We start from the raw sequence: 72,089 nt of genomic DNA, 5'->3' as shown, positions 1-72,089 counted from the left end.
GAAGAAAAAGGACGATAGTATGTGCATGTCCATAGACTGTCATGGTCTAAACATGGTTACTATTAAGAATAAGTATATGTTGATATGGGTGGATGAGCTATTTGATAAACTCACCCCCCATGCTTGTATTTTAACGACGTAGATTTGCGGTTAGGGTATCATCAAGTATTCATTAGGCTTGCTGATATACCTAAAAATGCTTTTCAAAGAAGGTTTACACTCTACGAGTTTTTGGTTATGCCCTTCGGGTTAACCAATGTGCCGGCTACTTTCATGACGCTTATGGATAGTGCCTTGAAACCATACCTGGGCAAAATTGTCATCGTTTTTCTCAATGAAATTCTGGTCTACATTGTCTCTTAGTAAGAGCACTTACGGCATTTGAAGCAAGTGTTTGCTTTACTACGGCAAAACAAGTTATATGCAAAATAATCCAAGTGTGACTTTTTGAAAGATGAGCTTCACTATTTGGGGCATGTACTTTTTGTTGGTGGCTTTCATATGGATAAATCCAAAGTGGATGCCATTTGTAAACAGCCTTCTCCCAAAAATCTAAGAGAGATTCATATTTTCTTGGGATTTGTAGGTTTTTATCAACGGTTAGTTAAAAACTACGCTCGAATTGTTGTTCCTATGACAAAACAACTAAAAGCCAAGGGAAAAACCTTTTAGTGGGAAGAAGCTTAACAACAAAGTTTCGATGCACTCAAGGTCGCTCTAGCTACTGCACCCATTCTAGCTATTGTGGACCCAATGAAACCTTTTATGCTCAAAACTGATGCTAGTAATTGTGTTATTGGAGCAGTCCTTCTACAAGAGGGAAGGCCAATTGCATTTGAAAGCAAGAAACCTAATTATGCACATCAAAATTATTCTGCTTATGAAAGAGAAATCTATGCAATAGTGTCTACTTTGAGAATGTGCGGTGACATTATTTGTATGGATAAAATGGTTTACACAACAAACCAATTAGAAGGGTCAAAAGGCCAAGTGGATTGAGATTCTTCGAGAGTACGATGCCAAACTCCGGTATTTTAAGGGACAATACAATGTGGTAGCAAATTCTTTTAGTCATATGCTCGAGATCAACTCTCCTCTTCACAGAACTTTGAAGTGAGTTTTTGGAATCTCTAAAGGGTAAATGTGAGCATGATTATGCATATTCCAAGGTATGGAGCCATATTGGATCCTTCTCACCCCAATGTTGGCAGTGTGTTCGTTTCTTCCATACCCAGTTCTCCCCTTTCGAGTGATGAACTGCAAAGATGGAATAATTTTTTCATAGATGATGGGTATTTGCTCCACAAGGGGAGAGTGTGTACCGACATACAGAGACATTCAGTGCCAAATTCTTTATGAATGTCATGATAGTCCTAGTGCAGGGCACCCATATATAAAGAAAACTTATACACTTGTACTTTATTGGCCAGGTTTACATGGGTATGTTCAAAATTGTGTCTTGCGTTGCCAAAAATGTCAAGTTAATAAAGCAAAGCACCTGAAGGCATGAGGTCTCTTCAATCTTTTGGAGATTCCCAATGGTAAATGGGAGAGTATCTCTATGGACTTTATTGTGGTTTTACGAATCACTATACGAGGTCACGACTTGGTATCGGTGGTGATTGATCGGTTGACTAAAGTTTGTAAATTTATTCCAACCAAGTCCATGATTAAGACTCCAACGTTAGCATAATTATTTTTTGACAATCTATATAGGTTATACAATTTACCCAACAATATTGTGAGTGATTGTGATCCCATGTTTAACAATCATATCTTGGAGGGTTGTGTTTAAACAATTGGGAACACAATCAACCTCAATACTGCAGATCATCCAGAGATGGATATCTAGACTAAACGTGTTAATCGTGCTAGAGGATATGCTAAGAGCATATGGTAGTAAAAAGTAACCTGATTAGAAAGTTTATCTCCACATTTTAGAGTTTTCTTACAATTGGATTAGCCCTTTCATGCGTATGTATGGTTTTCAACCTAGGTCACCAATTACGGTGGGGTGGGCAACTAAAAAACTTTGGACTTTCTCTAAGATCATATGGATATGTTGAAACTTGCTCGCCAAAATGTTCAACAAGCATAGGATAAAAACGTTGGTAAGTAACCTTCATGGAAGGAGAAGAGGTGTTTTTACATGTGCCAATACATTCAAAAAGTCTAAAAATTGGGCCAACACCTAAATTATCTCCTAGACATTGTGGGCATTTTAAGATACTCAAGCGAGTTGGACATATGGCTTACAAATTTTGTTTACCTGCACACTTTTGTACTCATCCGATTTTCATGTAAGTCCTTTACATAAACACTTGCATAGGGACAATAATGTCATTAACCAACATATTTTGGTTGATTTCATTGAACCTCCAACCCAGTCGCATGAACCTGATCGCATTTTAAACTATCATGATTAGGTACTTGTCATCGTGTGCAAAGCCTTGCTCGAATCAAGAAGATGGTTTCTTCAAGATTCCATGGTATAACTCTCCTTCTCAAACCCTAAACACCCCAACGGGGAGAAAGGAATTGCAAGGAAAGAGGATGAAGATGGAAAGAAGTATTTTTTAAGCAAGAGAATAGATTCTTATGGGGCAAAATGGCGCCCCGAGTTCACCCCTAGTTCACCCACCTCATGGGGTGTGGGTCAAACCCAAGGCCTCTTGGTTGCCACATGGATGTCCCACCATGATGCTAGCGCGTGTCGGTACCCATTTTGGCATGTCACATGATCACATCCTAGTTACCCACCCCTAGTTCACCCTTAGTTCACCCTTAGTTCCCCCTTAGTTCACCCCCAGTTCACCCACCCTAGTTCATCCTAATTCACCCCTAGTTCACTGCATGATCTGATGGCTGAGATTACAGTCGCCCCATAATCCCCCCCTTCCCAAATTGGACTCTAGATCTCCTCTGACCCATATGGCCATGCCATATATCGACAAGGGTGAACTAGGGGCGAAATTGGGGGCAAAAATGGCACCCCAACACTACAAGAGGTTGTGTGCTCTTGTGACGTTGTTAGCGATGGAAATACACTGGGTTTTTATAACCCCCGGCGTCGCTAATAGCGTCGCCACGAGAGCGTCGCTATATGCGACGCTATAGGCGTCGCTATATAGAGACGGTCATAGCGACGTTTACACAGAAGTCTATAGCGACGCTCCAGAGCCATAAATAACGACGGTTATAGCGATGCCCGAGAGAATTTTTTTTTGGTGACAGGGCATTGAATGCCCTGCCACCCATCAACCATATTGTACTTGATTCACTTTTTAAAAAAAGTGCAAGGGTAGATAATAGACCCAAAATAGTCACCCACAAGACGCATTGTTTGCAAAATTGACAAGCGTAAAATTGACAATTGTACACATCATAGGCAAAATGAATTGATTGGCAAATGTAATAATGACAATTGTACAACATCATAGGCATAAAGAATTGATTGGCAAAATGAACTGCGGTGACAAATGTAATAATATACATGGTTCAAAAAGACGTATAAAATCCGTCTCATGATACATAAGCTATGAGAAACCCTAAACTAATGCTATCTAGCTACGGCTAAACTGACGTCGTCTAGTCAGACGTCTCATCGCGTCCAAGCGGCGTATCTGTCGGATTCTGCAAAAAAAGACAATAAGACAGCTTTCAGTAAGTATAAACATATAACGACATTTATAAAACAATACAAAAAATAGAAAAGAGTAAACCCTAATACTAACCATGCCGCCGCCAGAACTGAGAATGTCCATTAGGGCGTTTAAGCCCTTCCTGCCTGCGTACTCGCGCTCGTACGGTGTGGGATCACGTCCTGTCATCGACCACTATCAAAACATACAAAGATTTCGTTATGTTAGAATTAAAAAACTCATAAACCCTAAACTATCGAACATAAAGAGCAATGCGAAAACACTTACAAAGTCGGCCTTAAATGATGCCCATCCACCGCTCCCCAAGTGGTGCGAGCTCCCTGCCTCTACTCGCGCTCTGGCTGCATCCTTTTGTTGCTTCCACTTGTCGGGATTCTCGCGCGCTTCTTTCTTCGCATTCTTCCAATCTTCTTTGGCCAGCCAATCTGGCATGTTCCACCCATGCTTGATTGCTTTTTGCACTTCGGAACGCTTGTGTTTGCAGTATTCGCGCATTCGAATCTTCATCAGGTCTTCATTGAAGCGCTGATCCCGTGTTGGAACGGGAAACTCATCATGAAGTATGCTGATGACTCTGGCTTTTAAATCACTTGGTACTTCACTCCATTTGTTTAGTATGTAGTGTCTAAACAGCTGAGAGCAAAGACCACGCATGCGCGAGATCACCTTCTTGCCGTCATCATCCATGATGATGCCGCCGCTGAAGTCGACGAAGTAAGGCAAGCCCTCTGGCCGGTGACGCGTGAACCTGGGTGTCCCGACAGGGGTCTCTAGCGGCGTGTCGATGGGGGTACGGACGTCAGGTGTCTCCACCGGCGTATGGGCCCCGAAGCGAGGAGTGTCGAGTGGGGTGGCTCCTGCCGGAGTAGGTAGAGGTGTGTAGCTACTAGGAATAGTCAGCCGCGCAAAACCTGGCGTAGATGGAGATGCTGTGGCTGGTGTGGGGGCGGGCAAAGAAGGGGAGGGTAAAGAGCCTCGTCGAACACGAGGCGGTGTGGAGGCATCGGCGGCGGAATCCCCACAACAACCGCCACCGCCACCACTAGAGCGCCGGTGTCTAGACGAGTGTAAAGATTGTCTCGTCGACACCGAAGCTTCGGAGCGCGCCGAATGCTCCGAAAGAGAGGGAGATGGGATGGAGTAGGAACGCGCGATGATGCGCCAGAGCGATGACGCTCCACGTACCACGGTCTCTGCCGCGGTGACAAAGAAGAAAGAAACTCCTCATCATCCATACCTGCATTAAACACACGAATATTTAAACTTAATATTGAATGAATAGAGTAGACAATGATGCAAAGACCATTAAATACAATGACGTAATGACGCATATAAATACAATGACGCAATGAATTGAGTGATAGAAGAGGCAAGTCGAAAACTCAGAATTTTCAATCAAAATATATGAGCGCGAGTAGAAAAGAGCATTATACACCATGGAAGGTACTTAGAGAGCCAGAGCTTTTACAACACGGAGCAAAATTGTTCAAATACAATATTTGTGGCTTTAAGAGATCTCTCTCTCATCCTCGCATAACTCAGCATAACTTCCTATATCTATATAGAGCTCTCCGTTTAAACACATATCCTCTGTTTCATTTTGTAGCTCCTCTGCATGCACCCCATATAGAGTAGTAGCATCTTGATGCTCGTCTGGCACCACCGCAGCGGCTTCTGATTGAGCATCTTCTCTGATCTCCTCCATTGATGCCGTTGTGATTGGCACATGGTAGCCTTCATACGTCCTTGCACTACGAGGGGCTACCTCTATGACATACCACCAGTTTGATGTAGACTTTGTAGGATGAAATATTACCTGCCAGAGCCACATAACTTACATGAGAGCTTTCAAGCACATAACTTGTAAAAGGGGGATGTTAACTATTTACATACTTACTTGTTCACAATGCTCGGGTAGTACGAAAGTGTCTCTTAGGTCAGTCCATTTCTTAGTAGAATCCACCTCAAGAAAACCAGACTCTCCTCTACGCACAGTAGCGTTGCGACCCTCCATGATTATCTTGAACCATTGCACCTCGAACAAGTCGACAAAAAATCCTCTGTAATCGATCCTCAAAATCTCTTGTAGCGTGCCGAAGTAAGTGAGTTCCGCCACCACAGGACCTGCATCAGAGGAACGTCGTCGACTAAACTGTTCAAATTTTGCCATGATTCCACAATCTTGAGTAAAACGCTTTTTGTCGATCCGTTCCACCCTAAAATGTCGACCTTTACACCATGCTGCTGTGTATGACTTATACTACAACGAACAAAGATTATGAGTGGCCGTTCAAACGTTTAGAAATAAAGTCACTAGCTAGTCGTACATTACAAACTTACCTTGGTCGCGCAACCCCGAGAGTACTCCCACTCTTCCTCAGTCACTTCGTCACTGCATTGTTGTGCGCTTTTCAATTGGTTGTGCAACCATCTTAAGCTCATGAATGTTGGTAGGCTCTCCAGACCCGTCGGATAGTGCATCGGTGGTCGTCTTCCCCGTCTCCACTCGATTTGTGCCCTTTGTCGCTCTTGCTTTGCATCCTCATATTGTGAAATCCACTTTTGCATCACTGGATTGTGAAGCATGCAAAATCGGTTGATTTTAGCCTCTAGATCTTCCGTCATCTTCTTCTCAACACCGAGATTGCACATGACAATCCCAGATATGCGCTCATCATCTATGGTTCGCCATAGCGTGTCCCGGGCTTTATCAAATCCGTCTAGCCACTCTCCAATGTACACTAGGGACTCCACTCTCCACTCTTCTGCCATGCTACCCTTCGGACGTGCCTTTTGACGCACATATCCCTTAAGCGTTTTCATGAAACGTTCTAAGAAGAACATCCATCTGGAATGAACTGTGCCAGCTATTTCCACCTCATCAACTATGTGAACAAGAAGATGCACCTGAATGGTTAGCATGGTAGTAGGAAAATGTTTCTCAAACATGCACACAAGCTCCGCAGCATTTAGTTTGGCGAATGGTATGGAGTCTACGTTGATCTCCTTTTGTGAGATCCATTGCACCAGCTTTGCAAGTTTGTAGATTGTGTTACGGATGTCGAGAGACAAACATCCTTCAATGGCAACCGGTAAAATAAACTGTAAAGTATGTGCAGCAATGATATTAAAGTCCACATTTTATGCAATGATATTAAAGTCCACTATGAACGTACCTGACACATTTTATGCCAATCGTGTGACTTCAAACCGGTAAGCTTTCCTTCTTTAGTAAAACACGTTCGGAGCGAGTGCATTACGCCAGTGGGGGTCCGCAAAGATCGAATGGTCTCTTTTACTTTGCGTTCTTGGGCTCATGTGAAAATCCATGGTGCTTTAGGGAGTTTTATCGATCCATCAGACGTTGTTTGCGGCCAATATTGCTCCATACGATCCACATTTCTAAGGTCAACTCTGGCTCCCAAAGTATCTTTCTTGCCGGTCAGATGGTCCCATAGTAGATTACCCACATTCTTGAATATGTGCATTGGATCGAGCAAGTGATTGATCATGAGTCGGGGCCAGTATGGTAACTCGTACCATAGAGATAGTCTCTTCATCCCTGGAGGCAATCCGTCATCGCACATCTCCTTCTGCTCTAACCATGCTTGTGCAGACATCCTTGGTGGCTCTCTTCCCAAAAAGCCGTCGCGTAACACATGATTCTCTGGAAGATACGCTTGATGACCTTCGTAGATTTGCTTCTTCAGTGAGGGCGCCCTACGTGCATTCAGTCTAGGTCCACATGTGACACATGCTCTGTATCCGCTTGTTTGAAGCCCTGCATGTATACACATGATAATAGATCAACTATGGGAAAAAACAAGATTTACAGTGTCTGAGTGAGGAGTGTCAATAGATCACCTGAGCATTCTGTTAGCCCGGGATAGTCATGCATGGTCCACATTAGAATGCCTCTGATCAAAGCATTCCGTCGTCCTGTGTGTTAGCTCATATCCACCACCTCTATGCCAATCCACAATTGTTGTAGCTCTTCCAATAGTGGACGAAGATACACATCCATATTCTCCACTTTATATTGCTCTGGCACAATCAAGCTTAGCCATAGGTGCCCCTTCTTCGTAGTCAACCACGGGGGAATGTTGTAGTTGACGATGACAACGGGCCATACACTGTAAGATGTTGATCTTTGACCAAATGGATTTACGCCATCCATAGCCAGGCCTAAGCGCAAATTTCGAGCTTCTCTGGCAAAATCCGACTATGTTCCATCTATATGTTTCCAGGCTGCGCAATCTGCAGGAATTCGTAGCACACCATCCGAAGATTTATTCTCCTCATGCCATGATGCTAGGGCGGCCATGGACTTACATTCGAAGAAATGCTTGATGCGAGGAAGTAGAGGAAAATGTCGCAAAACCTTTTGTGGAATTTTTGTCCCGTGGAGATCTACTCGATATCTTTCGGAATCACATTTCGGACACTTCTCCATGTCTATGTACTCTCCTCTAAAAAGAATGCAGTCATTAGGACAAGCGTGGATAGAATTGTAATCCATCCCCAAGTTTTGCAAAATCTTTCTTGCTTCATCTCGGGAATCTGGCATCACATTGTCAGCTGGTAGTATGTGCTCTTTAAGCAATCTACACAACATAAAAATACGATACAGTCGTGTAAAAATCTATCAGATCATTATACATTTAGAGTTTTATTAAAGTAAACTAATTGTAATAGATCACCTGAAAAGAGTTGTGACGCTAGTGTCACTCCATCCAAACTTTGCCTGCATGTTGAGAAGAACCAGGAGTGCTTTCAATCTAGACATACTTGCTCCATTATACAATGGCGTATCGGCTTCACTTTTCATATCATCATAGATAAGCCTTTCTGAATCCATGATCGTCTCGATCATTTCATCAATCTCGGGCTCAAACATTGCCTCGTTGGGAATGTGCTCTGCATGATCATCCCCCGAGCTGTCAGAGGCTACATCTTGTGGCCTCACATATGCTGCTTGACCAAAGCGCCTACGAACACGTCTATTGGGTTGCAAGATTGCTGCTTGTTGGCCAGCATCAGAGTCCGACGAGTTATAATTGGCAACAACTCGATCTATAATAGATGGATCGAACTCGCCAAATTCGCGAACGTGCTGCAAAGAAATACGTCTTGTCCGTCGCACAGCATGCTTGCATTGATTACAAGGACATAAGACCCTCGTTGAGAGATAGGTGTTTCGGTTGGACGGTCCCACATCCTCGTCACTACTCATAATGAGGATAAAAATCTTATAACCTGGACAACAAATTTAATATTCTATTGGCATTCTTCGTCTTATCTCTCTCTCTCTCTCTCTCTCTCTCTCTCTCTCTCTCTCTCTCTCTCTCTCTCTCTCATTCTCTAGTCATGTCCAATCCCCGCACACCTCGGTCTAGAGGTGCACGGAGATCAGAACCACCGGGTTATAATCTCGTCTTTATTGGTCAATACCTATATTTGTGGGTACAAGAAATCTACAGACCCACGTCTACATGATACTGCATGTAGTGGACAAAACCCCTTTGCCTCTTCTCTAGCTGTAGCACTTCATAGCATCTTAACATCTTTTCACAGTAGATCTTTTCACTGTTCGTCTAACTCTAAACCCTAAACCGTAAGTAATTCTTGCGTGGACTCGATCTAACGTAAATAAGCGTAAATCTAAATAAACGTAAATCTAACTAAAAATAAACCTAAATCTAATTTAACGTAAGTCTACATCTAACCTAATCTTTAACGTCTTTTGGGATAGTTTCCTACGACGTTAAAACTCTCTTCTTCTTGTGTGTGTGTGTGTGTGTGTGTGTGTGTGTGTATGTGTGTGTGTGTGGGTAAACCTAAATAAACCTAAGTCTAATCTAATATAACATAAATCTAAATCTAACGTAAATTATGTTATATTAAAAACAAAGAAGTAAACTAACAGGGATTATAAGAACCTTAAAACTGATTTAACACATAATTTTTCACATAACTCGGCAAGAGTTAGCATTCTCATCACTAAAGATGTGAGAGTTAACTTCCGGCGGTGACGCTGCCTCATCTCCATCCACATCTGACGACAGCAATTGGCCCTTTGGACCGTTCTTGCTCTTGTTACTAACTTTGAAGTTGCTGTTGAATGACTAGAGGTTGTCTAGATGGTCATTGTCGGGGATGTAGTGACTCTTGCCGCCCTGAAGATCCACCTTCTTCCCTATCTTCTGAAGACATTTCACCAGTACTTTTGGATCGACGGAGCCCACCATGAGTGAAGGCAGCAATACCCTATATTCCATTGAGGGCTTTCTTCACCCACTTCATGCAGACATCGTAGTCTATGGAGACCTAAATCTAATCTAATATAACGTAAATCTAAATCTCGCGTAAATAAACGTAAATCTAACTAAAAATAAACCTAAATCTAATTTAATTTAACTTAAATAAACCTAAATCTAATTTAACGTAAGTCTATATCTAACCTAATCTTTAACGTCTTTTAGGATACTACGATGTTATAACTCTCTTCTTCTTGTGTGTGTGCGCATGTGTGGATGTGTGTGCCAATAAAAAGAGATAAATGGTATAACCTTTCTATCACCCATGCCAAGTATGATAGATTGGTTATGCCATTTCCCTCTTGAATAATAGGTCTTGAGTTCAACTCCTCGTCGGCTAGATCTTTAGGTCTTTTAATTTTAATTAGTTTCCTACGACGTTAAATTAGTTTCTCTCTCTTTCTCTCTCAATGTGTGTGCGTTTTTTTGTTTATGCATGTTTTCTCTCTCTTTTCCTCTCTCAATGTGTGCGTTTTGTGTTTATGCATGTTCTCTCTCTCTTTTCCTCTCTCAATGTGTGCGTTTTTTGTTTATGCATGCTTTCTCTCTCTTTTCCTCTCTCAATGTGTGTGTGCATTCTTTGTTTATGTATGTGTGTGTGCGTTTTTGTTTATGTTTGTACTCTCTCTCTCTCTCTCTCTCTCTCTCTCTCTCTCTCTCTCTCTCTCTCACTCAAAAACACTATGTGTGTGTGTGTGTGTGTGTGTGTGTGTGTGTGTGTGTGTGAGAGAGAGAGAGAGGGAGAGAGAAAGAGAGGAAGGGAACATGAGAGTGAGGAGAGGGAAGGAGCATACCTGGCTCTCCTTCCTCTCCTCGTGTGTGTGTGTGTGTGTGTGTGTGTGTGTGTGTGTGTGTGTGTGTGTGGAGAAGAAAGAGAGAGAGAGAGAGAGCGTTACCTGCTCCTTGCTTGAGGGCGCCGAAAAACTCAGATCTGAGATCTGAGTTTTTGGGCGCTCTCTGTTATTTTTTTTAGCCCAGTCGGCGTCGCTATGAGCGTCGCAAATTTACTTGTAAATTTGCGACGCTCATAGCGACGCCGGGAATTTTTTTTTTTTGAGCGTCGCTGTGTGAGCGTCGCTAATATGAATAGCCTCTTGTAGTGCAAGTTCACCCGCCTCACAGGTCGTGGGTTGAACCCAAGGCCTCTGGGTTGCCACACGGATGTCCTACTATCACGCTAGCGCATGTCATTGCCCATGTTGGAATGGCACATGAACACACCCTAGTTTACCCGCCCCTAGTTCACCCTTACTTCACCCCCGGTTCACCCACCCCTAGTTCACCCAAGTTCACTGCATGATCTGACGGCTAAGATTAAAGCCACCTCGCTCCCCCCCCCCCCCCCCCCCCCCAAATTTGGGCCCTAGATCCCCTCTGAACCATATGGTCATGCCATATAGTCATGACAGGGGCTACAGCCTACCTGCTGCTAATTTAGGACATGATAAATTAGGATAAACTATGGAAAAAATAAAACTCACTCTTTGGGCTTTAAAAATTTTACCTCTTGTGCAAAACCTTAGCACAATGCTTTGGAGGTGCTGCGAAGTTGCTCCCAAAACCTACTAAATTTAGACTTGCTAAATTTAGAAATTTTGTGGCAAGTTGGAATTTCACCCTAAGGCTTCCCAAACGTCATACTTGGAGTTTCAAGAGTTATTCTAAAAAATTGAGCTTAGCACAATCACTTTCTATCTTTAGACTCCTATAATTGCTCTCGATCGTCTCCTTTGTTGTGTACCTTTAATCAAGGCTACCCGGGACACAATTATCCTGCTTTGACCTGTACCTATAACTGAGATAATTAGTTAGTAATTAACCTTGCTCTTTTATGGACTTTCCCCTTTTGGTCCCAAGCCTTGATCCGGTGGTCCATTGGCACTTAATCAATTTCATTTGTTCTCTTTTTATTTTCTTTGTACTTAAGTGGCCAATTTAAGTTGGAAAATACTTTTAGAAGGTTAAAAATTAATATTCATGACATTACCTCTCCCTTGAAATCATGTTGTCCTTGAGTGTGGGGTGAGGAAAATAAAGTCATAGTTAGTCATGTTGCTTTGGGTAGAGGATCCCTTTTTACACTCGGTGCTTGGAAAGCTTAGCTATCGCAAGCATGTATTTACTTAGCCCTCATCATCTTTCATAGTAGATTGGCAAGGTATACTAGATGCTTGAGAGACTAAGTTGGTGCAAGCGTGACTTATGGTATGCATATACTTAAAACTTATGAACATTTAAAAGAAATCTTAGTCAAAACAAGACAAAATTCTTTATAAAGTATATTTTTTTCATACCAGATTCTTACCTTTGACAGGAGTCATTGTAAGTATTTACAAGGTTTACATTATCCTTTATTTGGATGTCTTGCATCCACCTTCCATCTTCAAAAGGATAATGTTTAAATTTGACAAGATATCGTCGAATAGTCTTACCACTTCTTAAAACCTTGTCTTTGTGTCATGAGATGCTCTCTGGTTGCAAGATCTCTTCTTGACCCTCACTTCAAACTCAGGTGGTTCTTCAATTACTGGTTTTGTGGATGGTGCGCCCTTATAAGGTTTCAAGAGGCTCACATGAAAAGCATTATAAATGAGCTAGGTACTTGGTAACCTCGACTTATAAGTTGTTTTATTGAGAGGCTTAAGAATTTGAAATGGGTCATAATATCTTTTTGCTAAGCATAATATTTTTGGTGACCCTTTGGGTGTCCTTGTGTTCCCTTGCCTGTAGTATGAGGCATACTTTTGGAAACTTGAGCAATACCCAATCATTTTCTTTGAAGGTCAAGGCTCATTTATGCTTATTAACAATAGCCTTTTGCTTCTATTGCGCGATGGATATAGATTCTTCAATCTTTTGAAAAGATTGTTTAAGATCTCATCAACGACAAATATGTTCCCAAGTGTCTTGACTATGACTATCAATGGGAGCTTGGGTCTTCCTTCAATTACCTCAAAGGGTGCCTTTCTTGTAGAAGTATGGGCAACGTTATTGTACGCATACTCTACTAAGGGTAAATACTTTTCCCATTGATCTCTTTGATATACTTCCATAACATAGGATTTAAGTAGATCAATGATAGTTGAATTTGCTATCTCACATTGGCCATCCGTTTGTGGATGATAGGCTGGGGAGAAATTCAACTTAGTACCCAAATTCTCAAAGAGACCCTTTCAAAAATTATTGGTTATTCTTGGATCTCTATCGGATACTATAGATGTTGGTAAGCCATGGTACTTAAAGACATGTGAGATAAAGAGGTTTTCCATATGGTGTGCTTTAATAGTCTTTTTGACCGGTATAAAATGCGCTTGCTTACTAAACCAATCTACTATTTTCCATATTCCCGTGTTCCTATGTATAGACTTGGGTAATCCAAAGATGAAATCCATGGATATACTTTCCCATGGAGAATCAGGTATAGGCAGTGGGGCTGAAGCAAGCTAGGCTACTTCCCTCTGTCATACTTTGTCCTTTGACATACAATGCATTTGGCAACATAGTCCGATATGTCTGCCTTCAATGTTGGCCAATAAAAAGTACATCTATACTCCCTTGAGATTAATTTGAATCCCTCTATGTCCCGCATAAGGTGGAACATGAGATTCTTACATAACCTTTTCACAAGATTATGTGTACTGCATAGCCTATTGCCATAGAGAAGATAACCATCTTGGACATTGTATGTTTCCTCTTTCTTCCCTAGTGCAATAGCTAACATTACATCTTTGAAGTCTAGAACTTTAGCATACTCATCAATCATAGAGGACAGATCATTGTGAGTAGTTATTGGTACAACATTTACCCTTGGACTTCATGAAAGTGCATGAGCCACTTGGTTGTGCTTACCCGCTATGTGAGCAATATGTAAATTAAACTGTGAGAGAGTCTTTGCCCGCCTCATTTTCTTATCACTTAATTTAGTTTGCATATGAAGCATCTATAGTATGCACGCATCCCTATAAAGCTTCTTAATTTATGTAGATTGGTTAGTATAGGCCATTCTTTTATTACCTCCAACTTTGCAAGGTCCCTTCAGATCCCTGCTTGAGAGATAATATGACCTAAATATTGAATCTCTTTTAAGAAAAACTCGTTTTTCTTTTGATCAATGTAAAGCTTATTATCTCTCAAAACTTGAAATATTACCTGAAGACGTTGCTTATGTTTCTCAATAGTCTTCAAGTAGATGATAATGTGGTCAAAGAACACTCCTGTGAAGCTTTGATGAGGTTTGAAGAGTCTTTCCATCATTTGATTAAAGGTAGCTAGTGCATTGATAAGTCCAAAAAGGAGTATCAAGAATTCATATAAGCCAAAAGTTGTTCGAAAGGCCTTCTTATGAATATCTTCAGGCACTATCCTTATTTGGAGATAGCCACTTTTGAGATCTATTCTACTAAAGTAGGTAGACCGTTGTAGCTTATCCAATAGATCTTGTATCCTAGGAACAATAAATATATTATTTATGGTTATCCGATTAAGCGTTGGATAGTCCACACACATTCTATAAGTACCATCTTTATTTTGTACTAGTAGAACAGGTGAACAAAATGGAGATGAACTAGGCACGACCATCCCTTTTTCCACAAGCTCATTCACTTGCCTCATAATCTCCTCTTGTTGAGCCGGTGAGATTCGATAAGGAGTCTTATTAGGAGGTGAGCTACCAGGTAGAAGTTCTATGGAATGATAATCTTGTCACCTTTTGGGAGGTAACTCCCTAGGAATGTCATCCGCAAAGAAATCTTGAAACTCATGGAAACTAGAAAGTTCTAATTTCTCTTCAGTTTCATTTTTAACTTCATTAGGAGCACATGCATCTTTCTTAGACTCCTTGACAAAAACCATGTAACAAGAAAGAGAGATTTTCATTACTTTGTCTAAAGTTTGAGTCTATACAAGAGGTATAGTGTTTCCCACACTATTAACATCAAGCACAACATCCTTGCCTTGATAGGAAAAGAGGACTTTCCTCTTAGGAAACTTCATATGGAAACCATGCGATCAAACCATGGTGCAACTAGGATAACATCTTCATGCTTGAGTGGAGAGATTAAGAGATCTTCCTTATCAACATAACTTTGCACATGGAGTCTTAACTTTCCAATCAATGGAGTGAATGGGATCTCTTGCCCTTTGAAAGCTCCATATGCTTGTACCACATCTCCCATCTCAAAGTCATGAATTCCTAGCTTGGTAGCTAGCTAAACAGAAATGAATTTGTGGGTAGAGCCAGTGTCAAACAATATGAAAGTATCATGCTCTCTTACTTTTATCCGAGCATAAGAGAGTGGTGCTCCTTTGCAATGGACTTCCTCTTTTAGAGCTTACACCATGGTGGATCTAGGAGGCTCATTACGTTCATTTCTCTTAGGAAATGCCCAAAGAACATGACCTTGCTCTCCACAGTTGAAACACTTTGTTATCTTCGTAATAACATTCAACCTCTTCATGAGAAAGTTTATTTTTGCCCACGTGACTTGGAAGGAATTACTTTGTAATAGCAATCCTCAAAGCTTTCCAAGTCTTTAGAGCTTCACCTTGAGTACGTAGGCTTGCCCACCATTGACGAGCTGACTTTTGGAAATGTATAAAAACATTTTGGAGCTTTGAAGGTTGTGAGAAATCTTCATCTCCAAAATCCGCATCAAATTGGATAAAGACCAATACTTTATCAGCTGCTCTGAAGGTTCCATCACAAGTAAGAAAATTGATGTTCTTTCTTCTCTCTTTGAATTTCTTCAACCTACGTGACCTCTTCCATGCCGCATAGCTCCGCCTTTTACCCTTCTCTTTTCTCTCTCTTGGGTGGCAAGTCGTTGCCCTCCATGCCAAAAGATGGTGATGATGATGAAGAAGGCAATGATGGCGACCGCTTTCTTTGCTTACTCTTGCTTCAATTCCTTTCTCCCTTCTTTGGATTGGCCTGTGAGGGAGTACTTGATGATTTTCTCCTCTTTTTGGGAGGAGTAGGTGACCGTCGTGCCCGTCGTCTTCTTGGGGTAACATCACTTTCAGAGGTAGGTGGAATGTCACTTTCTGAAAGTTTATGGTGCACTTCTTCTTCTTGAACAGTTTGCCTTGGAGGTTCTTCCTGTATCTCCTCTTCATTATTGAAAGAGATTCCTCTTTTGGGGGTCTCACTAGGAGGCCTCATAGGAATTCTCTCTTCTTGGGTACTTGAAGGGCTTGAATTTAGCTTTGAACCTCCGCTTGCAAGATAGGGTTTCTCGTTGCTTCTTGTAACTTTTCAACAAGGTAGTTAACAACTTTGCAACCATCATCAAAAGCTATACTATGAGCCAAATCTAAGTTTTCAATATTAATTACATTCTCTTGATTATGTTGGGTCATGATTAAAATTCCTTTTATGTGTATGCTACCTCTTTCCTTGGCACTTCCAAAACTTTGGCTACCACTCCTCTTATCCCTTGAAAATTAGTACTCAACTAACTACACTCGTGGTTTATAATATTGTTAATTACAAAGAGTAGTGGAGTGGGTTTATCTCAATAATGGTTAAACCGTAGGCAAGTCTTGAAAGACTCCATTATTTAGACCACAATTCCCGATGGTGTCCCCTGTACCCTGTAAATAGGCATACCAACCAAGTTAATAAATCCCAGTCCCACTTACCCTATTGCAACGAGCAACTCCAACCTTTCATGGATTACTCAAGGACCTCTCTTCTTAAGCAAGAAAAGAGAAACCTCAGCTCTGATACCCATGTCAGAGAATCTAACACTTACTTTTAGGTTCAACAGAAATTAATAATGAAAGAAGGGAGTTTTCGTTTAAGAGAGAGATAGCAAGGAGAACATAGGTTGTGTCGGGTTGATTTCTTTACACAAGTACACATTAGAAACACTTTAACCATGCACATAAGTCAAAGAGAATAACCAATTAAGATTGACAACTCAATGAGGATTGGATTTGCTTGGAGCTAGTCCCCTCCAAAAGGACTTGTATTATAATTCTCTCTAAAGAAAGCTTTGTTACAATACATGTTTATGCTCTTGTGAAGCCTTGCTTGAATCAAGAGGAAGGTGTCTCAAGATTCCATGGTAAAACCCTCTTTTGCAAACCCTAAACACCCCAACGAGGAGAAAGGAACTGCAGGAAAAGAGGAAGATGAAGGTGGAAAGAAGTATTTTTCAAGCAAGATAATAGATACTTCATATACGCTTGCTCATGGGCAAGCTCTTAGCATAGCTTATTAATAGAGTAATAGAGATGGAGAAGAAGAAACTTTCATTGGATGGAATTTGCATCCATAGCCAAGAGCTTGAGCATAGAGCATCTTTAAAGCTCCCACACGAGAGAGAGAGAGAGAGAGAGAGAGAGAGAGAGAGAGAGAGAGAGCTTGCTTTGCCAACTTGTGCACTTGAGAGAGTGTGAGAGAGGAGCAAAAGACTCAAAAATGCAATGAGCCCTCTTTCATATAGCTATGCAAGAGTGCGACTAGTCTTAAGATAGAATGCTTCGCACTTGACCAATGAGGTGGAAACACCTCCTAATGCAACTCAAGTATGCGCCAACACTTCTCCCTCTTGCTTTGCATGATGCTAGAACTTGTCCCCCCCCCCCCCTTTCTTGGGACTCATCTTGGCAAGTGGAGACACCACATATACTCACACACACTTGTTTAAGTTCACACAAAGCAAGCATGTGCTACCTTGGACATGTGCCTAGTCAAGCTTAATAAAAAAAAGCTAGAGTTAACTTACTAAATGAGAAATGGCTGATCTAACCTTAGTCTTTAGCTTTTCCCTTTCATTTAATAAAAACCATAAGCTTACCTTTTAGTTAATCAAATCCCGTGCAAGACCTTTGTACAAACTTTGGAGGCTTATGAAGCTGACTTGGGGCTACAACCTACCTACTAATTTAGGATCTGCTAAATTAAGATAAAATTTGGCAAAAATAAAACTCACCCTTTGGGATTTAAAACTTTCACCTCCTGTGAAAAACCTTAGCACAATGCTTTGGAGGTGCCACCAAGCTGCTCCCAAAACGCATTTTGTGGCAAGTTAGAGTTTCACCCTAAGGCTTCCCAGACTTCATACTTGGAGTCTAAAGAGTTATTCTAATGAATTGACCTCAGCACATTCACTTTCTATCTTTAGACTTCTATAATTACTCTTGATCATCTCCTTTGTCCTGTACCTTTGATCAAGGCTGCTTGGGATACAATTATCCTTCCTTGACCTGTACCTATGACTGAGATAACTAAGTAACAATTACCTTTTCTCTTTTATGGACTTTCGCCTTTTGGTCCTAAGTTTTGACCGAGTTGGTTCATTAACACTTAATTAATTTCTCTTGTTCTCTTTTTATTTTTCTTAGACTTAAGTGACCAATTTAAGTTGGAAAATACTTTTAAAAGGTTAGAAATTAATATTTATGATATAGCTTAAAGCCAACAAACTACCATCAACTATATATACCATCTTCTAGAGAGTTTATAACCAATTGTTTGAAAAAAGTTCCACTTATAAAACTAGATTAAAAGCCTCATGGCTATATGATAGATCAATATTTCATTCAAAAACTTATGTTACATTATCTCTCTTGCTTTGTAGGGCTCATGCTAGAATATTATATACATACGTAGTCGACTGTTACATACACATACATACAAACTCGACGAGATCAAACAACAAAAGGAGGATGTGGTATGAGTCTAAGAGCCAAGGGCAAAGAAAAATCATTTTAAGAAAAGAAAAGCCTTGAAGACTATGTCTTAACTATGGGATAGGGTATGTCTTACCTTTCCTAACAATTTTGGAGAGACACATCCCCAACTCACCATCATACTTCCGTATGGCACTCAATTAGTCATGCGCTATATAAATTTTTTGTAGTATAAAAAGGCTAGCTAGTGTTTTGGTTTTGTTCGTAGCTCTTCTTAGGCAAGATTCAAATAAAAACAAAATTATGCGTGCACTTTATTCTCAAGGTCACTGTTGTCTACTTAATTTGTTTGCGACATTTTAGCATGATGTGGTCCTTGGTCCTATTTTTTAACTTTGAAATTAAGTTACCGTGCCATATATGTAACATATAGTCCAAGTTCTTTTGTCTAAACAACATATTATGAAGAAATTCAAAAGTCATATCAATCTTCTTATTTTATTAGGTATGAACTACTTGGAAAAGGCAACCAAACATGAATAGTTTTCCATGTCTTCCATGTCTCCGCTAGAAGAAACTTCTCTTTTAATGTATAAAATGCTGTGTAGCTTCATCTAATAGGTCACTTTCACGAAGAATAAATTTTTGTGTTAAAACATAGGGTAATCTAAGTAGGCTACCTTCATATATACCTTAGCGACAAGAGGTAAGAGAACCTAAAAAAATTCGATGGAAATTGACAAAAATTAAATTTGACCTGAAATTTTATAGCGTGAGTATACGTTTAAAACCCTCTTCGGCAAATGATCATCATACAGATTTGGTGAAGAGAGTGAAAACAATGGAGGCTTACTGGCGGCTAGCGTCCCCGGATGCAAGTGAGAGGGAAGCAGCAACGGTTGAACTGGTGCGCAGTCTTCTGCAGCAGCAGCAAGCCCATGAAATATCAGGAACTAAACAACAAGCCAGCAAGGGAGAGAAGGAGAAACCAGAGAAAAAGGCAAAGAGTGAAAGCTCAGAGAAGCAAGAGAACAAAGCCTATCGAAAGCGGAAGGGGGTGCACAGAGAACAAGCGGAAGAGAAGGAGGAGGAGGAGGCTACAACCAACAATGTAACAGAAGAAAAGGGCACCCATGATACTAACAGTGAAGGTATAACTCGCAAGGAGAAACACAGCCACCTGAGCACCTCCAATGCTTCCCACTCCAATGGAAACATGCTTTATGGCAAGCTAGCTGAAGAATATGGCCTCCATGACTTTTCACCTTCTGTTCAGTATGCCCTCAGACGCCTGGTCCACGGTGTTGCTTCCTCTAGAGAGGTTTTCAGTTTTCCTTGTTGAGGATGATGCATTACATGTACTTCCATTGTCTCTGTGCATAGATGAACAATTGGACATGGCTGATTTGATTGAGTTTCTTTTTTGCAAAATGACTCAAGATTTTGTTAAGAGAGAGCGGATAGATTCTCAGCGCGCGCGCGCACTCACAGACGCACACAGAGAGAGAGAGAGAGAGAGAGAGAGAGAGAGAGAGAGAGAGAGAGAGGAGGTTAACGTCGTAGGAAGCTATCCCAAGAGACCTTAAAGATATATCGGACAAGGAGAGTTGAACTTGAGGCTTGTTATTCAAGAGGGAAATGGCATAACCAATCTACCACACTTAGGTGATAGAATGGTTATACCATTTTCCTCTCATTATTAGCACCCACACACCCACCCGAGAAAAAGAGAGTTTTAACGTCGTAGGAAGCTATCCCAAGAGACCTTAAAGATCTATCCGACAAGGAGAGCTGAACTCAAGACCAATTATTCAAGCGGGAGATGGCATAACCAATCTACCACACGAGAGAGAGAGAGAGAGAGAGAGAGAGAGAGAGAGAGAGAGAGAGAGAGAGAGGCCAAAGTCAACGAATGAAATAGATCAATGTACATGAGTATGTCCTTTGGGTATCCACAAAAATGGCAAAAGGTACAAAACGAAATCAAATTGCTTCTTACAAGAAAACCTTAAGCCGCGACTTAGGGTGAATGTAAACATGAGGGAGTGTGATGGTGAAGGGATGGAGCTAGATCTAGGGGTATGGGGAGTACAATCATTAAATTGTAGTCATCTTCATGCCCATCTCGAGAATCGGTAAACACCTACTCTTGGTGTGTATGTAGAAGAGAGGCAAGGTCAGCGGGCGGAATCTCAGCAGCACGAGAGGTGGATACCACAAGATGGAGGGGACCTTGTGGCAGAGAACACGTGGGCTCTCTCTTTCTCTCTCTCTCTCTCTCTATATATATATATATATATATACACACACACACACACACACACACACACACAACAACCAAAAAACGTGTTTTTTAAATAGAGTACAGAATGGGACGTTTTAAAACGTTCAGTACATTGCTTTGTTAAAAAACGTGGGCAGTTTATAGACTTTAATAAAAGTTGGCTTGCCTTGGAGTTTAGGGTCTATAGATCTCAACTTTCTATTTAATTATGTGCCAACATTTGACTTCAATAAATTATATACCTTTGTGTGGACCCATATAATATAATACTTGTAAAAAATATTTATTTGAGAAAAACCGACGTATTTTATTTTGATCCGCGGGAAATACATCTAGTACGCCTATTATACGCCCTGCATAAAACGATATCCCGTACCTTAGCTGTTATGCGTAAGGACTCCCCACACCAATTACCGATGTAGTGTTTGCTTTAGATTGTGTACACCAATGCAATACTGTCACGAGACGGGCACCACATGCCAACAAAAAAGAACAGACTGAACAGACTTTTAGCACTTCAATAAAAATAGAAATGAGAGAGAGAAAGCACAGACGACACGGAGTTACAGAGTTCCACCCCAAGAGAGCATTGGCCCCAAACGTTGGCGCCCCTTTCGATATTTCTTTATATTGCTTCAACTGAGTACAATGTCGGTACTCAAATCCCTGCACCTTCACACTGAAGCATGCCAGAGAATGAGCCCTTTGCACATATAAAGGCCCTTGCCCTTGAAAAGTAGTTACATGAAAAGCAGTCAAACTCAAAAGCAACTGGTCCTAAAAACACTAGCGCCAAGAGCTGCTAACACGTTTTGCGGAAATCCTACAGCTACCACATTAGCATGTCAGCGCGAAATCCGGGATTCCGTACAAACTTCCATGCCATCAATTTTACGCTTTGTGTGTGTGTGTGTTGGCCCCGCTTTAATTTTTAATGCCTTTAGGTCACTTAAGCCCTTTTGGACGGGGTCCCATAAGTTGGTGGGATCTCTTCTTTTAAAATAGGCCACTCGACAAGACTTCGTAAGTCGGTAAACTTCTTCTGTGGCTTCTGCTTCTTTACATAGGATTTAGGCTTCTCGACGAAGATCTGCAGGTTGGCTCCGTTCTTTAGTGGCTTGACAAGTCAGCAATTTGTGACAAATACCTCAATGTAGTTGTGAGGAACACGTACGTTTTCCTTGATCCGGAGAGAGAGCTCCCATGAACAGATTCAGAGTGCAGGTTTTAGACGAGGACTCCTTGTGGACGAGGGAGGCTGCTTATGGTACCATACAGGAGTACACAATGGTTGAGTCCAACTACTTTATGGATATTAAACAATTTGGAGGTTTGTTTGAGAATCAATTTAGTCAGGCCTTGGGAAAGTTGGTGTGGTTAGAGAGATGACACCTTCTTGCCTTTTGTGGTGGATGACAAGTGGGTCCCTCTTGTAGAAGTGAGGGAGGAGCAGCCCCCCTCAAGGAGGGCGTGCATCTGTGCGCTCTACACTGTGTACATGCAGAGATGGTGTAGGCACAGTGTCACGTGCGCACTTCATTTGTGCTACATGGACATGTTTTTGCTACAGTCTAGCATGAGTCATTAGCTTAGGACCTAGCTTGGCACCTTTGTGAACCTCTAGCAGGACGTGCATGTCCAAGCCGGTCATAGTTGCATACCCTCTCTTGCATATTACTGCATTTTAGCACTTAGGCATTTATTACGTTTGAATCACATCGTAAAGTGCATTTTATTTATAATTGATTTTTCATTTACCCTTGTTGGAATGTAGGTAGGGCAAATGGCTAAAGGACCTATAGAAGAAATCCTTTGAGCACAAGTAGAGGGTAGAGGAGCAGTGAATGAGCTTCTCAAGAACCAAGTCGTATCAAGTGCTATAGGAACCAACAGTTCTCCTTCAACGTTTTCAGCCAGCATGATCGCATCAAATTTCAGCCCTAGCCTCCTCGTGGTTGTAGTTCCTAACCATCGAGATCGCTAGCAGTTTCAGCATTCAACCATAGCATCGTCGTCGTCGTCGTCGTCGACATCATTGTCATCGTCATTGACATTGTCGTCGTACCCCAACACCTAGCACCCCTTGTGCCTTGGCTTGGCCCTGCCTAGCTCACCATAAGGATCCACAAGACCCATCAATACCTCGTCGTGGATATCGCAGTCGTCAACATAGACCCATCAGTACCTCGTCGTCGACATAGCCCCAACAGTAGCCGTCGTCGTCATCATCGTCGTCGACATAGAACCTCTTAGTACCTCAGTACCCATCAATACCCAACATCAGTAGCATCAATACCAGTACCCAGCATCAGTAGCATCAGTACCCATTAGCATCAACATCTCAGCATTTAGTCATTGTATCAGCATTGTGCAAGAATAAAGAAAGTACTTGCTCTAGCAACAGAGCAAGGGGGCCCTTGAGGGTTTGGGACCCGACATTCGGTGTTGTCTCTTCTCTCTCTCTCTCTCTCTCTCTCTCTCTCTCTCTCGTGTCTCTCTTTCTTTCAATTCAGTTCAATTCTTTCAAGTGAAGTAAAGTGTCCCTTTGTGTTTGTGCAGAGTACTAGATCCGAGCTAAATCCTTAAAACACTTCCGCTGCACGTGATATTGGTATCAGAGCTCTGTGCATGCTTCGTCTTCGCGAACTCAAGGGAAGAACCTAAAGAAGAACCATCAAGAACCAAGAACCTCAAGAACCCAAGAACCATCAAGAACCCAAGCAAAACCAAGAACCCAAAGAACCTCTCCCATTTTTTTTTGTTGAAAAAATCTTCGAGTCCCGATCATGGACTTCTTAGCGCCCATCTTCATTGCCATGTCTTTGAAAGGAAAGTGTCCCTTGTGTTTGTGCGGAGTACTAGATCTGAGCTAAATCATTCGGTTGCACTTGACACACAGGAGAGAGAGAGGAGAGAGAGAAAGAGAGCGCGCATATACCAAGGGGTAGATTGGAATGCCGTGTTGATTCATTGAGATTCGGCTACATTTATGGTCATGCAATACAGTGATTGGCATCTTCGGTGATGACGTGGAATTGCTTTCTCTCTTGTGGTTCAGTTTGAGAATTTTCACCATGATATTATTTTCTCTCTCAGGGTTTTTCCCATATTTCTTGTATATGGACCTATCGTTGAGGTTATGTAATGCGAAGGATCAAAGCCCCACTTTTATTGGAAAAAAAAGGAAAAAACTCAGTGCAAGACTCCTCTCAACTTGAATGGTTGATGTAGCGGCAATAACTCAAAATGGAGCACCTTTGGGGCTGATTTGATGCACCTTCATAACTTGGCTCGATGTGGGCTGTGGATGGCCATTGAAGGGGAGATTGGGACTGATTTGCACACCTGATGTGAGAGGACTTAAAGGCTGAATGTTGTCTTCAAAAAGATTGATCAGAGACATGAAAACCTTGTGCCATTGGTGTTAGATTCATTGCCACTTGTGACATCTCTCTCTCTCTCTCTCTCTCTCTCTCTCTCTCTCTCTCTCTCTCTCTCTCTCACATTGCCACTTGAGACGAGCCGAGCCAGACGTCGCCTACGTGTTACTGGATGATAGGACCCACGACTCCACCGCAGACAGATTGAGAAGATCTAGACCCGAGCATGTCGAGCTACTGAGGAGAGACGAGCCTATATAATGGCTCACCCAACGACGTTCATTTGAGTAGCTCTTGCTCACGATCCTCCCATGTACCACATTTTACACCCTCCATAGCTAGCTTGATGCATTTGCATGGTACCCCTAGTACTAGAGCTCCATCCCCCCCCCCCATAGATCCCATCACAAACCAAGGTTTTTAATCCTTATGCTTATTTTGTACGAGTTTGGATTGTTTTGTCTTTTCCGATAGATGGAGGACATACACACATGTATATTTGATTTGTCTCGTAGGCCGACTTCGGCCTCACATAGACGTTGAAAATCTTTCTTTCTTTCTCTCACATGGTTTCAGCATGGATAGATTGCCTCCATTTTAGTACTCCCTAGATGCACCCTCCCTATCTCTCACATGGACAGAGATCACCAGACTCATACGTCAGGATCTGATTTAGCTAGATACCAGGAGCACATGGATACAGCCAACACAGTATTTGGGTACGAAGATGGCCTTCTACAGAGAGCATCTTCTCCAACTCACAGAGGATGGTTTTGTGACTAGGTCTGCATACATGGATACGCACTTATCTCATGGGATACAATGCGCTATTGGGCATATACACACATCCTCACATCAGCTCCAGATTGAGACTGGCCAATTTCGAGGAGTACCAGTAGGGGCCAAGATATGTCACTTATGTCGCTTAGAGCCAGAGACAGAGCTGCACTACACATGTCATTGCTCGGCATACTATGGGATACGAGGCCGCTTCCACTATCTGTTCAGAGAGGGTTTTGGACTATTTTCTAGGGTCATGAGATATGAGGATCACAGATGTCTCGGATTGTTTCTACTAGAGCTGCGCAGACGTAGGGAGAGCCTGATGAGGACATCAAGGGAGAGACAATCTCAAAGACAAATCACAGATTTCTTTACACTAGCCAGGGGAGAACTAGAGGAGTAGGGAGAACTAGAGGAGCTGTCATCACAGCAGATCTCAGAGCCCACCCACACAAGAGGTACGTTGATTGATCGAGCCATTGAGCTAGGTAGATCCATACGCCCACGACCTCGGGGGGTCTCCCACCATCGACGAAGGCTGCAGCAGAAGATCAGATCACTCTAGCTCGACATGCAAGACGCCCAGTCAGAGTACTGACCATGGAGGATATTGATGAGATTCGACAATGACCGATGAATGATTTCATTTGAACCCACCACCCCCCTCCCTCTATCTCGTTTCAATTCCGGATCAGCTTCAGATTCATTTTCTTAGTGTTTTAGTGTTTTAGTTTTAGTTCTTTGTACTTTCCGTACTCAGCCATGGTATCAGATTCACCAATTGTAACTTTCTGGTCTCATAGGTCATTTTGGCCTTCGAAGACGTTAATATAACATTTCATTTCATTTTCATTTCTCTCTCTGCCATAGCTTTTGTGACTTCCGCTTTACTTTTGTGGATTTTGGCAATGCATTGATGTTGGGAGTGGAGATTTGTTTTCCTTTTTGTGAGTGCCAGCCTTTTTCAATGTTTGAACTGTGTTTCAAACTCATTTTACAATTGGAAAGCATAAACCACAAATCATTGGGTGATTGATAGTGTTACCTGTGCTTGATCTACAGGAACTGAATGTCTAGGCTATAGCAATGATATCATAATCCAGGAGTTTACAAAGGTATTGATATTTTTAGTATGAATTTTGTGCAGTGTGCAAGGCAAGGCTTTGCAATGGCTCTGGCATCGCTGATTGAAGCATTTCCACGGCTGAAAACAGGGTCTATTTTGAAGCTAATTCGTAAAACATTAGAAGTTACCTCGTCCATGAAAGGCCAGGTTAGTTTTGTGTTAAAATGTTGGGTCTTAAAAAAATTGTAGAATGTTTTGTGATTTTTTGAGTAGAGTTGCAGGAGAAGCGAGATGGACTTCTTGGGCAACTCTTTGCCTTAGGAGCTGTCATAAGGTCTGGTAGACTAATAGTCAATGTCACGGACATGGAGGATGCCAAAGAAATGACAGAGCTGCTGCTTTGTCTGGCTAAAAGGAAAGCCTTTCTTCGTGAACCTGCTATTACACTGTTGATTCAGTTTTTTGAAAAGGTACATTTAGCTTTGTGTATAAGTCAATAATGTCCAACGAGCGGCTTAGATTCTGTATGTAAACTGTCCTCTCTTTTTGGGGAAAATTTTCGTTGTTTTCACTGGCTTCAAACTTAAAGAATTGCAATTTCCTAACTGCTCATTCTTGATCTGAATGTTTTCTGTGTACTTACTGTCTGAAAGCCTCTTCATGTCAATTTTTACCCTCTTAACTTTTGTAATATATAAACTTAAAACCTTAACCAAGTTTTTTGAAACATATTCAAACTCAAGAGTGAAGGTCAGAAGAACTGATTTACGATTCTTTATAGAGAACACTAATCATTGTTAAAATATTGGGAAATGGAGTTTTAAGTTGAATCTGACTGAGTCCCCTCTAAAATAATTGATAGATGGGTCCTGACTTGGAATACCTTAGGAAATGCATACACATGTATGTCTATACATATGTATTTTTGTATTTACATACTACTGAATGCGATTATGAGTGAGGATGCTGGTGATGATTGCACCCTTAAATGGAGTTGACAAGACTGCCATCTCCACTTTTAGTTGTTCACATAGGCTTGTTGTTGCAAGTATTTTGGCAGTTATCAAATGTCTTTCTTGATGGTTGCACTGTTGATTGCACCCTTAAATGGAGTTGACGAGACTGCCATCTCCACTTTTAGTTGTTTAGATAGGCTTGTTGTTGCAAGTATTTTGAGAGTTATCAAATGTCTTTCTTTATGGTTGCACTGTTGATTTTTAAACAGGCTCTAAGTTTTGGCTATTTATTACTTGGTTTCTTGTAATGACCATGATGTTTTGTGCAGCTGCCCCCAGATGTTTTGCAAGACAGTATTCTGAACAGTCCACTCCTCCAAGAAACTCTGTGTATGGACATTGATAATGCAAATGCAGATACATTGCTACTGGCTTTGAGGCTACATAAATGGCTTCCATATTCTGTGGTGGAGTCTTGTCCCTTGTTACCCAACTCAAAAGATCTCCATGCAATATTTGAACCTTCTCACCTGCTTTCAATAGTATCAGTACTGAAGGTATGATGAAAGAGTGAAGCTGACATAACTTTTAACATATTTTTTGAAGCACAAATATTAATGGTTAGGGTTTTGGCTTCGAGATGCTTTGCACCCTGATTTCTAGGTCTTGCTCTTGTTGTGTAGGCCCCCCCATACCACACTCACTTCCCATTCTTTGTATTTGTAGCTGCCATTGGCTGTTTTTGTATCATGGGTCGTTTTGGGAAGATTGCTTGATTGCTCGTCACTTCATGCCTTGGAGCTGGGAGCACTTACTGTTAGTATACTTGCAATGCCCACCTGTAAATTTTGCCCACCACAATGTATGTTGCACAATTTGTAAAGGCCCCATATGAGGAGAAGCTAATAGTGCACATATATTTGGTGGATTCTCGCCGGAATACCATGTCCGGACGGCAGCCGGAAAGTAATTGGAAAACAATTAGCCGGTGGCTGAGTTCTACTTGGACTTGGCTACACAAGGGCGGCCACTCATGGACGCATGGCCGAGTTCTACTTGGACTTGGCTACACAAGGGCGGCTACACATGGGCTTATAGAGGCTCCCTTACATCTATATAAGGAGGCCTTCTCCATGAGCAATTGTGCGTACGGACACACACACATCCTTATTGAAGGATAGCTAGCCCCTTGTATTTCTACTTGCTCTAGTTGTTTAAATCGCCATATAAGCTCTATCTTGAGAGTGCATGGGTGGATGACGCCATCATTTTGTAATAAGTGCTAATCTAAATTTTTGATTGCCACTAATCTACTTTGCATCGTATCTCTCTCTATACTCTCCTTGCTACTAGATCCTATTGTATTCCGCATTTCTTACACTTACATAGCGGTCCACCTCTTGGCTCTTTAGCTCTCACCATTGTGTCCCAACATTTATCTCTTTAAGTTATATGATTCTTCCCTTAGCCATTTTCAGTCCTATGTAACTCCCCCACGAGCTAATCCTATTACATGGGAGGAGGTGTTATGTGTTTTGTGTGAGGTTGATAAGACGGAACCCGTGGATAATGCTCAGATTGGATAGATGGTGCTAGAATCTATATTTGAAATTGTGATGCTGCCTTTCAGACTAGATAGACTATTCTCAATCACCACATTTGTTTCAAGTGGCTCAAGTAGTAATGATACATGCGCTCTCTTTCTTTTTATCCTTGCTCTTCTATACAAGATTTTTTGTGTAGAATATTTAACATCTTTGTCTTGGAATGGATTCTTTCCAACAATTGTGTATAGGTGTTGAATCTTGGTGTTACGTCTCCATCACAGGAGAGGGGATCTAAGTCTATGACACTGTTGGAATAAGTGTTTAGTCTTTGGGCTGACTTAGTGTGAAGCTAGCGAGGGTGGCCGGTCACTTAAAAGCAGGCCAAGGCCATTTGTAACGACGACCTTCTCTAGTAGAGTGCCGGTGGTTAGCCCGTGAGGCTAGGTGTGTGGTCACCTCGAGAAGGTGAGGCGGTATGGTACGCTTGGTCTTACAGATGCATGCCTACATCCTTGGATGCTAGGGAGTGCTGCTCGAAGGTGGCTATGGTTGGGTGGTTCTTCGAACGGGTATCCATAGGTGGTCGAAGTAGTCAGGAGATCCTTCCTCCTATTCATTTCATAGTATCAAAGTCCACTTGGCTACGGAATGGGCTTGTGCACACCTATGGATTGGTAATTTATGTCGGTTGATTGTTTTATGTGACGACATTGTCTTCATTTACATCTTTTCTTCTCTTTATGAGTGTGTGCACAGGCGGAAAATCTTAGATTTTACAAATTTTCATAAAAATCAGAGAGTTTGGATCTCATAATGTTGACTTTTGGCAAAATTCAACGAATTTCACCTGACTACACTGAAATTTGCGGTCTTTTACCGATTTTTACACAAGGTCAGATTTTGGACATCATTTTTCTCATTGATTTTACCGATCTTCCATTAAATCAGAATTTTTGCAAGTAACTGGACAAAACCACATGCACAAATTTTTTTGGCTGATTTTTACAGAAAATTCGAGAATATACAGTGAATTAATCAAAGAAAGTGTTCATTGCAGTAGGAGACTCAACGAGTTGCAATTGAAAGGGAAAGATTGGGCTCTAGAGAGGGAATGCGAAGCTCTATGTATAGCTACCGAAGAAAAGAAAGTAGCCATGGAGCTAGAGCGTGAGGCTTAGAGACACCTATGCATGCAAGAGTGGGTTTACTAATATATCCCTACACACGTTTAGAAGCTATTCCAGTAGATCTCATTGCGGTTTCTTGATTTGCTCGTGGCATGTACGCTTCAATCAGATAGGAATGTCCTAATGTGCAAGTCTCAGTTCAGAATGTATCTTTTCGTCGCAAGTTTGCTGTGTGTCTTCCAGTTGGAAAAGAGCAGAGGAGAAGCTAACTCCTTAATAAAAAGAGCACCCTGATTGTCCCTCGGAATGTCGCTCGGAAATTTTTTGAGCTAACTTGCAGATATGCTGTAATCGCGGACGATTACTCTCTTTCAAGAAGGGGAGATGTAACAAACTGCTGACGTGTCAAAGCCTAAAGAATGGAGCCAACTTACAGATGCCGGCCAAGGGGCCTAAACCTTGAGAAGAACAAGTAACAGAAGAAGTCCTCCCAATTTATGGGGACTCCGTTCGATGGGGGCCCAAGTGACATAAAGGATTAAAATAAAGCAGGACCTGCACACACGCAAAAACAGATGCCGCGGCAGATTTTCGAAAATTGCGTTGACATGATGACGTGGCAGGTTGTACGGATTTCCGCGTTTCGCGCTGGCTGATGACGTGGCAGTTGTACGGATTTCCGTGATTTACGTTGGCAGCTTTTTGACTTTGCTTTTGGACCAGATGCTTTTGAGTTTGAAGGCTTTTCATTGAAAACTGCTTTTGGGGCCTAGGGCCTTTAAATATGAGGTTAGGGCTCATTCTCTGGCATGCTTCCTGGAGAAGTTGCCGCAGAGTCTGGAGTACCGGCTTGTACTGTGTTGATACAATATAAAGAAATACCGAAAGGGGCGCCAAGGTTTGGGGCCAATACTCTCTGGGGTGGCATTTCGTCACTCCGTGTCGCGCGTCGTCTCTCTCTTTTTGTTCAGTTGTTATTGAAGTGCTATTGGCACGTGGTGCCCGTCTTGTGACACTTCATAGGTTTGGGGTCCTTCGAGTAGTTAATCATCTGCTTGGCACAAGTGTCAATTTGTAGTTGATGCCGATACTCCATCTTGTAGTTGATGCCGGTACTCCATCTTGTCGGTTTGGGGCCAATACTCTCTGGGGTGGCATTTCGCCACTCCGTGTCGCGCGTCGTCTCTCTTTTTGTTCAGTTGTTATTGAAGTGCTATTGGCACATGGTGCCCGTCTTGTGACACTTCACAGATTGGGGGTCCTTCGAGTAGTTAATCATCTGCTTGGCACAAGTGTCAATTTGTAGTTGATGCCGATACTCCATCTTGTAGTTGACGCCGGTACTCCATCTTGTCGGGATCTCTTGGCGGGAACGGGCCATGATCTTCCCTCGATTCCTTGGAAGGAGGCAGACTCCCGTTGGAATCTCCGTTGGTTTTTGCTACTCCCCCGTTGGGATAGGGTTGACTTAATCTTCTTGAAGTCGAGTAGTCGGTGGAACAATTTCCTCTTGGCTGGATTTACTGCGAGAATTCGTGTGCACTGCGGTGAAAGGGATCGGATCCTTCGTAAAAGAAGAATTGTCTGAGCTCTAATATCACTGTAATAAGCTTGGACATTCCAAGCGGGAGATCTACAACAACTTACGTGAGAAAGCTGCAAATAACTGAATAGAATTTGGGGGGGGGGGAGAGAGAGAGAGAGAGAGAGAGAGAGAGAGAGAGAGAGAGAGAGAGAGAGAGAGAGAGAGAGAGAGAGAGAGAGAGAGAGAGATACTAAATTGGCTTTATCTGACAAAAAAATAATTCTAAATGAATTATTGGATTTATAAGTGAGAGGGTTTTTCTCGCTTGGAACACTTGGAAAATAATATTAAATGAATTATTGGAACTTTAAGTGAGAGGTTTTTCTCACTGGAGACATCCGAGTACAGAGTATTCCTAGTGCATCATTCAGAGTAATGACGGGAGCACTATGAACGGGAATATCTATAAGGCCACCAAGAATGGGTACTTCTGATGCGTCACAATTGTTGGGTGACAGGGAACATCGGGAAGAAGTATTCATTTGACCATCCGGGAACGGACATCTCTGATGCGTCATAGGATGGGTGACATAGAGCATCGCGAAGGAGATTGTACCGTAAGTTCGGTTGGAAAGGACTAGGTGATGGGTATTCTTGATGCGTCACAAGGTGGATGACGGGTGCATCGGAAAGGGAATATCCATAGTCAGGAGGAAATTCCAAATTGTGTTAGAATTGTGCAGGCAAGGCAACTTTGTCATGTAGGAGAGCCTGTTGAGGCTCAAGCCCAAGTCCCTTGTGCGTCCGAGCAGGGCAAGGAGCACTCGCAGGTTGCGGAGTCAGTTGGGGCTCCCAGAAAAATTCATTCTGTCCATGAACAGGTTGCTAGGATGCCTATTCCACATGCCATACCAGTTCAGCCAGGCACCTCTCAGAACCCAAATGTTGGATCAAATGCATAAGTTTTTTCAACCTATCACGGTGCATCCCGAGTATTTTGGGGGTGGATTAGTGTTTTAGAGCATGGTTGGTTATGGGTCTGGAAACCAATAGTACATGCAAGGAACAATCTTTAGGGGTATGCAGGGCATGATAAACCCCTTGTTTGGTAACATTGGCATCTAGCAAGGGTTTCAATGCAATAGAGGTATACATTGTTTGACAAAATATGAAGGTCTCATTAAGTCATTTGTACACATGTTTGACAATTTTTTCTTGTGGATATGTGCGATGATAAAAGGGTGCTTACCACACTAAATCATCTATGGCATGTACAATCACCAAATGTATATGTATTGCAGTGTTACCTTGAAGCTTTTGGTTTACAACCCACGTATCACTTCAATAGAGCAAAGGTCAAAGGGCTTGGCACATGCTCAAAAGAGGGGTGATGATAGAGCTAGCACTTCACACGTACGCAAGCATTCAATGCAATAGAAATGTACCTCCACTGGACAAAAGTATGAAGGTCTCATTAAGTCATTTGTACACATGTTTGGCAGTCTTTCTTGTGGATACATGCGATGATAAAAGGATGCCTACCACACTAAATCATCTATGGCATGTATATATGGCATGTAATCGAGGACGTTTGCGATTTTAAGAGGGAGGTATGGCACGAGATTGTGGCAACCACTATGTATATTTGTTGGTTTCTTTCCCTTGATTTTTATTTAATTTTTGGGACCCTCTTGTTAAAATCACAATTGCCCGGTCATTGCATGGCTAGTGTGAAACGGTTGTTGGCCGAGAGTTTCACCTGCAATTAGGAAGGGCAGGTCGTCACCAGATGGTCGGGCCAGTCGGCAGTGAAATCCGAGCTATGAAAGGTTGACTAGGCTCAATTCAAAGTCATTTAGGCCCCTCGGCATGACTTTTAAGTTGGTGGGTACTAGGAAATCAAACCAAAAGGAGTCAATGGACACTTGGCAGTAGGGAAGCTCCATGCAGGCCAATGCACACTTTCCAGAAGCCTCATCCAAGAGGGGGCGCCCATTTTTGAGCGGGGGCTGATTTTTGGACTTCATAAGTGTGCTACACAGTGTGTGTGAGTAGTGGGGACAGGTGCTCATAGCTTCAATGGAATGCTTGCCTTCTCCCTTGCTCTATGTAGCCCGACGATTTGTTGTCGCACATCTCTCTCTCCCCTTTGCACATAGAGTAATGCCCCACTAGTTGGGCTTCTCAGTTGACCATGTACAATTTTGAGGGTTTTATGTGCGTTTGCCAAGGCTAGAGCCTTCTATACAGGAACCGGATCAACTAATTGCTAATCCCCTTCAAGTATGCACAATTCCATCGTGAAGGAATGCGAAAACGGAGAGTTTTCTCCTGTGAAAATGTGTCCGATTTACAGGGGAGCTTGTGAGACGCGCGTAGACGTGTTTGCTCCGCTCAAAATGATGCGAAGCAGGGAATTATTGGCTGCCGTGTTTTTTTCTAGGTTAAAGGTTTCGCACCTAAACTGCAAGGTAATGCCAGGGGAGCCCCGGGGAAGCCTTTGGTGCTTGTAAAGGACAATTTAGAGAGATTTCCCGTGAGGAATCTCATCTAATTCAAAGGGCAAGTGACCCTACAAGGGCTACCCACAGGAATGATCGGCACGTGAATCGGAGCGCAAAACAGAGAATTACAGCTTGCTCTAATTTTTTTGCAGGTCTAGGGTTTTGACCAATTTTGATGCCTACACGTCCTAAGAGCTTTAGGGAAGCTAGGCAATCACGGAACATGTGTTTTGGCGCGAATCACGGCAATCACGGAACATGTGTTTTGGCGCAAATTGGAGGCCAAAAACAGAGATGACAGCGTGCTGTAATTTCTCGCCAGGTTTTGTAAAGTGCTGTAAAGTGCGTGCAAATGCACTGATTGCTTGAGATTTTTCCGTGGAGGCTTATATGGCATTTCAGCCCGATAAAAGTGGGACAGGTTGTACAAAAAATTTACAGGCTTTTCTCAAGTGTTTTAAGAATAAAGAAATATCGAAAGGGGCGCAGGTCTTTGGGGCAAGTATGGTGTCGTTGTCTGCTTGGAAGTGCTCTAGCTGGCAAGCTGTGTTTTGTTTCAAGTGTGATTCCCCGTCACAGGTTTATTTGTGAAGTTTCTTTGTGTCGTAAAGTTAATAGTGTAAAGATTCGGATGAAAGCTAAAGTCTACCACCCTACAGGCCGGTTTCAGTGGGGGGCCCTTGCAGGGTGGTTTGGGACCCCATCTATTATTCCCTCTTTGGATCCATCCTGCACACATGACGTGACGCAAGCCAAACTCACACCTAGACACATTTAGTGAGTGGACATCAGGATCACCTCCCAGCCATAGAGCCAATACGGGCTCACCCCCGAGCTTGGGAGCTTGCAGCCAAGGGCCTAGAGTCCAAGTGTGGTGATCACACATGATGTCTCACAAATGAGATTCAAGTCCTACCTATAGGACTTCATAACCAAAGGGCCACGTTTATATTGGCCGGACATACTGCAGGTGCCCATCCTGATGGCTAGGGACGTAACACAATAACCCCTTATTTTTAATTGCTGTCCTCAACAATATCCTCTGTTTTAAAACCGGGAAAACGATTTTTTAACGATCTGATTGACTTCCAAGTGGCTTGGATTGAGGACGATGCTTCCGCTTGATCAAACATTTGGGATACGAAGTCTTGCGAGACTTGTGGACCCTTTGATTGAGAATCCAGGTTCAAGTGGAAGGTAACGGGTCGTGTCTTTTAAGTTCAGGACTTCCTCGAGGAAAATCACATTCATCTTGCCCCAACCATTCTTTTAGACAGTTCACGTGAAACACGAGATGAATAGCAATGCTTTGAGGTAGGTCCAACTTGGAATAAATCACGCCATCTTCATGTGGCGATCGATGACGACCCAAATGGCATCGTGACCACGGTTGGTTTGGGGTCATCCAACTACAAAATCCATAGAATTGCTTGTCCATTTGCTATCGGAAATTTGCAAAGGATGTAATAACCCAACGTGTTTTTGATGTTCATCTTTGTTGAGCTAACTTTGTGCGCATATTGTCAACAAAAGATTTCATGTGTACCGGCCAACCAAGGCCAGTGCACGGGGTATGACAGGGTGTCTTGCACTTGGTACATTACAACACTAGAATAAAATTTGCTTGTGGATATCCTCATCGACGGGCACACACTTTGCCTTGCTTGAAAAGTAATCCATTACGAAGGGAATATTGCTCTGCTCCCTTTCTCTTCGTAGTGAGTCCAGGGGCGTCCGGCTACGTATTCCCTCTTGGACTTGTTGCTAGATTTCACCAAAGTGACGATCATTTTGGCAACGCCCTTTGAGAGAAATATAGAAGTCAATCAAAATTTCAATAAACGAAAGCTTATTTATCTCAGAGATCCTAATTATATTGGTAGCACCCTTACGGTAGCGTATCTCAAAATCGAACTTCTGCATGAGTTCGGCCCATCTCGCCTTTCGACCACGGAGGTCGACTGGTAACTGATCATAGAGAGATTTTAAAGAGTGGTGGTCCGTCCATACCACGAAGTGGCCACCAAAGAGGTAATGGCGCTAAACATTCAAAGCATGAACGACCGCCAATTATTGCTTCTCCTGTGCGGAATAACGCTCTGCACGTCTATGAGCTTACGACCAACACATAATTACTTGCATCCGTTTCCACCAAAAGGGTCTGTTTAGATCCACAATCTGCAACATTGGTGCGGTAGTAACAAGTTGCTTAAGTACATTGATTGAGCTCATTGGTCCATCGAACAGACGAACTAACTCTACGCTTTTTGCTTTGGACGCCCTTTAATAAACGAGTAAAGGGTTCGGCAATACAAGCACAGTCCTAGATAAATTTTTGAAAGAAGCCATTAAAACCCAAAAAGGATGTCACTTGCTTGATCGTATGAAGAATAGGCCAATCCAACACAACGTGTATCTTTTTGGGGTCAATTCGAATGCCATCGACCGAGATGACATGTCCTAGGTACAACAACTTTGTGCGAAAAAAGTTGCACTTGGTTTGCTTTGCATATAACTTTTCCCGTTTTAAAATACGCAAGACGAGATGAAGGTGCCACGTATGCTCCTCGAGTGTTTTACTTGTAAATCAAGATATCGTCACGGAACACAACAAGCCACTTTTGAGATACGAACGAAAGAGATCATTCATCATCTGGTAGGAAGTAGCAGGAGCATTGGTTAACTCAAAGGGTAAAACCAAAAACTGGTAATGTCCATACCGTGTACGAAATGCGATTTTTGGGACATCAGCGGATGTATTCGCATCTGATGGTACTCAGAACGTAGATCGATCTTAATGAAATAACCAGCACCAGAAAGTCGATCCGTAAGGTTGTCCATGCGAGGTAATGCATACTTATTCTTAACGGTGACCTTTGTAATCTACACAAAAGCGCATCCCTTTGTCCCTTTTGGTGGGAACAACCAAAGTGCCCCACGGAGACTTACTCAATATAACCTTTCCCAAGATAGGCTTGAAGCTGCCTAGCTATCTCCTCCTCTTTCGGGCTGAACTGATAAGGATGCGAGAGACAGGATGGCTACCGGGCAAAAGCTCTATCTTGTGATCAAGATCAGGTCCACGAGACGGTGGAAGCCCATCTAGTAAATCTGGCGGAAGTACAACCGCTAATTTAGCCAAAACGGAATCCAAATAACAGCTACATCATGATCAGATGGAGACTCAGAAGTTTTTGATCTAGTAACAGGACTTTTTGAAAGAAGAGAATGACAATGAGATTGAAAATTAACAACATAATTTTTAACCAAACAAACTGCAAGTTGTACATCGGGATCATGAGACAACGCATTGAATTCATTAGCTGAAAGCAGATTTACATCATAATCGGCGGTCCCGGAGGAAGGAGATTCCTCAACCACATGGTACACACCATCAAGCTCAAAGAAAACTGTATGCGATGCATAATCGATAGACACAAAAGCCGTCTTATTGTAAAACCATGGCTTGCCTAAAATAATGTCCAAATGTTCAAGGCCCATGATGTGGAAGTCCAAGACTTTGTGGTAACGCTAGATTCCGAATCAGTCCATTGATCGCTCCAATGTTCCGGATAACGGACCACATAAGGATGGTCTCCGGGAGATGGGTGGAGCTTAAGTGCCTGTACCACACGGGAAGAAATAAAATTATAAGTAGAGCCATTGATCTCTTCTTTAACGCGGAGAAGATCATGCGGGCCAAACACAGTCTTATTAACTCGACAACCCGGACAACTACATGCATTAACTTGATAAAATCTTTGAATCAAAATACTTGGATTGTCGATGGCATTTACCGAAGTACTCGCCGGTGTGGAGGTAGATGGCTTCCTCTTTTGCTTGGGACATGCCTTATTATCGCGGAAGTGGCTGCTCTGGTGACAGTCAAAGCAACTGTTTTTCTTTTGATCTTCCATATGAGCTATCCTTGATTTGCCGTCATTTTTGGATTTCTTGCGCCGAGGGTCCAACGACTGACCTGTGGGGTTGCCGAAGCGGTCGAGCGCTTGAACTTTGACGTAGAGGAACCACGGTGAGGAGTGCCCCCATCCGTCGGGCCACCTCCGAAAGCTGCCAAGGTATTATCATAATTCTTGGTGAACTTATAGATGTCGTCAATAGAAGTGATCGGATTGCTTAATATCTCATTGTGATATGCTGGTGGAAATCTGAAAAGGTACAACATCTGCACGATGACCGTAGGGTCCTAAAGAGCCATCGTTTTATAGAGAAGATCTTTGAAGGCCTGTGAATAAGCATCTGGAGTTCGCTTTCCCATTTCGCATCGGAAAAGTTTCTTAAAGCACATGATCCTGTCGACGTGCACAAAGTGTTAGAGTTCAGATTCTTGTTCGGTGGTAGCTCCAGCTTCTCCCAGGAGAAGATTAGGGAGTGAGGGCAATTTTGTGGCTGTGCCCGGCTATACTTGAGGTAGACGTACTTGTTCACGGCGGTGCACTTCAATGTTGTCAATAGCGCATCGTATCTCATGAGATAAGTGGGTGTCCATGTATCTTGGCCTCGTCACAAAACCATCCTCAGTAAGCCGGAGAAGATGCTCTCTATAGAAAGCCATCTTCATGCCCAATTCCTGCATTGGCTGTATCCAAGTCCTCCTGGTATCTAGTTTAGTTAGGTCTTGGCGGATGAGCCCGGTGATCTCACTGTGTAAGAGCCGGAGATGGTGCATCCAATGAGTATTGGACAGGGGGCAATGTGTCCATGTTGAACCCACGTCCCTGAAATCATTATGTCATCTCCCCATACCAGCATGTTGTATCTCCTTGCATAGCTAATTGTCAAGAGGACACTCAAGTACTAGGCGGGCATATCTATCTCTGGGGGATCCCATAAGCGGTGTATAAAGGAGATTGATCTGGTGAGCGTCACAACCACTAGAAACCGGGAGATCATAGAGACCATAGGCTTCTCCATGCCTCTCCATCCATCAGTGCGAGCTGATCTCCCATGATGGTCCAAAGAGGGCCCCCATATTTGAACTCCATAGAGCAATGCGGAAGCCACCAGAGTGTCAAAAAGCCAGAGCTTCGTTTGAGGCTCCTGAAACTGAATCTGTGAACATATCCTCTCCAATCCCCCCAATGCTGTATAGGCTCTGGTCAATCTGGTCTCTGTTGCTTTTCTCAATGAAAATGCTGGTCCACTAAAGACCACCCCAAGGTAGATATAAGCATATGTATGTTCCACTATCTCATGGCCGTATGTGAATGCAGGTGCTGCTCTCCCGATCCACTATGGGGTGGTGTTAAACACTATAACCTTGATTTTACCAAGGTCGACAGACAAACAACTGTCGTGGGCAAACCTATGCAATGCATCCACGTGACGTTGCATCCCCTCCGGAGAGTTGGAGATCAACACAATATCGTTAGCATATAGCAATAGCGGAATCCATGTTCATGCTAGCTGTGCGCCTCTATCACCATCTCTCTCAATATTGTCACACACACACACAGAGAGAGAGAGAGAGAGAGAGAGAGAGAGAGAGAGAGAGAGAGAGAGAGAGAGAGAGAGAGAGAGAGAGAGAGAGAGAGAGAGAGAGATTTGTAGGGTCCCCTAGGCGAGTTTGAGCTTCTATACCATTTGATTGATTGTATCCTATCATTGATATATCCTATTGTTGTATGGGTGTTTTCCCCTAGGATGTCGTTGTATATCTTTCAAGGTTTTTCCCATGTTTCTTGTATATTGACGGATTGTCAAATTTTATCTAATGCAAAGGGTAAATGCCCACTGCGCGCGCTCGCGCACACACACACACACACTTTGTCACAACAAGCTGACCATAGCTACACACACATACACACACACACACTCACTTGGTAAAACTGAGTTGCTACCCTGTGCTGTACAACTGCTGGTGAAGTTAGTGCTTTTTACCAACTTTTGGGGCTACCCTATGGATACTCTTAACTTATATTTTGGCCTCTTGAGTATTTGGGCGGCTTTTGAGTTCATTGACTCTGCTTGGTTTTCATCAAACTGTCGCGGCTCTCATACTATATCGCGGCCCCGAATCTCTTTGGGGATTGCTTCTGTTGCGGTATCTTGCATTTGCTCGGGTTCTAAACCAGGGCTACTATCACATTAAAGAGTGCATTATGTGATCCTCCTTGGTGCTTCAAGACCATATATAAAGAGGGGAGGGATCTTCTGTTCCCTCACTTAGACTTTGTTATTTTTTCTTGGGAAAGAATGAGAGGAAGTAATGGTGCTTGATCTGTTGATTCATCTCTTGAAAACATAATATTCGACACCCGGTGCCTCACAGGTTAGGACTGTGTTGAATCTGATGCCTTTTTTAAGTTGTAATACTAGTAGATGACATTGAATCTTTCATATGGTTATCATATTGGTGTTTTGACAAAGATGGGGAATATAAAGGCTGACTGCCTGGTGAGCTGCTGGCTATCCATGCTTGTTTCTGAGTAATGGAAGGAGGGTTACTGGTTATACTATCATCCTTTGATGGCTGCAGTTGGTAATGTTACATAAAAAAAGAGGGAGAGCTTTTACTTGGCCTAATCCAGCTGGTTATACAGTCTATACATCTTCTTGCTCAATCTTTGGTATGTTTGAATAGTAGCAGGGTGTGGTTCTTCCATTTAACAAAGTTGGGCTGACTTAATTGGTCTTTACAAATGGGGCCTTCTTCTTTTTGCTTGGTACTGACTGCATACATTCACTCTAGTTTTCTGATTGCTACTATGCTAAGAATATAACATCTAACTTATCATATATATACTTTTTAGATTTGTTTACAATCAGATGGTGAGTATAAAGGCTAAAAACCTGGTGATGGTGCTGGTTATGCATAAACTTTCTGGTTACTAGAATATTGCCATATTCTGATAGTTATAATTGTAGCTTTCATTGGATGTTTACCTATCTTGGCTTCTGGGAACTATCATGAGTATACTTCTGCTCACTAGCTCATATCACTGGCTGAGATAACTGATCTTTTCAGGGGGGACTTTCTTTCTTTCTTACATAGCACTGATTACCTATACTCACCTTAAGCTTTTTTTGCTTGACTTAAGAATGACATCAGTGAGTTAAGGGAGCAGCAGAATGATGCACTAGTTTTGGTTATACTGGTTATACTGCCTTTTTTCTGATGGTTGCAGATAGTTATGTTACACTCTTGGCCTGGTCTAGCTGGTTAGACTTTACATCTTCAGGCTTCACACACACACACACACACACACACACACACACACACACATATATATATATATATATATATATATATATATATATATATATATATATATATATATATATAGAGAGAGAGAGAGAGAGAGAGAGAGAGAGAGAGAGAGAGAGAGGTTTAGAGTTTAATTGTATGACTTTCTTTCATTGAAGTGTAGGATTCCTCAAGTTGCCATCCACGATTGCATTCAATATGGAGTGAACTAGCGGAGCTTCTTTTTAAGGAGTCAAGTGATCAAGAACAGTTTACACCTTCAAAGAAAAAGAAAAAGCGGCAAAAGCACAATGATGCCGTGATTAAAACCATCGACGAGCGGGTTGCCATCTTTTGGAACCTTGTTGTTGACAATTCTCTTCTGCCATCTTCTCATGAAAGGAAATTTTTGGCAATGGAGCTAGTTCAGTTAATTCTGCCTAAGTTATCCACTTCATGTACCCATTCTATTCTCTCCAAAAAACTGGCTCGTTGTTTGCTTGATATCCTTGCAGCCAAAGGAAATCTTCTGTACAAGTCTGCACATACCTGTTTGGCTTCCATTTGTGAATGGGCCAAAACTGATGAGGAGCGAACAGTCACTGTTCTGATTGCTTTGCAGCATGCTAGTCATGGGAAATTTGATGCTCTTTCCAGGACAAGAACAGTGCAGGAACTTATGTCTTCGTTAAAGTCCAAAGAGGGCTGTTTCTTGCTGTATAATAAGCTTGTGGAACTTTTCAATGGTGAAAAGTGTGTATCCTCTGCAGCAGATCCACAGCTCCTTCTAGAAGATGGTCGTGATCATAATGGGGTTGAAGATATGGATGGAAGGGTGAAGGACGATACAGGAAGTAATGTGAAGTCATTGGAAACACACAGATTTTGGGTGCTTGAACAGATTTTCAGCTTGGTCCGGGATATGAGCGATACAGACCTCCAATGGTCATTGCAAAAAGAAACCTTAAAATTTCTTAGTGCAAATGCACTTTTTGTTGGTCCTGAAATGAATTGTTACTTGAAAGAGTTACAGGAGGAGTTTCAGTTTCCTAAGCCGCCCCTTTCTGAGAACACTAGAAAGCTCTGCTTGGCTCGGCTTCAAAGCTTACTTTTAAACATGTCCCCAGTCGTTGTATCAGCTGCTCAAGACGGGAAAAGCTCAAATGGAAAGGGTAGTTTAGAAGTTTCTGTCCCTTCAGATCTGAGGTTCCAGTTTTTAGAATTGTGTGACATGTTTGACAATACCTCAGGGGTCTCTCGTCTGCAGCCTTTTTCAGAAGATGGAAAAGATGCCATTGGTGCTCTACGATCATGTTTGTCACAACTTTCCTCATTGGTATGCTGTTTGGTGCCAGAGAATCGTTCATTGGGTGTGGGTCATTCTTTATGTTTACAGCTCGTAAGTTGTTATTTTGAACATCTAACACGGTGTTTTACCTTCCTCAGGTTCCTGAAGCCAGCAATGAGCAGACTCAGAAAGTTCGTGCCATGTGTTCCTTACTAATGCAACTTTTATTACAATCTGTTACGACTGGATCAAATGATGTTACATCAGAGCTTATTTTGTGTTGTAAACAAGCCTTCGGGAAGTTGATTACGGTGGATGAGATTGATGATATTCAAGAAGAGAAAACAGAAGAACCTTTTTATATGGATGTCCTGGTGGATATTTTGCTTTCTTTGCTTGCTCAAGCATCAGCCTCAATTCGCTCTGCTGCTGAGCAGGTAAGGAGACATTGGAGACTGATGACGTTAGTGGAGATGTATCATGTTGTATTATTTAGTCAATACTATGCATAATGAAGCTGATTGTTCTACTGTGCTGTGGATGACTACCATGAGTTTGTAACTTGCACTTTCCTTTTCAGGTAAATCAAGGTACCTCTGGGTTTTTTCTAGATTCATCTAGGTGTATGTTACAGTTGTTTAGCAGACATGCAGATTTCACACGTGCGAATTTTTCATCTGGGTTATGACCAGTTAATATTGATTTATTGCTTCCCATTTTCTGTGGTGTGCACGCCCTTTTTATTGCATTGATTCTTCCTATTTAATGCTCTTTTATTCATCATGGATGAGTGTGATCTGCATCTCTGGAGCCATGACAGAAAGTCAGTTTGCAAACCTTTTGTGTAGATATGTGCTCGTGTGTGCGCACGCAAGGACACGCACTCGTGTGTGTGTGTGAGAGAGAGAGAGAGAGAGAGAGAGAGAGAGAGAGAGAGAGAGAGAGAGAGAGAGAGAGAGAGAGAGAGAGAGAGAGAGAGAGAGAGAGAGAGAGAGAGAGAGAGAGAGAGAGAGAGAGAGAGAGAGAGAGAGAGAGAGAGAGAGAGAGAGAGAGAGAGAGAGAGAGAGAGAGAGAGAGAGAGAGAGAGAGAGAGAGAGAGAGAGAGAGAGAGAGAGAGAGAGAGAGAGAGAGAGAGAGAGAGAGAGAGAGAGAGAGAGAGAGAGAGAGAGAGAGAGAGAGAGAGAGAGAGAAATGAAATGAAATGTTATATTAACGTCTTCAAAAGGCCAAAATGACCTATGAGACCAATCAGTTACAAAATAGTGAATCTAATACCATGTCTAGGTACAAAAGAACTAGAAAAGAACTAGAAGTGGAACAAAATACTACTACTACTACTACAATCTAAAACTACGTGGGTGTAGCAGCTGATACAATAGGTACCCGGTAAACTGGATGTAACAGTGTGTGAAACAAAGATGGAAGAAATGGTGAGGATCCATCCTCATCTGCACTCTGGATGTCGAGAGAGTATGGCTCGAATCTTCTGTTGTAGTCTCCGTCGATGCTGTGTAGCTCCTCTCCTCAGTCGCGGTCGTCTGTATCTCTGTAGCTCCAATGCTCGGTCGATGAGAGTGCCAGTAGTGGTCGAATGAGTGTGGGACGAGCTCTGCAGTGGTGGCTGCTCCTCTGGCTGTCCCATATCTAGTGAAAAGAAATCTGTAATGTGTCTCTGGGACTGCCTCTCTCTAGCTCTCCCCAGTAAAGTGTCTCTATACCTGTGTAACTCAAGTAGATATAGTCCAAGACATCTCTGATCCTCATAACTCATGACCCTAGATAGAGGACCAAAACCCTCTCTGAATAATCAGTGGAAACGCCCCCGTATCTCATAGAACACTGTGCAATGACATATGTAGTGCAACTCTGTCTCTGGCTCTCTCTGGCATAATCGGCATATCCTTCTGTCTGCTGGTATCCCTCTGAATCTACCGGTCTCAATCTCGAGCTGATGTGAGGATGTGCGTATCTGACCAATGGCACAACGCAAACCATGAGACATATGTGTGTCCATGTAGCTGGGTCGAATCACAAACCCATCTCCTGTGAGGTGGAGAGAGAGAGAGAGAGAGAGAGAGAGAGAGAGAGAGAGAGAGAGAGAGAGAGAGAGAGAGAGAGAGAGAGAGAGAGAGAGAGAGAGAGAGAGAGAGAGAGAGATGATGAAATGAAATGCTATATTAACTTCTACAAAAGGCCAAAATGACCTATGAGACCAAAAAGTTACAATTGGTGAATCTGATACCATGTCTGAGTACGGAAATTACAGAGCTACAAAGTTACCAAGTTACAAAGGACTAACACTAAAACACTAAGGAGAAAGGAAATAAGGGGGAGGGAAGGGGGGGGGGGGGGGGGGGGGGGGGGGGGGGGGGGGGGGGGGGGAAGGGGGGTTTGTGGGTTCAGATGAAATCTCTCATCGGTCGCTGTCGGATCTCATCGACCTCCTCCATGGTCAAAATTTTGGTTGGGCGTCTTGCATGTAGAGCTAGAGTGATCTGTATCTTTTGTTGCAACCTTCATCGGTAGTGGGAGACCCCCCGAGGTCGTGGACGTCTGGATTTGCCAAGTTCAGTGGCTTTGTCAAGCAGTGTACCGCTAGTATGAGTAGGCTTTGAGATCTGCTGTAATGACTGCTCCGTTTGCTTTCCTCTGTCTGGTGTAAAGAACTCTGTGATTCATCTCTGAGATTGTCTTTCCCCTGATGTCCTCAGCAAGCTCTCCCTAAGTCTGCGCAGCTCTAGTAGGAACAATCCGAGACACTTCTGATCCTTGTATCTCATGACTCTAGAAAAAGGTCCGAACCCTTCTCCGAACAGGCAGTGGAAGCGTCCGCACATCTCATAGTATGCCGGGCAGTGGTGGCAGGTGTAGTGCAGCTCTGTCTCTAGCTCTAAGTTACATAGGTGACATATCCTGGCTCCTACCGGCACCCCTCGAAATCGGCCAGTCTCTATCTGGAGCTGATGTGAGGATGTGTGTATCTGTCCAATAGCGCATCTTATCCCATGAGATAAGTGTGTATCCATGTAAGCTGGCCTAGTCACAAAGCCGTCCTCCGTGAGTTGGAGAAGATGCTCTCTGTAGAAGGCCATCTTCGTGCCCAACTCCTGTGTCGGATGTATCCATGTGCTCCTGGTATTTAGCTGAATCAGATCCTGACGTATGAGCCTGGTGATCTCTGTCCGTGTGAGAGACAAGGAGGGTGCATCCAAGGAGTATTGAAACGGAGGTAATCTATCCATGTTGAGACCATGCGACTGGAGCCATGATGCCATCTGTCCATACCAACATGCTTTATTGCCTTGTAGAGCTAGTTGTCGAGATGACTCCAGGGCAAGCCGAGCGTATCTGGCTCTGGGGAGATCCCATAGACCGTGCATAAAGGAAACTGATCTCGTGAGTGCCTCCACCACGAGGGGGGGGGGGGCGGCTAGCTCGGCTCGGATAATCTCATGTGGTACTGAGGCCTTAGCCCGAATCATCCGAGCGATCATAGAGACCAGAGGCCTCTCCATACATCTCCATCCATGTGTGGTGCCAGATCTCCCATGGTGGTCTACTGAGGGTCCCCATACCTGAACTCCATAGAGCATAGTTGGAGTCACTAGAGTGTCAAAGAGCCAAAGCTTTGTTCGCGGTTCCTGAAACTGAACCTGCGAATACATCCTCTCCAGTCCTCCCAAAGCTGCATATGCTCTCGTCAGTCTAGTCTCTGATGCTCTCCTTAGTGAAAACACCAGTCCACCGAATACTACCCCAAGATAGGTATATGCATCTGTGTACTCCACAATCTCGTGGCCATACATAAATGTGGGTGCTGACCTCCTGACCCACTGTGGTGTGGTGTTGAACACCATAACCTTGGTTTTCCCCAGATTGACCGACAATCCACTTTCACGAGCAAATGTATGCAGAGCATCCAAATGACGTTGCATCCCCTATGGGGAGTGTGAAATCAGCACAATATCATCAGCATATAGTAACAGTGGAATCCATGTCCCTGCTAGCTGAGCCCCCCTGTCCCCCTGCCGCTCTACATAGTCTGAAAACTCATCCACATACATCCCAAAAAGAGTCGGGGATAGTGGGCATCCCTGCTTTACTCCAATAGTGGAGTGGACCATGTCAGACATTCCCTCAGTGATGCGTACCCGCCCCATCACTGTCCTGTATAGAGCCAGAATACCCCATATCAGCTTTGTAGGCACACCCATATCCTGTAGTTTGTGTATAAGTCTGGCTCTCGGCACTGTGTCAAAAGCTGTGGAAATCCACAAAGCTACAATAGATTCTCTTGCCATGGTGTCTACCCTCCTCAATAATAGCTCTGTTAGAATCTGGTCAAGAGTGGAGAAACCTCTCCTGAAACCTGCTTGCCTTGGTGCTCTTATTCCCTCTCGCTTTGCCCATCTACTCAGCTCCTGCTCAAGAACGGATGCATACAACCTAGCTAACGTGTGGCCAACCATGATGGTGCGATAATTCGCGGGAATCATGGGATCTCTTGACTTGAAAATAGGCACAATCGTAGACATACTCTAGGTCTCCGGGAAGCCTTAATACATGGCTCGATTAAACATCATAGCCAGGAGCTCTGCAAGCATATCCCTGGCATGTATGAAGTGTTCTGCTACCAGACCATCATGATCATGCGCTCTCCTTGTCTTCATCCTGTCAATGGCTTTCCTTACCCTCTCGGCAGTAAAGAAAGAGCATGTCTCTGGGCATGTCTCTAGTGGGTCCGGCAAAGGTGGTTGCCCTGATGCTGTGTAGAGAGATGTGGCATATTCCCCCCATGTCTCAGTAGAGGTGACCGCGGGCGGTGGTGAATGCTCGTGGAATAGCCTCCATGCTTCGCCCGAGTCCTGGCTTATAAATAGCTGATATAGATCCCGCTCTAGCTCAGATAGATAGGCCCTTTTCTTTCGTCGCACTAGGTGGTGAAAGATAATCCGTGACTGTCTATGTGTGGTGATACCCGTGAGCACTTCCCTCTGTAGTTTGATCCTCGTCTCTCTGCACTCCTCATCATACCAATTGTTCTGGGGCATGTTCCCAGATCGTCTCCGTGTGGGCTGGCCGTGGGGGTATGCCTCTGATGCTGCAACATGGAGCGTCCGTGTCAATATCTGAGTGAGTTCATCTAGTGGCCGTCCCGGCTCCTGGATGCATAGCTGCCTGTATATCTCATCCATATACACAGAATCTGTCTCCCTCATGAAGGTATACCGAGTGTGTGTGGGGACCTCTCCTAATGGAACTGTGCTGAACTGAAAGGTCAGGGTGAAAGACACGATCAACTGCTACTCCAACTGGCCTAGTGCCCACCATGAAATCCTGAAAGAATGGAATGAGACCTGGCTGGGCCATAACATAATCCACTGTGTTGGCACCATGTCGGTGTGGAAAGCAAGTAAAACCTCTAGCTGTCGAAAATCTATGTAGGCCATTCACAATGGCCAGTGTGTGTGCGGTTCCCATATCTATCAAGTATCTGCCATATTCAGTGTATTCCTCATCTTGTGATAGTCTGGATAGACCCATCTCTGTGACGTCCAGCTCCCTGAGCATCTCTTTGGAAGTATCATAAAATATTGTCTGGTGGTGGGCAGTTCTAGCATTGAAATCCCCTAGTATGATAATGTCACCATCCTTGGAAAACTCCCATATGTCATTATCTAAAATAGCAAAGGGGGATTGTCCTCTAGGTGATGCATATACTGACGTACTAGGAGGAAAGTAGCAAATAGCAATGTAGAGGTATCTGCCCGTCTCTGCCCTGAGCCTCACCCACATGTACCTAGCCTGTTCATCCTTGTGTGTTATATATATCATTGGCTGCAGTTCCTCCCTGAATAGATCTGCCACTCACCCTGAGCCCCGTCCTCGATGCTCCGATCTGGTCTCCTGTCTGCAGGCTGTCTCCCATCTATATCCGCTCACCTGTGGCATGGATTGTCCCGGTGCTTGATGCGTCTCAGAGTAGAAAATGATGTCTCTCCCCGTGAAGCTATCCTCAAAGGCCCCTACATCAAGACGGAGTGACCCATTACAATTCCAAGTTGCCATCTTTAATGTGGTCATAGGTCTCGCACCGTCATGCGGGGCGTCGCTCCAATATCACCACCTTTCCATCTCTGTAAAAAGCAATCTTCCCCTTTTCCCTTGTTGCTCTAATTTCTGGCATTACTTCTTGCATATGAGCAATGTGCGAGAGGGTGAGTTCATCTCCAAGAAAGATGCCAGTCTTCTTTAGAGTCGGTCTCTTCTTCAGGAAATCCTTCTTCGCTTCCATGGATGGGAAGGGGAGAATGAGTGCCCTTTCCTTGGAGGTTTCTTTGTTGCTTCCGCTTTTCTTTGTGCCCACTCTCCAGGCCCTCGTATGCGTCTGTTCGTTGACCCCCATCAGAGTCATGAGTTCTTTCACCTCTTCCTCCACATTATCTTGGTCTCTGAGGCCACATATCCTTACGTGTAAGGCCCGCACACGTCTCCTTTGCTCCTCTTCTAGTGTCAAGTTGATGATGGTTGGTGTGGGGGTGGGGGTTATTTCCTTGCCTTTCCCTTTCTTGACAATCTCGATCCATTTTTTGGCCTTTTCTGCTTTTTGTTGGGTCTTTGTGATGACATCTACCCACGAGGTCGTCATTTCTTTTTGTTGCTCCCCACCTTCTTTGATGGTCCGCACTTGTTCTTTAATCGTGTTAGCTCTTCAATTACTGAGGGTTGAAGCTCTCCCTCTTCGAGGACATTCTGCGATCGCACCTCTGCAAGCTCTTTCTTGAGTAGTGCGATTTCCTCATCTTTAGCCTTCACGCGATCCTCGAGTGTATTTATCGTGTTTTCCTGTGCCGCCACGTGCGCGTCGAGTATGTTGATAGTACCTAGGAGGCCGTTGATCATGCTAATGGACTCGCTCAGTTCTTCTTTGCATTTTTGGATGGCATCCTCCACCGGGTCATCTTTGCCACTCTGCTTCCTCATGGTCGGAAGGCCGCCCCAAGAGAGGTAGAAAGTCTCCCCGCGGCTAAGTAGGTTTTTTTTCCCCCCCCCTCTCTATACGCGGCTAAGTCTCTCTTTCTCTCTTTACGTGGCTAAGTCTGTCTTTTTTTTTTTTTTCTCTCTCTCTCTCTCTCTCTCTCTCTACACGCGGCTAAGTCTCTCTTTCTCTCTCTACGCTTCTCACCCCTCTCTCTCTACGCTTGAAAAAATCCTCTCTTTCTCTCTCTACGCTTTTCTATTTCTCTCTCTACGGAAGTTCCCCCCCCCCCCCCCCCCCCCCCCCCCCCCCCCATCTTCTTTCTCTCTCTACGCTAGGTTGGGGAGTTGCGGGGAGAGCGCGAGGGAGCGGGGGCAGGGGCAGGGGCAGCACAACACGAGCGGGGGGGGGCAGCAGGGGAGCGCGAGGGGCAGGGGCGAGCGAGAGAGAGAGAGGGTGCGGGAGCAGCAGGGGAGCGCGAGGGTGCGGGAGTAGCAGGGACTAGACGAGAGAGAGAGAGAGAGAGAGAGGAGAGAGAGAGGAGAGAGAGAGAGAGAGAGAGAGAGAGAGAGAGAGAGAGAGAGAGAGAGAGAGAGAGAGAAATGAAATGAAATGATATATTAACGTCTACAAGAGGCCAAAATGACCTATGAGACCAATTGATTACAATGATGAGTCTAGTACCAAGTCTGGGTACAAACAAGAAAACTACAAACAAAGAACTGATAGGAGTGCTACCGACTCCTATGGATGGCTGGTAGGCTGAGCAATGGTATCATGCCATAAAGGTACAAAGTGGGGATAAGTGTCACCATGATACAATATAGCAGTAGCATGAAGCCTATCTCGATCGACATTCTGGGTGTCGTGCTAGAATCCTGTGGATCCTCTGCTGCAATCTCCGCCGGTGCTGCGTGGCTCCCCTCCTCAGTCGCAGTCGTCTCGATCTCCCTAACTCTATAGCTCGATCAATGAGAGTACCGCTGATGTGTGTATGGGTGGGAACCGAGCTCTCTGGTGGTGGTGTCCCCTCTGACTCTGTGGTACTCAGACTGAAGAAATCTGAGATGCGTCTCTGGGACTGTCTCTGTCTTTGCCCATTCAATAGAGCGTCTCTATGTCTCTGAATCTCAAGTAGGAATAATCCGAGACATCTTTGATCCTGATATCTCATGACTCTGTCTAACGAGTCAAAACCATCTCTGAATAGACAATGAAAGCGTCCCCGTATCTCATAGTAGACTGTGCAGCGACATATGTAGTGAAACTCTGTCTCTGGCTTTGCATGGCATAACTGACATATCCTACTGTCTGCTGGTATGCCTCTGAATCTACCTGTCTCAATCCCAAGCTGGTGTGAAGATGTGCGAATCTGGCCAATAGCACATCGTAACCTATGAGATAGATGTGTGTCCATGTAACTGGGCCGTGTGAAAAATCCGTCTGTCGTGAGTTGAAGAAGATGTTCTCTATAGAAAACCCTCTTCGTACCCAACTCCCGTGATGGTTCTATCCATGTCCTCTTGCTATCAAGCTGGATAAGATCCTGCCGAATGAGTCTAGTAGTCTCCATCTGTGTAAGAGCCAAGGATGGTGCATCAAGAGAATACTGGAAAGGGGGCAGCCTGTCCATGCTGAAACCATGCCTCTGAAACCATGAGTTCATCTGTGCATACCAACATGATGTATCTCCCTGTAATGCCAGTTGTCTGGATGACTCGAGAGCAAGCCTGGCATACCTGTCCCTGGTGGTGTCCCATAAGCTGTGTACAAATGATACTGATCTGGTGAGTGCCTCAACCTCCATAGGTGGGGCAGCCAGCTCCGCTTGTATGATGTCATGTGGGACTGAGGCCTTGGCTCTAATCAGCCTAGAAATCATAGATATCAGGGGTCTCTCCATATTAGTCCATCCAGCACTGTCAATAGACGGTCCCCAAACCTGAACCGCGTAGTGCATAACTGAAGCGACCAAAGTATCGAAAAGCCAGAGCTTTGTTCGAGGTCTTGGAACTGAACTTGCGAGCAAATCCTCTCTAAACCACCTAGGGCTGCATAGGCACGAGTCAATCTAGTGTCTGTTGCTACTTTCAGTGTGAACCTCGGTCCACTAAAGACCACCCCAAGATATGTGTATGCATTAGTGTACTCCATACTGTCCTGTCCATATGTGAAAGTAGGTGCTGATCTCCTAACCCACTGTGGCGTGGTATTAAATACCATGACCTTGGTTTTACCAAGGTTGACAGACAATCCACTATCCTCTGCAAAACTATGCAATGCGTCCAAATGTCTCTGCATACCCTCTGGCGATTCTGATATCAACACGATATCGTCAGCATACAATAAAAGAGGGATCCATGTCCCTGCAAGCTGAGCACCTCTATCACCTCCTCTGTCAATATAATCAGAGACCCCATCAACATACATACCAAATAAAGTAGAGGACAGTGGGCATCCCTGTTTCACTCTGATGGTGGAGTGAACTATGTCGGATATCCCCTCTGATGTGCGTACATGACCCATCACTGAACTGTACAATGCCATGATCCCCCACATCAGCTCTGTGGGTACCCCCAATTCCATAAGCCGGTGCATCAATCTGGCCCTCGGCACTGTGTCAAAGGCTTTGCGAAAATCCACAAAGCTGCAGTATATCCGTCTACCATGTGCTCGACCCTCCTCAATGATAGCTCTGAGTGTAAAGACATGATCTAGTGTGGAGAAACCCCTTCTGAAACCAGCCTGCCCAGGTGCTCGTATGCCCATAATCTCTGCCCAACTGCTCAGCCTATGCTCGAGGATGGATATATATAACCGTGCCAATGTGTGTCCTACCATGATAGTACGGTAATTCCCTGACACTGTGGGGTCACCTGTCTTGAAGATAGGTACAATAGTAGATAATCTCCAAGACTCAGGGAGACCCTCACACATGACACGGTTGAATATCCGTGCAAGCATCTCTGCCAACAAATCCCCAGCATGTATAATGTGCTCTGCTACCAAACCCTCATGATCCTGTGCCCGTCTGGTCTTCATCCTGTCAATGGCCTCCTTTACCATCTCAGTGGTAAAGAAAGTGCTCGTAGCCGGACATGGTTGTGGTGGGTCTGGTAATGGTGGTTGTCCAGGTACAATGTATAAAGATGTTGCATACTGCCCCCATATCTTTGTAGAAGTAATCACTGGTGGGGGAGACTTCTCATGGAATAGACGCCAAGCCTCTCCTGAATCTCTACTAAGGAAGAGCTGATATAAATCTTGCTCCATCTGGACCAAGAAAGCTCGCTTCTTCCGCCGCACTAGTCGTCGTGTAGCAATGCGAGACTGTCTATAGGTGATCACTCCCAATGTAAGGTCCCGCTGTATCTGAGCTCTCCTCTGTTGACACTCCTCATCATACCAGTTGTTCTGAGGCATGTGCCCAGAACGACGTCTCTGCCCAGGCTGAGTGTGTGGATATGCCTCTGTCGCTGCCCCATGTAATGTCACTGTCAGCATAGATGTGATCTCCTCCACTGTGTATACTGGCTCTGATGTGCATAAAAGCCTACGTATCTCCTCTACATAGACTGAGTCAGTCTCTGGTGTAAAAGTATAGCGTGTATGTCCACCATCCCGTGAGGCCTGAGATGTATTGTACTCAAAGGAGACTGATAATGTTAAAAGTGCATGATCTACTGCTATCCCAACTGGCCTGGGCCCCACTGTGAAATCCTGAATGTGAGAGATAAAGCTCGGATGTGTCAGAACATAGTCTACAGTGCTGGACCCATGTCTATGTGGAAAACAAGTAAAACCTGTAGACAATGGGAAAGTCGTTAAGCCATTCAGTATGGCTAAACTGTGAGTAGTCGTCATCTCTCTCAGGTATCTCCCATACTCTGTATGCTCTCTGTCGTGTGAGCATCTCTCAAGTCCCAACTCCTCTGGCTCTAGCTCTCTAAGCATCTCCTCTGATGTGTCATAGAAGACTGTCTGTGAGCTGCCTGTACGGGCATTGAAATCCCCCAGGAGTATGATGTCTCCATCTCTGGAGAACTCCCATATATCATCATCAAGTACAGAGTAAGGAGACTGTCCTCTGGGTGAAGCATATATTGAAGTGCTGGGAGGAAAATAGCACATGGCGATGTACAAGAAACGTCCAGTCTCTGCCCTCAACCTCACCCACAAGTATCTGGCCTGATCATCTCTCCGAACTATGTGCAATAGTGGTTGGAGCTCCTCTCTGAAAAGAACTGCTACACCTCCTGATCCTCTAGTCCCATGTGTAGTTCTGGTGCATGTCCTACAAGCTGTCTCCCATCTGTATCCTGATATGTGCGGCATCAACTGTCCTGGAGCCTGATGAGTCTCTGAGTAGAAAACAATGTCACTGTCTCTGAAGCTATCCTCAAAGGCCCCCACATCAAGTCTATACGAACCATTACAGTTCCAAACTGCCATCCTGAGAGTGGTCCCATAGGTCTCGCACCTTCATGTAGAGCGGTGCTCTGTAATCACTACTCGTCCATTTCTGTAGAAAGCTAACTTCCCCTTCTCCCTTGCTGCTATAATCTCTTGCATGACCTCTCTCATATGTGCAAGCTGTGAGAGCGTAAGATCATCTCCTAAAAAGATCCCTGTTTTCTTGAGGGTTGGCCTCTTCTTTAAAAAGTCTTTCTTTTCTTCCATGGAGGGAAAGCGCAAAATGAGAGCCCGTCCTTTTGAACTCTCCCCATTACCTTCACTCTTCTTGCCCACTCTCCAAGCTTGTGTGTGCGAGGGCTTCTCCACCCCCATCATGGACATGAGGCTCTTCACCTCTTGGTCCACCTTATCTGAATCTTTTAGGCCGGTCACTCTCACGTGTAGAGCGCGTACCCTTCTTCGTTGTTCCTCTTCTAGTGTTTTGTTGATGATGTCGGGTGTAGTCGGAATTTCTTTGCCCTTTCCCTTCTTGACAACTTCAATCCATTTTTCAGCCTCGTCCATTTTCTTTTGTGTTTTGGAGAGAACCTCCACCCATGAGGTCTTCATTCCTCCTTCCTCCTTTATTTCTTTGACTTGTGCTCGTATACTATTCAGCTCGTCAATCATTGATGGCTGAATTTCCCCATCTTCAAGGCGTCTTCCCTCTTTGGTTTCGTCGAGTTCCTCCCGAAGGGCTGAGAGCTACTTTTTAAACCTTGAATTTCATCCCGGAACTCCTTGCGTTCTAGTTCCCTCGCCTGTTCCTCCCTCTTTTTCCATTCGAGAATTAAATTCTTCTCTTTCTTCCACTCATCCATGTGGGCTTTGCATTCTTTCAAATCCTTTTCAATGGCTGTCATCCTCTTGCTTGTGACCATGTAGTGCGCCGCCATTTGTCTTGCCTTATTTGTTTCACTTTCTGAGAGAGAGAGAGGAGAGAGCAACCTATACGCACCGCATTATGCATACATATGTTTCCCCATTCAGCCTACATGGCATATGTTTGCTTTCTGTATGTGTCAATTTGCAATTTCTGTGAGCTCTGCAGTTTCCAAATTCCTTGCAAATAAATCCCTGTAGGTAAGATACTCGCTGAAAGCTATACTGGGCTCAATACGCGCTGAATGAATGCTGATGCTGCTGGCAGATGCTACTGAACTGGTGTTGAAGCTACTGGATGGCTGAGTACTGAATGGGTACTGCAGGATGCTGACTCCAGGAGATGGCGATGAGGGAAGGGAGACCTCTGCGATGTCTGGTCTGTTGACACGCCGAAGCCCCTGCTGAAAACGCTAACTCTGGAGCAGCAAACGCTGGTACAAGTTGAGCCTAACGCAGGTTGCCAGGTGCTGGGCGTAGGATAATGCAGGTGTTTGCTGGCTGACCCACGTAGATGGCTGCGTGATGGGGAGCGAGGAGGGGCTGCGTGAGGGGGAGGGAGGGGCTGCGTGAGGGGGAGGCTGGAGGGGGGCTGCGAGGGAGGGGCTGCGTGAGGGGGAGGCTGGGGAGAGAGAGAGAGAGAGAGAGAGAGAGAGAGAGAGAGAGAGAGAGAGAGAGAGAGAGAGAGAGAGAGAGAGAGACGATCAAAACAAGACAGAAAGGGAAGAGTGATGGTACCAGGAGGCCGAGGGAGGGGAGGCCATCAGCACTGTGCTGCGTTTTGAGGAGAGAAATGGGTGTATTTATGAGCGCTGCTTGGCCAGCCCGTCTCACTCTTTATCTATCATGCTGGTTGGTCTTCTTGAATGCCTGAAAGAAAGAGAGAGAGAGCGAGAGAGAGAGAGAGAGAGAGAGAGAGAGAGAGAGAGAGAGAGAGAGAGAGAGGGGGGGGGGGGGGGGGGGGGGGGCATATATTGACACCTACTATTGGGTAATACTATACTGAATGGAGGTGATGGCTATAATGTCAATTGCACTTCCCTTGAAAGTTAAATTTGGGCTATTGCTGTACTCATCTAAATTAAGTAGTCAACTAAATATTTTGCCAAATTAAGGTCAGCCGTAGGACGTGTGGGAATGTTTAGTAAAAATGCATTACGTCCTGTCGTTGTCTGCTTAACAGAAGCATATGCAGGAGGTAAAATACATGTGCATGTGTTTTTGTCTGCAGAAACTGTGTGTCTATTTTATTAAGCTCGATGGCTCGTGGCTGACAGGTTTTCAAGGCTTTTTGTGGCGATTTGACGGAATCAAACATGCTAAGCTTGCTAAGGGTGGTCAAAAAGCAGCTTAACCCTGGGAGGCGGGTACCCACGACGCCATTTGACATGGGGGATAGCGACGATGATCAAGTTTTGGACTTTGAAGATAGTGATGGTGGTAGTGATGACAAGGATGACAGCGATGACAACAATAATGAAGAGGATGATGAGAGTTTGGAAAAACGAGAGCCCAAGCAGCCTCATACACCAGATTTAAATACAGAGGAGGAGGGCAAGAAGGGGTTAGAAACACCAGTTGGTGATCACGAGATGAGCAAGGATAATTCAGATTCGGAGGATAACTCTGGCTCTGACATGGATGATGAGGCTATGTTCAAGATAGATGTGCATCTGGCCAGCCTGTTAAAACAAAGGAGAGCTTCAAATGACAAAGGTGAAGGGAAGGATACTCAGACACAGCTCTTATATTTCAAGTTTAGAGTGCTTTCCCTGCTGGAATATTTTTTCCAAAAGAAAGCAAGTAGTCCTCTGAGCCTGCTTGCGCTGCCTCACTTACTGCAGGCCCTCGTCGCCTCCAGTTCAGCAGGAGGCAATGCAGAGCTTGCAGAAAGGATAAGCTTGGTCCTTCGGGGTAAATTATTCAAGTCGAAGGGCTATCCGAAGGGGCAGGGGGTGGATAAAGCAGCTCTAACAGGCTTGCTACAAAAATGCATCAAGCTTGCATTAAGATCAAAAGTGAAGAAGGTCGGGCAAGTGCTGCAGTCATGCAGTCTTTGGCTTATGAAAGTTTTACACGGCCAACCGTCGAATGCTAAAGATGGGAGTGAGGATATGGAAAAAGAGGTAAAAGATGCAGTGAATGACTTCTTTTACCAAAAAAAGTGCCGTTTAAAGTCACCATTCTTTCGTGAGGTCTTCACAAGGTTTCCAGGCATTGCTCTAGCTTGCTTGAGTGTGCTTGTAGAGAGCTGCAGGAAGCCCAGAAGTGAATTTCTACAGCAGGAGGCTCTGCAGCTGGTGCTCGTCGTTCTTCATGGCAAGAGAAATGGTCAGTTCAAAGAGAGTTTGTTGCAAAACTTACCCGCTATGTGTGAGCTGCTAGTTCATCTTATTGAAAAGCCTCCTAGCAACAAGGTGAAAAAGGCAGACATTCGGCGCTACTGTGTCTCCTTGTTAAAAGCTGTTGCACAAGAGCTCCCAGAGAAGCCTGTGAAGAAACATATTGGCAAAACAGCATACAATCTTTGCCTTTCTCACTTCGGTGCATCCATAACAGATGGCATCGAAAAATCTAAGGAGGCTAACTTGGTTCAAGACTCCGGAAACGCAAGTAAGAAACGGTCTAAGCAGAAGTCTAGCCATGATTAATGATAGTTTTTTATGTTTGTTGGAAAGTTTTGTAAGAGGCACAGTTGTAAGGAAACAAGTTTTTTTCACTCTCATTGTGAGTTTCAATCCAATGATGGATTAGTGGCAGTGGTAGGTGGGTGTGAGTTATTCCCAATTAGAGGTAATATTTCAAGATGCTATTGCGTTACTTATAGCAAATTTTTTTGGTATTTGCTAAAAAAGCAGGCACAAAGCGGCCGCACAAGCTGTCACTCTCTGTCCGTGTTGGACATGCACTAACAGTTCTGGAGTTATGTGCGTATGTGTGCGTGGGCGCGTGCCCGTGCACGTGGGGTGTGTGCGTGCACGCGAGTGTGTGTGCGCGCATAGGCTCTGCAGAGAGCAGAGTTGGTGAAGCTGGCGGGTGTGGCGATGGCCACGATAGCAATTGATACACTGGAGGAGTGCTCAGAGGAGAGAAGAGGTGGGGTGAGGAGGAAGGAGGATTGAAGAGGCTTTGACAGGACTGGAGAGGCAGAGGGGAGGGAGGTTAAGGTGGCGTGCGGGAGGAGGGGATGGAAGCAGGGAGAGGGGTAGGGGGGAATCTTTCAAAGTACTGAAGGGAGAGATGAAATTTAGGATTAGGCCGTGTTAGAAATGCCGCAAATAATACTCTTAACTTGGGTTGTCCTCTGTGTTTCCAATCAATTCCAATTTGTTTTTTGCTTAGCACAATGATTTGAAGCGGGTTTACCGACAGATTCTTCAATGTAACGCATTGGCCATTTCTGGGTAAATCATTGAACTACAAGTTTTCAGACTAATAGGGGTCTTGTTTGTATTGTAACAAGTCTTGAGTTCAAGACTTGTCAGATATATCTACAAGTCTCTTGTGAATGTTCCTACAATGTTTAAAGTCCTCTTCTTCTTCTATGAAATGGAATTCAAGGGTAGTATGAGAATGCGGAGTATACAGATGCATACACTTTATCTTGGGGTGGTATTTAGTGCCCCAGTGTTTTCCTTGCTCAGACTAGACTGACTAGAGCGTACACAGCTTTGGGGAGGCTTGAGAGGATGAGCTTGTAGGTTGCGTTCCAGGAACCCTGAACGAAGCTTTGGCCTTTTGAAACTTTGGTGACATCATCTGTGCTTTATGGAGTGTAGATATGGGGCTGTCTGTATCTCGTAGCACTGAGGGATAAAGATATATGGAAAGGCTGCTGGTTTCTATGATATCGCGGATGATTAGTGCCAAAGCCACAAGAGATTATTTGTGTAGAGCTAGCTGCCCCCCTGTTGGTGGTATAGGCACTTACTAGATCAATCTCCTTTTTACATAGTATCTAGGACCTACCTAGAGAGAGATGTCTTCGACTAGCCTTGGGAATCCTCCCGTCAGCGAGCAGCATAGGGAAGTACATCTTGCTGATATGCGCAGATGACATCCGGGTTTCATTACATGGTTTCGAAATGGACAAACTTCTCCCCTTCCAATACTGCATCCTCGTCTCTCATGCGGACAAAGACCACCAGACTCACTTGGTTCAGCTAGACACCAGATTGACATGGATGCAGTCGACACATTAAGTTGGGCACAAGGATGGCTTTGTATAGAGAGCATCTTCTCCAGCTTATGGAGGATGAGTTTGTGACCAGACCTAGCTACATGGACACTCATTTATCGAATGGGATACGATGTGCTGTTGGTCATATGTGCACCTCTTCACATTGGCTTGAGATCGAGTGGTAGATTCAGAGGAGTACCACGAAGGCTAGGACGTGTCAGTTATGTCATATGAAGCCAGAGAGAGAGCTGCATTATATATGCCATTGTCCAATGTACATGAGATACATGGCCGGTTTCACTCTTTTTAGAGAGGGTTTTTGGACCATCGTTAAGAGTTATGAGATACCAGGATCATAGATGCCTGGTCTCTCTCTCTCTCTCTCTCTCTCTCTCTCTCTCTCTCTCTCTCTCTCTCTCTCTCTCTCTCTCTCTCTCTCTGCGCGCGCACGTGCACAAACCTAGTCATTCAAAATTTGTGGCTTTGTCAGCTGGGGAATTTCATGAAAGGAATAGCCTTGCTCACTAGTGCTCTGAAATGTGCAAGAGCAAAAAATATTCACTTGACCTAGTTTAGATCTATGGGATGGTAAAATTTCATGTCATTTGGAGGGAGATGATGGATTGTGATCCTGGACTGCAGCTTGCCTAGTATATTTTGAACTGGTGCCCTTACACAAGGGCGTCGCCGACGCCAGTCTCTGGTGGTAAAGTTTCTTGATATTACGGTCCACCGCACATTGTGAATTGTGAAGAGAGTGCGAGACGATGACGTGCAAAAAACCTATGAATATGCCATGTCACAACTCTGGTAAGGTTCCATATGATAGGCTGGCTGATTGATGTCTTATTTTGATCGATCCCTAGGTCTTGTGTATGGAAGAGAGGGTCTTGATCAGTGCTCTCTAAAAAAACATTTTTCCAAGCACTCGCAAAAACCTGTATACGAGAAATTTTAGAGGTAAACTGACTGTATTTGAAGGTTTTTACACTAAATTTCTCCAAAATTTGTAGACTTCACACTTGAAGGTTGGCAAGGCATCCTGAATACAAGGTGACTTGTTGCAATGCCTTGGTAAGTGTATCTATAGTCCAATTACCTTGCTTGCGATGAAAAGACAACAGGTGACCGATTCGTTTGTTTATATATCACAAGGGAGTAATGTGGCTCTACTCTTGAGCGATATTTGATGCTTGAGACCCTAGATAACCACAACTGTGGTCGGATCCTAGAAAAACCTGAAGTTCAAGCTACATCACATGAGGTGATTTTACCAAGTCACCCTTTTGCATCCACCTTGCATCTTTCACTAGTCTTAGAACTCTTGGCATTGGTAGCATCCACAAATGCTTTGTATGGCAAGGACATGCAATTGGTCGTCCATGAAGGTGACCAGATCTTTTACCCAACTAAAATACACAAAGACAATCTTATAATGAAGAGCGGCCGGGCGTGCCCTACCCAACTCCGAAAACAAAACAAAAATCTTATAACGAACAAAGGAGGTTTTTGAAAATAGATGCTAGGAATACGTAAAGGCTTGACATAGTATAGGGATATTTACTCTTCAATTTGATTGATCAAAGTAAGTTGAACCCTATGGTCACCCAAGTTATTATTAAATTTTGGAATAGGAAACGTGATAGTGATGTTGCTAAGTGCCTTGTAGTTAATGCATTCCCAAATGAAAATTCACATGGTACATAATCACCTTCTGCTACACTATCTAACCCTATTAGCGTGCTTACTTGTAGCAAAATTATGAATGTTAAGATGAAGACTATGGCACTAAGAGAGGCAACGCCCTTGGCAAAGACTCTAAGAAATAGTCTTCATGATTATTAATAAAGTCCTATCTTTCATGTTTAAGAGGTTTAAGTGTTGCAATCTATAGACCAATCAAAATAACTTCACCAATTAGAATGTGGCTTAGGTTGATACGTATGGATCATCAAGAGTTATCTTCCTACCCTCATATTTCAAAGCAATCTACTATTTCTAGGTGCCAATGAGAGCTTGGAGTGCCAAGTACATCCACCAAGACACACAACAAAAATTCCTCTTGACATAGCATTAATTGGGACATACACTCAATTTTCCGGAGAAACTAGTTGCCTTGGAAAATCAAAAGAGGCATGATGAAAAGAATGCATTTATTGTTTCCAAACTTTTGGGCCCACTAGAGAAAGAGACCAGTACGAGCCCTTGAAAATTTTCCAATAAGAGGAGAAACTAGTGTGAAGCTATGATGGATACACGCAAGAACCATTCATGGATGAAAATGACATAGTAGAGCTTGATTATTAAAGTGAAAATGACTACAACATTGCCTCTTATATAGCCATAGGTTAGAACATGTTGCTTACATCATGGTTGATGTTTTAGAGAGCTCAAAGATCAGCCTAAATGGAGAGAATCAAGTGGGAAACTCGTATGCACCCTTTTAGGGGTGACCTATCTCTTGGTTTCATATGCAAGTGGAACATGTCTAGATACACCCATGGGCTATGTACCTATGTATGGTAATCATTTGGGATGGTTAGGCATGCATAAGTGGATAGGGAAAGGATCTATACAAAGGTGCAAAATGTCACACCCAACAAGCCTCCCCGTGTGTGTCGTATGTAGCACTCAACAAGTACAACGTATCCTTTCCTAGAAAATTTAACAATAGAGTGTATGAATCAAATATCTACTCCTAAAGAATTAAACAATAGGAATAGATGTAATTGCCTCTCTTGAGCAGTGTATTCTATCAAGGTTTCGGTTACACAAAGTTGGTGCGTCAGAGTATGTCGTCGATGTAGCAAGTGTTGGCCTCACCATCTTCTTCATCAGAGTCTTTAGATGCCGTATTGATTTGGCATTTGTTGCTGGAGTTTCTACCTGATCTTTGTCTTTGAAGTTGCTTCTACTACTTGTGCCAACTTCATTATCTTTGTAGAAACAAAATTTGGATGAATGTGTAGCGCGGATAATGTGTCGTGCTCTCTATAGTGTGGGTGCCCCTCAGTACAATGTGCGTGACAATCTCACTCAAACAAATGGAAACTCTCTCAAACAGAATGAAACACAGAAACAATGGATAACAACAGAGACACAACAGTGGACCAGAACATGTGGACTCGACTAGCTCAAAGAACCATGTATAGACTCTGGCGTGGCAGCACACTCAGCTCCAGCCTAGGACTCACAGGTACAAATGGGTGTCGAGGCTTAGATGTGCAGGGATGGTGAAGCAGTGCTCTGTGTAAGACTTGCTCCCTAGACGATGAACCGACCATCTATATAAGATAATGATAATGACCCAACGGCTACTGCTCATAGATACAATCATAAAGAGCCACCAACGGCCCATAAATGTCAGCCAGCTAAGTGAAACGTGGCCACATGTCCACTACGCCACCATCCGTATCCCTGCCACGTGTCACTTCCCAGAGTGTCCGTCCAGTGTGATTAGACCAGACCAACTGTACTAACTGTAACTGTGTCCTGTGAAAGTGACACTGTAGCCTGCTACAGGTTGCCTGCCACAAGACTGGTCACCGTCTCGGTGAGCCAAAACTGAATGAAACTGCAAAAGTAACTATATGTACAATGAAAGGTGGGGCAAGAGCACAGTCATGTCACCCAAGGGAAAGTGTCGTCGGCCTGCTGCTCCAGAAGTATCCGGATTGGGAGGAGCCATCAGATCGATTGTGTAACTATGTGGTTGCTGTACTGTGCTCTGCATAACTTGGCTTCCCGTGGTTGTAGCAGCCATCTGCTGCACAGCGGATGGAAGCACCTGCCCTGAAGTGAACTCCGGACGCCTAGTAACACAACCATGGCGGTGTGCACCAACAACACTGTCATAGCAAGGAACACTCTGGCTCTGCACACTCTGGCTCTGCATGTGTGGCATCTGGACCTGAGACCCCTACTGAGTAAAGTACTGGAACTGGGGCTGTGGGTAGTGTCCCATGAACTGCTGAGAGGGCTGAGAGGGACTTGCTGGCGCTGCAAAGCCTTCTGGATTCTGGACCTGTATCCTTGGCCCAGTCCATCCATATCCCACAGGAGCTTGGGTAGGCCTGTTACCATACATAAGCATTTCTTGAAATCCCTGCACCTGTGTTTTTAGGTCATCAATAATCCTCGACTTTATCTTCAATGCCTGCTGTAGTGCAAAAATCGTTGCATCTCGATCTGCGATGGCACTCTCGGCAACACGCATAGATCCCTCCATAGCTGCGTATGTGACGGAGTGATGCTGGTGGGTTGCAGCTAGCTGCTCCGCGCCTAGCTCGATGGTGGCAATAGCAGCTCTGGAGTCCTAAAGTAACTTCTCTGAAAGCTGAAACAAAGAAGTGGAGTCGGTCCTACCTGAAGATCCTTCAGATAGATGTGATGCTGGAGGGCGCCCATGTGGCACAGCCGGCGAGCTAGAAGTAGGTACAGTTGGTGTAGTAGGTGCCTCGGAGATTGTTGTTGTAGGTGGAGCGAGAGATATGTTGACCGGCTTACCATCTTCATCTCTTCTCCAAACTTCATCATGGCAGTTCTTATCTTGGAAAACTCCCTTTGTTTCACTGATGCATCATTTATTGTTCTGACTCTGTCTCTGCTACATTCTGTTCTTGTAATTTTCGAATTCAAGTCTCATTTAATAGCCATTTTGATTATCGGATAGTGTTCGAAGATTAAAGCAGCTCAACTGCATCTCCCTTTTTCGTCTCTAATCTAATTTTATTCTCTATCTCTCACAGCAGTTATATCTAGCTCTTTCTCTCCTCCTTGTTCCTTCCTTTTCTACCGCATTGTTCCCTTGCTCAATAAGTATCTTAGCATCTCTTAACCTTCCCCATGTTCTCTCTCCAGCTGTGTTCCTTGGCTTAAATGAGTACCACATAACCCCTGCGGTAATAATCGGCCCAGATTCTTAATTCCCCTCACTTTCTCCCTTATCTACACCTCATCCTAGCCATTAAATTCCCCCGCCCTTTTTCCACCTATTGAACCCCTAGACCACCCCTCTCCATCCTCGCCCTCGCCCCAGCCCTCGCCCTCGACCTTCCCCTGTCGACCCCTCTCCAACCTTCACCCTCGCCCCACACCCTATCGACCCCTCACCTCAGCCGTGCTATATTCGCCCCTGCCTACTTTGTTCAAAAAATTCGCCCCAGCCTACCCTGAAAAATTCGCCCATCTTACTCGGCAGAATTCGCCCTGCCTAATTTGTTGGATTCGCCCCTGTCCTACTCAACAAAATTCGCCCCTATTCAATTTTTCCCAGTTGCATCGCCCCTACCCTCTAAACCTCTCGCCCCTACCCTCTAACCCTCGCCCCTACTCTCTCAGCGCCCCTCTCGCCCCTACCTTATTCCCCTCGCCCCTACCCTCTCCCAACACCCCTGTCGCCCCTACCATATACCCCTCGCCCCTACCCTCCCACTCTCGCCCCTACCCTCTCCCAACACCCCCTCTCGCCCCTACCCTCTACCCACCCAATTTCGCCCCTGCCCTATTTTGGTTTGAATTCGCCTCTGTCCCCTATGGTTATTGCCCCAAAGAAGCAGTCCAACAAAATTCGAGTTTGCGTCGACTATCGGGCTCTGAATAAGGTCACAATCCCGGATGGATTTCCGACACCTTTCACTGAGAGAGTCCTCGAAGATGTCGCTGGCCATGTACTGTATAGTTTTATGGATGGGTTCAGCGGCTGCAATCAGTTAGGAATACATCCTGACGACCAAATCAAAACAGCTTTTGTGACTCCCTGGGGTAGTTTCATCTGCACTAGAATGTCTTTTGGGCTTAAAAATGCACAGCCTTCTTTCAATCGCATAGTATATCTCATCTTTTGTCCTCTGCTTATGGATCACCTTCGCATATTCATGGACGACTTTTCCACCTTCTCGGGTGCTCAATGTTCGACCCCAGTAGAAAATCTAAAGGAGCATCTTGCTCAGCTCTCTGCAGTCTTCCTCAAGTGTAGAGAGGCACGTTTGAAGCTAAATCCGAACAAGTGTCATTTTTTGGTCACAGAGGGCACACTGTTGGGCCATGTGGTGTCTGCTCAAGGTTCAACACCTGACCCAGAGAAGATAGTGGCCATCTTGAAGTTACCTCCTCCAATAAATCCCAAAGGTGTTCAGAGCTTTGTGGGCCACACCGGCTATCATCGCAGGTTTATATGTATGTATGCACAGGTGGCTCAACCATTGACCCGGCTCACCAGTGCTGCTGTTCCCTTCCAGTGGTCAACACCTGAGGCCGAAGCATTTGCATACCTCAAAAAACGCCTCACTAAAGCGCCTATTCTAGTTGCCCCGGATTGGGCCCTACCTTTTCATGTGCATATAGATGCCAGTCTGCTGGCTGTGGGTGTTGTGCTGACTCAGCCTAGCAAAGAGTTCTACTTGGATCGCCCTGTACATTATGCAAGTCGCCTGCTCACCAAAGCAGAGCGCAACTATAGCACCACAGAAAGGGAAGGTTTGGCTATAGTGTATGCTCTACAAAAATTTTGTCACTATTTGTTAGGGGTCCACTTCACAATTATTACTGATCACCATGCCTTGCGCTATCTGCTTAATAAGCCATAGGTCGCAGGTCGAGTATGGCGTTGGCTCCTCTTCCAAGAGTTTGATTTTGAAGTGGTACTCCGTCCTGATAAGCATCATGTAATGGCTGACCACCTCTCTCGCATTCACACAGGTGAAGAAGCTACCGGGATTGCGGATGACTTTCCAGATAGCAGTCTTTTTAAAATCTATACAACACCGGAATGGTACGGCGAGGTCCTACATTTTCTATCTACTGGGCTGTACCCAGAGAAGGCATCTCCACTGCAGAAGAGGAGATTGCTGTTGAAGTCCAGGCCTTTCACTCTGATTGGGGGCCAACTCTACAAATCGGGACCAGATGGTGTTCTGAAGCGTTGTGTCTCGCCTCATGAGGTCGAGCATATTCTGGAGGATGCCCACAATGGTCCCACTGGTGGCCATTACCCTAGTCACATCACTGCCCAGAAGATTCTACAAAGTGGTCTATGGTGGCCCTACATTTTTAAGGATGCAATACCATATTCTAAGGTTTGTGATGTTTGCCAGCGCTGTGGGCCGAAGCCAAGTAAGCAATCCAACCGTCCTCTGCAGGTCTCGATGGCGTGGCTACCTTTTGAGAGATGGGGCTTGGACTTTGTGGGTCCAATATATCCCCCAGCTCAACCAGGTAGTCGCAATTATCTGCTGGTGGCTACAGACTATGCAACAAAGTGGGCAGAGGTAGTGGCGACAGTGGATTGCATTGGCAATACAGTAGCCAAATTTTTAAATGAAAATATTTTATGCAGATTTGGATGTCCCTTAGAGATCACCAGTGATAGGGGCAGTCATTTTGTCAATGACCCGATCTCAACTTTGCTGGCCAATTACAAGATTTTTCATCGCAAGTCGTGCTCATATTACCCTAGAGCCAATGGGCAGGCCGAGAGCACCAACAAGGTTCTGATCGCACTACTGAGGAAAGCATGTCATCTCCATCCAGCATCGTGGGCTCAAGCTGTGCATGACACTCTTTGGGCATACTGCACATCTTTCAAAGCAACAACGAATCACACACCTTTTCAACTCGCTTTCGGTTTGGAAGCCATAGCTCCATTTGAGTTCACAACTCCGGATCCCCTAGGGTGGGGAGTCTGCATGCAAGTTGGGGCATGGAAGCTGCTTCTATATCCCGTCTTACCTTATTAGAGGAAAGCCGCCTTTTAGCTTCTCATGCTCTGCAAGCGGAGCAACTTCTTCGCAAAGCGTGGCATGATCGCCACCTCAGAAAACCAAAATAACGCAAGGCACATTGGTGCTACTCTATCAGGCAAAATATTTAAAAAAAGCAAAGAAGCTAGTTCCAGCTTGGCAAGGGCCCTTCGTGGTGGAAGAGATTCTGCCACAGGGGGCTGTCCAGTTAGTCACCCTGACAGGAGTTCCTTTGCCACTAGTCAACGGATCCAGGATTAAGTGCTATCACTCGCCCTAATCATATACAAAGCTAATGATGATAGCCAGCTCACCACCATATGATTACCAACTCCCCAGCTCGGTATTTCTCTAGGGCTTACCATCTTCATCTCTTCTCCAAACTTCATCATGGCAGTTCTTATCTTGGAAAACTCCCTTTGTTTCACTGATGCATCATTTATTGTTCTGACTCTGTCTCTGCTACATTCTGTTCTTGTAATTTTCGAATTCAAGTCTCATTTAATAGCCATTTTGATTATCGGATAGTGTTCGAAGATTAAAGCAGCTCAACTGCATCTCCCTTTTTCGTCTCTAACTGAATTTTATTCTCTATCTCTCACAGCAGTTATATCTAGCTCTTTCTCTCCTCCTTGTTCCTTCCTTTTCTACCGCATTGTTCCCTTGCTCAATAAGTATCTTAGCATCTCTTAACCTTCCCCATGTTCTCTCCTCAGCTATGTTCCTTGGCTTAAATGAGTACCACATAACCCCTGCGGTAATAATCGGCCCAGATTCTTAATTCCCCTCACTTTCTCCCTTATCTACACCTCATCCTAGCCATTAAATTCCCCGCCCTTTTTCCACCTATTGAACCGCTAGACCACCCCTCTCCAGCCTCGCCCTCGCCCCAGCCCTCGCCCGTCACACGTCTACTTCTACCCCTGGTTTTGCTGTGCCGGCACCAGTGTCTACTTCCGCTCCTCAGGACAGGATGGTCACTTCACCCACACAGGATCCTCTTCCTTCTTCTCCCATCTTCACTCATACACCGGTCAACATATCTGTCGCTCCACCTACAACAACAATCTCCGAGGCACCTACTACACCAACTGTACCTACTTCTAGCTCGTCGGCTGTGCCACATGGGCGCCCTCCAACATCACATCCATCTGAGGGATCTTCAGGTAGGACCGACTCCACTTCTCTATTTCAGCTTTCAGAGAAGTTACTTTAGGACTCCAGAGCTGCTATTGCCACCATCGAGCTAGGCACGGAGCAGCTAGCTGCAACCCACCAGCATCACTCCGCCACATATGCAGCTATGGAGGGATCTCTGCGTGTTGCGGAGAGTGCCATCGCAGATCGAGATGCAACGATTTTTGCACTACATTAGGCATTGAAGATAAAGTCGAGGATTATTGATGACCTAAAAGCACAGGTGCAGGGATTTCAAGAAATGCTTATGTATGGTAACAGGCCTACCCAGGCTCCTGTGGGATATGGAAGGACTGGGCCAGGGATACATAAGTGATAGCACTTAATCCTGGATCTGTTGACCAGTGGCAAAGGAACTCCTGTCAGGGTGACTAACTGGACAGCCCCCTGTGGCAAAATCTCTTCCACCACGAAGGGCCCTTGCCAAGCTGGAACTAGCTTCTTTGCTTTTTCAAATATTTTGCATGATAGAGTAGATTCAATGTGCCTTGCGTTATTTTTGGCTTTCTGAGGTGGCGATCATGCCACGCTTTGCGAGGAAGTTGCTTCGCTTGTAGAACATGAGAAGCTAAAAGGCGGCTTTCCTCTAATAAGGTAAGACGGGATATAGACGCAGCTTCCATGCCCCAACTTGCACGCAGACTCCCCACCCTAGGGGATCCGGAGTTGAACTCAAATGGAGCTATGGCTTCCAAACTGAAAGCGAGTTGAAAAGGTGTGTGATTCGTTGTTGTTTTGAAAGATGTGCGGTATGCCCAAAGAGTGCCGTGCACAGCCTGAGCCCACGATGCTGGATGGAGATGACATGCTTTCCTCAGTAGTGCGATCAGAACCTTGTTGGTGCTCTCGGCCTGCCCATTGGCTCTAGGGTAATAAGAGCACGACTTGCGATGAAAAATCTTGTAATTGGCCAGCAAAGTTGAGATCGGGTCATTGACAAAATGACTGCCCCTATCACTGGTGATCTCTAAGGGACATCCAAATCTGCATAAAATATTTTCATATAAAAATTTGGCTACTGTATTGCCAATGCAATCTACTGTCGCCACTACCTCTGCCCACTTTGTTGCATAGTCTGTAGCCACTAGCAGATATTTGCGACTACCTGGTTGAGCCGGGGGATATATTGGGACCCACAAAGTCCAAGCCCCATCTCTCAAAAGGTAGCCATGCCATCGAGACCTGCAGAGAACGGTTGGATTGCTTACTTGGCTTCGGCCCACAACGCTGGCACACATCACAAACCTTAGAATATGCTATTGCATCCTTAAAAATGTAGGGCCACCATAGACCACTCTGTAGAATCTTCTGGGCAGTCATGTGACCAGGGTAATGGCCACCAGTGGGACCATTGTGGGCATCCTCCAGAATATGCTCCACCTCATGAGGCGAGACACAACGCTTCAGAACACCATCTGGTCCCGATTTGTAGAGCTGGCTCCCAATCAGAGTGAAAGGCCTGGACTTCAACAACAATCTCCTCTTCTGCAGTGGAGATGCCTTCTCTGGGTACAGCCCAGTAGATAGAAAATGTAGGACCTCGCCGTACCATTCTGGTGTTGTATCGATTTTAAAAAGACTGCTATCTGGAAAGTCATCCGCAATCCCGGTAGCTTCTTCACCTGTGTGAATGCGAGAGAGGTGGTCAGCCATTACATGATGCTTACCAGGACGGAGTACCACTTCAAAATCAAACTCTTGGAAGAGGAGGAGCCATCGCCATACTCGACCTGCGACCTGTGGCTTATTAAGCAGATAGCACAAGGCATGGTGATAAGTAATAATTGTGAAGTGGACCCCTAACAAATAGTGACGAAATTTTTGTAGAGCATACACTATAGCCAAACCTTCCCTTTCTGTGGTGCTATAGTTGCGCTTTGCTTTGGTGAGCAGGCGACTTGCATAATGTACAGGGCGATCCAAGTTGATCTCTTTGCTAGGTTGAGTCAGCACAACACCCACAGCCAGCAGACTGGCATCTGTATGCACATGAAAAGGTAGGGCCCAATCTGGGGCAACTAGAATAGACGCTTCAGTGAGGCGTTTTTTGAGGTATGCAAATGCTTCGGCCTCAGGTGTTGACCACTGGAAGGGAACAACAACACTGGTGAGTCGAGTCAATGGTTGAGCCACCTGTGCATACATACGTATAAACCTGCGATGATAGCCGGTGTGGCCCACAAAGCTCTGAACACCTTTTGGATTTATTGGAGGAGGTAACTTCAAGATGGCCACTATCTTCTATGGATCAGGTGCTAAACCTTGAGCAGACACCACATGGCCCAACAGTGTGCCCTCTGTGACCAAAAAATGACACTTGTTCGGATTGAGCTTCAAACGTGCCTCTCTGCACCTGAGGAAGACTGCAGAGAGCTGAGCAAGATGCTCCTTTAGATTTTCTACTGGGGTCAAACATTGAGCACCCGAGAAGGTGGAAAAGTCGTCCATGAATATGCGAAGGTGATCAGTAAGCAAAGGACAAAAGATGAGATATACTATGCGATTGAAAGAAGGCGGTGCATTTTTAAGCCCAAAAGACATTCTAGTGTAGATGAAAATACCCCAGGGAGTCACAAAATCTGTTTTGATTTGGTCGTCAGGATGTATTCCTAATTGATTGTAGCCGCTGAACCCGTCCATAAAACTATACAGTACATGGCCAACGACATCTTCGAGGACTCTCTCAGTGAAAGGTGTCGGAAATCCATCCGGGATTGTGACCTTATTCAGAGCCCGATAGTCGACGCAAACTCGAATTTTGTTGGACTGCTTCTTTGGGGCAATAACCATAGGGGACAACCATTCTGAGTGCTCTACTGGTACAATAATACCTGCTTCTTGCATTTTTTCCAACTCGATTTTGACTGCTTCTGCATACTTGGGATTCAGTTTGTAAGCCCGTCCTCTGACCGGCTTAGCCCCCTCAACCAGAAGAATTGTGTGGACCCCTAGCTCTGCTGGGATTCCTTCCAAATCGTGGTAAGACCAGGCAAACACATCCTTGAAAGAGCACACGAAAGAGATTACCAGGTCGAGTAGAGCGGGGTGATCCCATAACCAAGTGGCTAACAAGATGGGCTGATGGGTGTCAGGGCCGCCTAGGTTGACCTCTCTGACTGGGTGAGGCGTTGCAGTGGGCGAGGCTGCGTCAGGGAGAGAAGTCCGTGCCGCCTCTGTTAGCTTCTGGAAATTATGAGCTGGCGTTTGATCAATGTTGAAATCCGCATACTCTTCCTGCAACCATCCTGATGGAAGCTCTGCAAATGGTAAATCCTGAGATACCTCAAAGTGCTCCGGCATGGGTGGAGAGTCAGATGGAGTAGAGGCTAAGGAAGGAGCTGGGGTGTTGACCAACTCTTGCAAGGGAGACTTTTTCCCCCTTCTATGGTGGGTTATAGGCTCACCCAGGCCGACGGTTTCCATCAAGGGACCCTCTGAAGGATGGGCACCAGAGACCGGTCCACTTGGTTCTGGCTCACTTGGCTGATTGGGATTACTGGCTTCAACTGTAGCTTCAGGTGTAGGATCATGGGGAGGGTGAATCTGTTGGCAAAGGTTGAAGAGAGACTACATAGCATGGCATCGAAGAGGTAGCTTCTAACCACTATAGTAAGTCTTCATCGGACCCATCCGGAGGGACCGACTGCTCCAAGTCAGGGTTGGACTCGGCTGACAAAGAGCTATGCTGAACAACCGGATCCATACCTCCTTCGAGACGAATTTGTTGCATTGGAGAGCCAGGAGTATGTATCCACATGGCGTCGGTTCCCTAGTCGTGAAGTGCTTTCGTATGTCGCAACCATGGCCTACCAATCAGCAAGGGATAAGCTCCCTCTACCTGGGGAAGATCAACTACCACAAAATCCAAGTTGAAAGTGAAATCTTGTACCTTCAGAGGCACCTTGTCGACTATGCCCACTGGGTAGACTGTTCTCTGATCGGCCAATGTAATAGTGAAAGGAGCAGGTCGGGTAGGCTTTAGACCTAAGGACATCATAGTGAATTCGGGCATCAAATTGATTCCAGATCCACCATCAACGATGACGCCGGATAGTTGGTGCCCAAGAATCGATACAATGAGACGAGGACTTTTATAATCGGTGAGGGGAGCAGATGGATAGGAAATCAAATAAGACTCTGAGGGCTGTACAGGGAAGTGCCCGCCACTAGGCCCAGCCCCCGGGTACAGTGACTGAATGACTGACAGGGTGTCACTTCTAAGTGTTGCGTCGAGCCTTAGCATGTCGTATAGTGACGCCTGTTGAAAAGTATTTTTCAAGATGGCTTCTGCTATGGGCTTGGCGCCTTCGAGCTGGGCTCCCTTTGGGACCTTAATATGTTCCAAGTCAGCCACTGCTTCTAAGAAGGCTCCAT

General features: G+C 44.4%; 1 protein-coding gene across 2 annotated transcripts; it reads left to right on the top strand.

Moving 5' to 3' along the window:
* The first annotated feature begins 19,416 nt into the window (after positions 1–19,416).
* On the top strand, positions 19,417–57,419 carry LOC147454221 (DNA polymerase V family). Of its 2 annotated transcripts, XM_086516224.1 has the most exons (7): positions 19,417–19,937; positions 26,211–26,336; positions 26,411–26,599; positions 27,415–27,642; positions 41,180–42,331; positions 42,442–42,720; positions 55,877–57,419. In XM_086516224.1, the coding sequence occupies exons 1-7, from the start codon at positions 19,458–19,460 to the stop codon at positions 57,248–57,250; spliced, it is 3,828 nt and encodes a 1,275-aa protein (XP_086372350.1). In that variant the 5' UTR covers positions 19,417–19,457; the 3' UTR covers positions 57,251–57,419. The 2 variants fall into 2 exon arrangements, with proteins under 2 accessions (XP_086372350.1, XP_086372351.1); XM_086516225.1 differs by lacking the exon at positions 19,417–19,937 and having other exon boundaries at positions 26,403–26,599.
* The last annotated feature ends 14,670 nt before the right edge of the window (positions 57,420–72,089 follow it).

The sequence above is a fragment of the Adiantum capillus-veneris genome, chromosome 7, assembly GCF_014529385.1.
Source record: "Adiantum capillus-veneris isolate H3 chromosome 7, ASM1452938v2, whole genome shotgun sequence".
Classification (NCBI taxonomy): domain Eukaryota; kingdom Viridiplantae; phylum Streptophyta; class Polypodiopsida; order Polypodiales; family Pteridaceae; genus Adiantum; species Adiantum capillus-veneris.
Note: the sequence above shows the minus strand (reverse complement) of the source record. Positions and strands in the feature narration are given on the sequence as shown.

What these genes read in the sequence shown, in the direction of transcription:
- LOC147454221 (XM_086516224.1), top strand. Translation starts at nt 19,458, where the DNA reads ATGGAGGCTTACTGGCGGCTAGCGTCCCCGGATGCAAGTGAGAGGGAA. An exon ending in CAATAGTATCAGTACTGAAG is followed by an intron (nt 27,643 to 41,179) that starts GTATGATGAAAG and finishes ATTGAAGTGTAG; the next exon opens with GATTCCTCAAGTTGCCATCC. An exon ending in TTCGCTCTGCTGCTGAGCAG is followed by an intron (nt 42,721 to 55,876) that starts GTAAGGAGACAT and finishes CGTGGCTGACAG; the next exon opens with GTTTTCAAGGCTTTTTGTGG.